This window comes from Phaethon aethereus (assembly GCF_964289735.1).
Source record: "Phaethon aethereus genome assembly, chromosome: 2".
Classification (NCBI taxonomy): Eukaryota; Metazoa; Chordata; class Aves; order Phaethontiformes; family Phaethontidae; genus Phaethon; species Phaethon aethereus.
Genome location: NC_138582.1, coordinates 49,743,759 through 49,815,847, shown reverse-complemented (window position 1 = coordinate 49,815,847; position 72,089 = coordinate 49,743,759). Strand labels below are relative to the sequence as shown.

At 39.6% G+C, this 72,089-nt stretch overlaps 1 protein-coding gene across 1 annotated transcript; it reads right to left on the bottom strand.

Annotated features, from left to right (window-relative positions):
* Positions 1-36,134: 36,134 nt before the first annotated feature.
* On the bottom strand, positions 36,135-60,070 carry LOC309417676 (opsin-5-like; the record flags this gene model as incomplete). Its single annotated transcript, XM_082015204.1, has 5 exons — positions 59,156-60,070; positions 55,456-55,618; positions 53,740-53,867; positions 52,873-53,207; positions 36,135-36,743 (listed from the first exon to the last, which is right to left on the bottom strand). Exons 1-5 carry the CDS (start codon positions 59,241-59,243, stop codon positions 36,135-36,137), a joined length of 1,323 nt encoding a protein of 440 aa, XP_081871330.1. The 5' UTR covers positions 59,244-60,070.
* Between the last annotated feature and the right edge of the window lie 12,019 nt (positions 60,071-72,089).

Sequence of the window (72,089 nt, the reverse complement as noted above, 5' to 3'; positions counted from 1 at the left end):
GTTAGAGGTTGCTAATAGTGATTGAAAATGGAATATGAGGTCTCCTCTCATCTTCACTTCCATGGATTTCCTCTGGTGCACAAGGGGTAGCTGTTACATTTCCTAAAACAGCATGACAGTAATTTGTGATTCTGCTGCATACCTGGAAGGTGTATTCCAAATTTTGCCTTCTTGACGTGGGGATCAACCTTTCTGGAAGGAGGCATCTCCATACCAACTAGACCAGTCTTTTGTGCAGGGCAGAGGAGGGGAGGGGATGATCTTAAAAGTCTCATTATGATTTTCATTGCGTATGCCAGAAAACAGACTGGCCAGGAATAGCCCATGTCCAGTTGTGTATGAAATTGTCTTCGCTGAACCACTGAAATATTTCAGGGTTGCAAGAGTTACAGCAATGAGGTACCATTACATAAAAATATTTCTCATGCTGTTTGCAAAGGGGGCAAAGGAATAGAAAGTCTGAATGCCAGAACTACAAAGAAGAAAAATAAGTCCTTCAGATACAATGAAATATTTTTGTCTCCCAACCTTTCAATGGGGTAATACAGACCCATTGTCCTGACCTGAATAACCCGCACTAATGCAGTTTGAAACCAGCAAAGTTAGCTGTCTCAAATTATTCTTTCTAAGTCATAGCTTCTCTTTGATACAACATTCATAATCTTATTGAAAAATTCCTGGGATTAAATTATCCTCCTAACAGCAGTAATGAGAAGCTAAACAAGAATCAAAGAGATTAATTACATAATTTTCCAGTGAAATAGTAGAATTGATGCATAGTTTTACATTTTTATTTGTCACCCTTTGTGAATTTAATGTTGGCAGCAAAATTATTATATCCCAGACACTTCAATCTCAGCAATTTATAGAAAGTATCTTAGAAATATCACATGTTGAATTTACAAAATCCATCAGCGTGGAGCTATTTAAAAAGACAATCATCATTTCAAGTGATAATCATGGCCAATTGGCAGACAAAAACTTCATTCTTTTGCAGAAGAGAAACTCTCTGTTTTGTAATTCAGGGCTTTATCTAACAATTGTAGAAGCCTACAATTTTTTTTTTCTTTTCACCTACACATAATTAAAGCTAACTATGGGCTTAAATGAAATTCTGACATACACATGGGACTCTTCAACATGACCAGATTTCTCTGGTTTGGGCCGTTTTAACTTCTGTTACAGAGATGCTCTGGTATAGCTGTGCCAACACAGTTGTGTTGGGGAGATACAATATTTGCAGAAAAAAAGATTTTTCACCCATTTATCTCTTCTACCTCTCCAAGGTCTACAAGCAGCTAAGCCTTGCTATAAACAGAGTGGGCAAGGGCATTATTTTGCTGATCAGCTGATATAACTCTAGGCTTTAGGCCAACAGCACCCAATCCGAGTCCTGTAGACAGAAGTGATATTTCTCTCCTCTCCTGGCAGACATAGCCATGTGTCGTGGTTTAAGCCCAGCCCGCAACCAAGCACCACGCAGCCGCTCGCTCACTCGCTGCTGGTGGGATGGGGGAGAGAATCGGAAAGGCAAAAGTGACAACACTCATGGGCTGAGATAAAGACAGTTTAATAGGTAAAGCAAAAGCCACACACACAAGCAAAGCAAAACAAGGAATTCATTCACCGCTCCCCATGGGCAGGCAGGTGTTCAGCCATCTCCAGGGAAGCAGGGCTGCATCACACGTAATGGATTATTGGGAAGACAGACGCCATCACTCTGAATGTCCCTCCACCCCTTCCTTCTTCTCCCCCCAGCTTTATATGCTGAGCATGGTGTCATATGGTATGGAATATCCCTTTGGTCAGTTGGGGTCAGCTGCCCCAGCTGTGTCCCCTTCCAGATGCTTGTGCACCCCCAGCCTACTCACTGGTGGAGTGGTGTGAGAAGCTGAACAGTCCTTGACTGCTTAGCAACAACTGAGAACATCAGTATGTTATCAACATTATTTTCATCCCAAATCCAAAACATAGCCTCATACTAGCTTCTGTGAAGAAAATTAACTCTATTCCAGCCAAAACCAGCACACCATGTCACCAGAATCACAGAATCATTAAGGTTGGAAAAGACCTTTAAGATCACCAAGTCCAACCATCAACCCAACACCACCATGCCCACTAAACCATGTCCTGAAGTGCCACGTCTACATGTTTTTTGAATACTTCCAGTGATGGTGACTCCACCGCCTCCCTGGGCAGCCTGTTCCAATGTTTGATCTCTCTCTCAGTAAAGAAATTTTTCCTAATATCTAGTCTAAAAATCCTCATACTGAGAACAGAAATTCAGGCCTTTATCATAGACAAGAATTTCCCATGTTGTCAATGCGAGCCAGATAAAGCGAAGTTTATTTGTGCATAGTGGTTTAAAGACTTAGGCCAGGGCTTGAGGAAAACTTTAGAGTATAAATCAGTTTTCATTGTTTTATTTTACATAAAGTGTGTGTGAATACATGTATGCGAAAGCTTTAGGACTTTTGATCTTGCTCCTGTGCATCTGAGACCCAGTCAGTCTCTTGGGCTGCATGTATAATTGCCAAATTATTGTTGCTTGTAATTAATGAGCACTTAAAAAGATGGCTGGTTCTAATAACTCACCTCAGAGTATCCTGTGCTGTTGTTAAATTACCTCGAGCCCTGTTGCCAATGTTCATTATATAATTGCTACAACCCAAGGGATTGGGCCTCACTTGAGTATCAGATTATTTCTTCATTTTGTTGATTTACAGTGGTAAATGTACCTTTGCTGAACATGAGGATATTGAAAAAAATGCCATCTAAGAGGAAAATGCCAAGGACAGGGAGGAAGTTTAGCTTATACTTTGGCTTTGCCATTGAGATTTTTTTCACTGAGGGTCTAGCTTCCATGAAATTATCACCTGAACAGCTGTGTACTTTTTGTTGTTTTTATAAGGAATGAAACACTGCAGCTCATTCATTGCATCCTACTGGAAGTCCCTTATCTCCCCCTTCCTCCACTCATGTGTCTTCCGTCAAATTATTCCTCATGCAAGAAGATTTGAGTGTCCCCGTCTCTCTGTGTAATTATCCTCCACCTCCTCAGCTCCACCAGATGGACATGCCCTCCTACACATCATTAGACAGTCTATATACACTCTCTCCCACCTTTCCTTCTTCTACACTTCCATACTTTGTGTGAGCTGGCTCTGGAAGGTAGTCTAGAAGTTCACCTGTTCACTTTCAAGCGATTATTTGTAGCAGCTCGGTGAAAGAACACATAAAATAGCTATGCAGTGGCTTTTCCTTACCACAGAACAGCAGGATAAAGCAATGTTGATTATTCCGAATGGAGCTAAGATTACCGTTCAAGGTTATGCAGCCATAAAGGTTGTCAGGCTGGATCTGTCAAAAGTGTGAGCAGCTTTTCCATAAATGGTAACTCTTTGGCTTAAGCCAAAGACCCAATGTGCTAGGAAGGACCTTGCCACATCACAACAGGACAGTAGTTAGATGGTGAGGTTCATTCCAGAAGTGTGCCGGTACGGGACCTCTGTCCTAGTACAGGCTATATGACAAAAGAAGGAAGAATCATAGAAAAAAGTCTAACACTTGTTAACTGGGCAAAGGAAAACTTACTTGATAGCTGGGGGAAGTACCTCTAAAACCACGTATCATAAATTTGCCTTTTGTGTATATAAAAATAATCTGTATCATAACAAAGAGAAAGGAAGAGCCTTCGTAGTGCAGCTACTTTCCTTTGCAAAGCACTTGTCTTCTGTTTTCCTAGAAACATGCACAAGAAACTCGTTTGACCGCTGGCAGAAGGGCTTTAAAGGAAGGGAGCAGTTTCCCCAGTGGCAATCTTTAGCCATCTGAAGACTTCAGCTGCTATTACTTGGCACAGAATTGCCTCTGAAAACAGAGACAAAAATCAGTCCCGTTTATTTTAAAAGCATAGCTTTCCACTGCTTCGGCTGGAGGAAAGCATTTGCTGTCCGTCACCACATCGTGCAGCTGCGCAGCCCGATCTAACCCAGCTGAAGGCGAACCTCTGCGTGCACACAGGATAACTCGCAGCATCGGCTTCCAGACAGCACCGGCCATCAACGCGGCAGACGCAACACGTTGCTTCCGCCTGGTGGTGCCCATCACAGCACCAAGTTGTTCAACTACGTAAGCTGAAAGTGCTTTAAACTCATCTCTTGGATTTTGCACCGAAATTGTCTCAGGGCACTTTCACAGTCAGTTACAGCTGGAAGGCTCCTCACTGCCTTTGGCAGAGAACGACCCTTTTCCAGCTTTTCCAACCGCTGACAACCTGGGGACAGACTCGGTGTCATCTCCGGTGCATTAAGGAGCCATCCATAAAGGAAGCCTCAACTATCTCCCCACATCTTGTGGGGTCTCATTACAGTCAGGCGGAAAGGCTGATGAAGGAGCCAAGCCTGCAGCACCTGGGTGCAAAAGCTGAGCTTTAGGCATCGAGCCATTTGTCTGCTATTTAACTGAGAGTGGGAAAAGAGTGAAAATATACATTTATTCTGCAAAAACTGATTTAAATTTTTAAAAATCCAGAAAGCTGAAAACTGACGGCTTTGGTTCATGGGTCTGTAGCTCAAAATTAATTGCTAAAGCTGCTACCACAATAAGATCAGTTAATTAGGGTTCTCTGGTTCTGTGAGCACTAGAGGACACGATCATCTGACTTTGCCGTTTGTATACCGCAATGTACTGAAAATAGAAAATAAAAGTTACACATGACAAAGTATTGATTAATTGTCACCAAAAAACAAAAAGACAAAACAGCATTAACCAATTATACAAATCTTTAAAAGACAAACTCATGGAAACAACATTTCCTTCTGTTGCAATTTCGTTTGGAACAGCAGGCTGTGCTCCTGAATTAATTTTACAGCTGAGACACAGCTAATCCACAAATAAGCCTGTTTCAGTTGGTGGGCATAACAAAAGAAGTGCTTGCCAATAGGTGCACATGACATCTGGAGCTTGAAGGCATTTTCACAAGGAAGAGTATGTTTGGTAACACATTAAAACTTTGGGAGTAGGTCCCCACAGAAACATTTAACCACCAAAAATCCGTACCTACTATAGACCCCCATGAAAAACACATGCTCACAGGGCATCTGCAAATATGAGAAAAGCTATTTTTATGATTCCCACTGAGATAACATTGTGTTTAAAAAAAGTGAAGGCTCACGCTTTTCTTATTCTTTAAGTGAACTTCTTCTGCAGAGAGAACTAAAATGATAGAATAATTTTAATTTTAATGTGCTACTATTGACATTTGTTTTCAATAGTATTCAAGCACGGAAGTCTTTCAGTTTGAGCAGGATTGTGTGTAGCACGGGTGAGATCCTGGCCCTTTTGAAGTCATTGGCCTATTCTCCTACTATTTGCAAGGAGACCAGAATGTTACCCTGCATATTCATGTCCGTGTAAAACCTAAATGTGGTAGGTGTAGGAGGATTTTACACTGGAACACTTAAAGGTATTTAATTTCCAAGAAATTTGGAAATTCCAGGATTTTCACATGTGAAAAAAGAAAAGTAGGTTCATTCACATCCTCTCCTTGTCTGATAGACAGCATGCCAAGCAGGAGAGTAAGCTCACTGCGTGAGGGTTGGCACTGTAATTACACCCAGGCGAGATCAGACTTTTTAAACACCCATAGCCCAAATCAAAGCCCTGTCCTTAGTGTGGAGATGAGGACGAAATGAGGTGCTAGCAGTAAGGAAAACTACTCTGTCGCCTAGCTCGCTCCTAATTACATTAAGACAAACACTTAAGCACGTGCTAATGACTTTAATAGAACAATTCTCATGCTTAAACATTATATGCATAATGAAGTGCCTTGAGAAGTAAATCTGTCACTCAAAGAAAGAAGTATAGGGTGATTTTAAAAAGCCAATGGTTATTAGTTTCTCAACAAAAAAGATTTCTGTGTTGGCCAAAATATACAGAATTACATGTCCGTAGAATAGATTCATTCTCAGTATGTATGACTAAATTCAAGCCATGTGGCAATGGCTAATTATAGACCCATTAAAACTATGTGTTCCACATCATTTAAGGAAAAATATAAAAGATACCAGTAACATGAAATTTAATGACAAGAAGGAAATTCCTAGTTTATATGGGAATGAATTGCTAATAAGGGTTTTAATGTGAATAAATTCATGCTTTAATGCTAATTATTTTATTACAATGTTGTAACCAAGGTGGTAGGGAATTAAAATAGCGTTAGAAAATAGGTTTGTGAATTTGTAGCAAGTTGTAACTCTAAGAACATTATGCACCAGCAATGCTGCTCGAGAACCCACCTAACCCTTCCCATCTTGATTTAATTATCAAGGAGTTAAGTGTAACTTTGTGATCATGGTATTATGTTTTGTTCTAATAACAAGTAGTCAGAAAGAAGGAACCCCTTGGTCAGTTCTACGGTCCGGTGGGTGGGTAATTATTCATTCTATAGTCCTGTCTTAAAACAAAGGACTGTGGGGTGAATGATTGCATATTGGACCGATAGCCTGTGAAGATGTATTTAGTGTTGCCAAGTTGAAATGAACTTGGAGGGAAAGGTAATTCCGGCAGGGGGAGATCGCGACCACCGACTCAGAGACCACCCACTCAAGAAACCCTCCGACTCAAAAGATTAAGGAAGTAAAATCCCAAGAAATTATAGTGAGCATGCGTGGTCATTTACATGGTAGGCGAGGAATACTTAACCAATCATTGTATGGACACTTGATGAATATGTATTAATCTTGCCTATAAATGTTTGATTTTTGAACCGATCGAGGAACACGATTTAGGAGGAGCTATCCCCCGTGTTCCCGGCGCCGTGAATAAAGAATGCCTGCCTTTTAACACTACATTGGTGTTACGAGGTTTATTCCCGATTTCGGTGACAATGTGTACTGTTAAACTTAACTGCATGTAGGGGAGCAACTATAACTTGAAATGTACTGGCCTTTGCCCAGTGGTCTGGAAAATGCACTGCATAGTCAAAATCAGGAGCCTACTGCGTAAAACATTTTGGTATTGTATCATAGGATGAACTGGCTGAGTTCTGTTAAAACCCATGCAAGTGGCAGGACTCAGTATCATTTTTGCATTGCTGTGACAATGCTATCCCTACAACCCACAATATTCGTAGTAAACTCAAATTTTAAAAATCCAGTCAAGAATACTGTCATTTCTACCTATGAGAACTTTGCATTAGATTTGCAGCTGCTCTGCCAATAGCATTTATGTAATAGAATATTTTTACTGTTGTAAAACATTTGATCTTGGCTCAAGACGTTGGCAAGTTCAGTTTCAACATATTTAGCTGCTTGTTACCTTTAAGGGTTTGACATAGAGGTAATTCGACCTCTGTTTTACCTTCTGGAACAGCACTGGAGTAATGTAACAGCCTGTTCGGTCCCTGACTTTTCCCAGAAAAGTGTTTATTAACATGTAAAAAGAGGAGTTATACAAACCAGAGCTGTGACAGTTCTGGAACTTCCTCATGCAAAACCTGCTGAGAGCTTTGCAAAAAACTCACACATTTTGTTGTTCTTGCTTCAGGCTTGGATGGGATATAATGGGTTTGGGTGTCAGTATTTTCTCAGGAGAGCATTAATTGTTCCCTAGGTTGCACTAACTTGTTTGCAATAACGATGCAGCAAGAGGGCAATAATTTGGGACAAACATATGCCATTGGGACATTTCTTCAATATCTTTAATCTTCTGAGATTTGCTTATCTTTTCCTAATGCAGGAATTGCACACAGCATAAAATAACCTGAATTAGTGATGGGACTGGAAGTTGGCAGTTGCCTGGGAATCAGCAACTGCATTCAGTGTGGCCAAGCTGCGGTGAATCCATGCTGATAACATGGTGTAAAGCAAGCACTGGGCTGTTTCAGGAGGGTTAATTTCTCAACGCTGATGGAAATCTTTCTTCCACACTTATCATGGTCATGTATTCAAACAAAAATGCGAGTGAATGTACATCAGTACAGAAGCTGATTAGGGCCCCATATGGTGTTTAAGATGATGTAAGAGAAGCTTTGCAGCAAAAGAAACCCTTTGACCAGAGAAAACCTCTCATTCTTTGTTTGCAGCTCTTCTTTTCATCCTCAAGCAGCTTCTAGGTTTAAAGTAATTTTCTCCTCTGCTCTGTCATCAATGGGAAGAATAAGATGACGATTCCCCTTGTGAACTCTCTGAGCTATCTCCTCAGCATCAAGATGAAGAAGTCGTTGCACAATAGAAGCAGGTCTTTCAACTTCTAGTTAGAGAGGACTTCTCAGCATGGAAGCAGCCAAAATCATGTTCTTGGGAGCTTTTTAAGGTAGTCTTTGTAAGTTGATTCACAGATCCAGCCTTCAGCTATGAGAAAACACAGTGCAGTGCAGTCCAGAGTGGATCTGTACCATCAGTAACTGTAAGGTACTTTTGTTGTTGTTAGACTCCCCAGCAATCCCATGACTAGTCCCCAAGCCTCTTTTAATATGCTCCAGCAGACCATGATGCCAGCAAGGATTAATATGGATTCTCCATTTTAAAAGCCAGAATAATGGGAGTTCAAATATTTATAATAGTACATGTGTACCATAAATTGGGTGAACTCAGTCTGTTACGACAGCAATAGTTCAATGCAAAGAAGCTGGAGAACAGTTTAGGATCAGTATCTGTAGTTTCCCATATTTAATTTAAAAAGCATATTAAGAACATCCCAGCTATTTGTTGAATCTGAAGGCCTCTAGCAAAAGATGGCTAATTTCTAACAGCCAAATCAAAAACCAAAAAGTTGCAACATAGTCAGAATTGTGTAAATTTTTTTTTAATTTTCTTTTACAATCAGATGTTTTCTCCTTAGTGTATCACTTTTACTAACCTTCTACTGAAAGATCTCACACCTGGCTTTCCTGAGCTGAAAAACTCAGTGCTATTTCAAAAAAAAAAAAAAGATAAAGGATAAATTGCTGTATTTGATGCATCACACCAGCAGTTTGGTTTGAGATTTTTTTTCTTTTCTGCAGAAATATTGCTTTTCAAGGAGAATGTGCCAGTGATGAACATCTCACTGATTCCCAGCTATAGTGCTTTTTTTTTAACTTCTATGATGTCATTGTTTGGAATCCAGTTCAAGATATTTGAAATCCAGGCTTGTATAATAACTTATGAAATAGCATTTTACAAATTCTAGAATTTTATGGATAATTCTAGTCAAGTCAATTGTTTTGGCAGTGAAAAACCTGGATTTGAGGAAAAAAATACCGCAGTCTCATGCGCTAAACTAGAACAATCATATCTGCTCACTGCTCACCCTTATCTTTCTGGTACATAAATCTTACATTTCTGATTAACTCCTTGAAGAGTCTCTTTAGTAGAAGTACAGATTAACAAATTCACCATCTGCAAAGAACATATCTTATAGAGCACATGTAATATCCAAGTGCCTCATCACAGATATTAAAAAAAATATTGACTCATCTAAATTCATTTAAAGACTTCGATTCTTGCTTCTTTGGTTTCTTTCATTGCATAAGGTAGAACGATTTTACTGTTCTCATCCGATAATGACGTCTTTTTGAGAGGTCAGGAGTACTGCCTTTTTTTTGCTATCTTAGCAGCCTTACATGGTGATGCTATCAATCAGGAGTATTTCCATTAATTTTTCAAAGAAACTGAAAAAAAGAAAATCAATACCTTCATTTTCAGCATCTATCTAATAAAAAGGCTCATCGATAGGGCATTAGTCAGTTAACTATTGAAAAACATTGGTATGCATCTTACATTTTCTCAGTTTTGCACAGCAGATTGAAGCAGTCTATAAAAATACTTGCTTTCTGTCACTAAAAGAAGCATTGAAACCTTCTGGTCATCTGAGGCACATAAGTGTAGCAGAAGGCCTCAAATTACCCCTCAGAAAAAGTGGCTGTGAAAGAAAATTTGGAGAATGGGTAAAACCTTGGGAGAAAAATACTGCACATTTGTAATACCTTATTAGATTACTAGACTCTCTGGTGGTTGTCAATTAATTCCGTGTAAAGAAGCTGTAAGATATAAAAAAGAATAAATCAAGATAAAGTAAGACTCATAAAATAGTAGGTGCCGCCTCTTTCTTGTGGCTGACATCTTCTCCAAGCAGCTCTCAGTTTGCATGAGCAGCTTTGGTCTCAAGGACTTCTATATCTTTTTTTACTTCTTAAGTGAACTTTTTGTAAAGAACGGACAGTATTGCTACAGGTCGTAGAGTTCCTCCCCTGAGGAAGTGAAGTGTTTCTGTCTCTCTTGCACAAATTTCTCAAAAGAAATGTCTTCTCTCCAGGCAACCTGCTTCCTTAGATGTATGAAATGATAATGTACACCAGACTCAAATCCAGAGGTCAGAAGTCTGTAAGAACTCAGAAAAACTTTCTTCTCCTCAGAGGAGGATTCAGGCTTCCAAAATAGTTCACTACAGGAAAATTTTTCAGATTTTTAGAGCACACAGCAGACGCGTTTGTCTGCTTATCCCTATTACAAGTAAAATGTATCACAGCAAACAGAGCCTCTATTTATAGTCATAAAATTCAATAGTATGCAAAGGCTGAGGGGGAAAACAAAATGAAGGTTTTGCTCATCTGTTGCAGTGAGTGGCTTTTCATGTTTTTCTTTGAAGAAATGCATAAACCAAATTTCAAATAAAGAAGGTAAGTGCATAAACTGTGCTTTTCTAAGTCAAAACTAAGTAGCGCATTCTTTTCAGTAAAGTAATTGTAGGATTATGAATGTCTCCAGAAACATAGATTTAAAGGCAGCATTGTTTGCTATTCATTATGTTAATCCTTCTGTTTTCTTTATTTAAGTTCGTATTCTGAATCTGATTCCTGTCCATATGATTTGTGTGTTCACTGTATAAACAAAAATTCAATCCATTAAAGTCATTTGCATACCAGAATAGTTGACTGAGCACAAGACTCAAATACTGAATTTTAATCTAGAGGAACGTAAAACATACCAGCAGGTACTGAGCTAAATCCAAGTTTAGCTTTGGCCACCACTGAGAGATGTTTGTAATAAACAAATGTATGATTATTTGCCTGCAAGAAATTTTACTTCCTACTAGTCAGAGTGTGGCAAGTGTTCTTGAGCAAGAGAGTTTATTTTCATTCCAGAGCCTTGTATTTTGTTTTGTTTAGGGTTATTACACAGTTTACTATTTAATTCTGTATCTTGTCACCTGTTAAAAGTAAACTGTGTAATAGGTTCAAGAAAAGATGTAGGATCAACATTTCACTTGCTGTTCAACCTCAGTATCACTGCCTGTGTAGACACCCTCAAGAGGGATCGTTTTGTGGTTTCCTTGTTTTTTAATTAACTTGTGGCTGTGCATCACGTTAGTTTAAATCGTATAAGTGCCAGTAAGTCAAACAGCTGTAACGGGTGATTATGCAATTACACACTATTACTTCACTGAGGTGGGTTATAATGCAGGCATTTTTATTAAGCTTGAAAGTCAGAAGGAAAGCAGTATGTACAAGCATTGGCCTGGTATTAGCCAGCCATAAGATGTCACGACATTGATTCTCACATCATGAATGTGCTGCAGCCGTACAAGGAGACAGAGCCAAGTAAATGAATATTAGTTTAAAAGTATATGTAGAAAGATGACCTCAAGTAGTCAAAGATGTGCTGGAATTTTTAGAGAGTCATGGTTGCCATGTCAGTCTGTTAGAGAAGGCATTCAACTGTTTAGGACAATCAATAAGTGCAATTCTTGGTTAAGAAAATTTCTAGATGTCAACAGTTCTGCTTCCAGTAAAAAAAAAAAAAAAAAAAAAATGTTAGGAAAAAGGCAGGGGGAAAAAAGAAACATGGGCAATGAAGCTGGTGAAAATCACAACACGGGGGAGAATATGTAAGAAAGAAGAAAAATGGGTGATCTAGAGGAAGCAAGGAGTGGAAAAAGAAAAATATATTAAGTTACCAAAAAAAAAAAGGTTTATTCTATCTAAAGTTAGCCTTATGTGTGACTAGGAGTTTATTACCCTCCTGACTCTTCACAGGAATCTTTCTTCTTAGCATATACAAGGATCTTTTCCCCATGCAATTTTTTCCTACTGTGACATGAAAGTTGAAAAAAAAATCTGAAATTATTTCTCTGGCATTTCCCCTGGAGGATGATCATGCTTGAGAAGAACAGAAGGAGTCCCCAGTTTGGTGCCTATTTTGGTGAAAGGATAGAAAGTGTAAAGAATTGATACACTTTCTGTCAACAGAAAGTCAATTAAGACTAACGGCTATTCAGCCATATGCTGCTGAATTCAAGCACTTCTCATGTGTATAAGTGACCTGGGACTGCCATAATTGTTCTACTCATCCCAGAAACCACTGTGGACTAACAAGAAACAGGGAGAATCTCATCATGTGTTAATAGAATGCATTAAATTACATAAAACTCTGCCATGGAACTGCTGATGCAAAAGAGCACTGGAAATGTCTGGTTTTGTCATTTTAATAATAAACTTAAGCGTTTGCCTTCCCAGATAAGTCCCATGACTCATTTAGGAAAACCAAACCCTCTCCTTGCATAGGAGAAAGTTATGAAATACTCTCTACATAGAACCTCTTTTTGCAACCAAGTTAATTTTTTGAAACATGAGTTTACCACAGAAGCTCACTTGACTGTGTAATGGATTTAAAACAAACCAAAAGAAATTATTCTTACCTGTAGGATTCCCTACTACAGGATTTTGCTTCTGCTGACCGAGTGTGAACAGGTTCACAGAGGGACTGGAGAAATTCATGGATGAAGAGTCCATCAAGAGCTGTGAAACTCTGATATAAATCCAAACTCTGGCTTAGCAAGTGCCTTAGATCACTGGAAGTAGGTGCGGAGAAGCAGAAGTATATACTTGCCCTGCTATATTTTTCTCAAGGTATCTGCTCCTGATCCCTGCCAAAAACATGGTACTTGGGTAAGAAGACCATTCACCTGAGTTGTATTAAAGAACTTATCCTTTGTCAAGGGAGCACAGTGTCTCCCTGCAGTCCAGGTGCCATTTGCCTCAAGAATTTCCTAGCTTTTTCTCTTTTTCTCTGACTAATTAAACTGGTTTCTGTTCTGAGCAGGTATCTGTCACATTCAATTTAGAAAGGATCCTGCCTTGTCTTTCCTCTCTGCACCCACCTGTGTGTGCTGCCCGACTTTACAAGGAACACATGTAAAATGGGGCAGTATCTCTACTTTGGTTGCATCTCCAGTCAAGAGACAATGCCATTCAAGTTACTGAAAAATTGTACTGTGTAGGGGGAAGCAAAACATTATCTTGGGGCTGGTTTTTTAAGGGTTTTTTTTCAAGCTGCAGGCTGGTCTTTTCAGTTAGCTAATTGCTCAGGATGCAGAAACTGGCTTTCCACAATGAGCTTGATCAATGCAAGCACCAACAGCCGACATTACACTGAGAAGTTAAGTTTATTTTTTGATGTGTAGAATTATCAAGATGATTTGCAAACCATCTAGTCAGTGCTTTCTGGAGTACAGTTGTGCTCCATTTCTCTCTTGTTTATTGAGAAAAGAAGAGCTCCTGAGAAAAGGGAAGCGCACTGAATGCAGATTTGATGGCTATGGTCGTGCAACAGTCTTGGTTGCAACACACGTCAATATTGTTTGGGCTCCACAGAGTACAATGCAAGGAAGGGAGCCCTACTGGTCCCTGACATCCCTTATTGAAAGTTTCCAGCAGACAAGATTTGGGGTGGTGGCTAAAGTGAAGTGAGAAGCACTGCTATCTTCCTGGTCTAACGATATCAATGTGCACCCTGAGTATGAAAAGGGCATTTAAGACCTCCACAAGCTTTACTTAATACAAATGGAGGAATTGCAGTCTCCTTCCTCTGCGTGGGGTTACTCCTTCTGCTTCTAAACCAAAGCAGCAGGGAAGGATGTGTATACTAATATGCTGGAAGAGGTGGGCTGCGCTCTTCAATAAATGGTTTGGGCTACAACATCAGGTTGAGGTTGAGGAACCAGAGCACTGGACATGCTCCCTTCTGTCAGCTCAGGCTACAAGTGGTAACCAAAGACAGAGCTGAGAGTGGGGAACAGTGACTTCTTCCATTCTCTTAAAGCATTCTGGGAAAACCTATTTACTACAGCTCATAACTTGCATCTCACTGTGGATATGAGAAGGCAGAAAGTTGATGATTTTTGCTTCACCTTCCACACCAAATTACAATTCAGTACAATATAATGCCTGTAAAATGCAGTGTCTCAAAGCCCTTTAAAAATATTTTTGTGAGATTATTTTGGATTAAAATTACATTCACACAGACCTAGGGTGCTTAGTTATAAGCTTGCCATATTAAAAAGTACATGTAGAAGTCATAAAAGCTCACTGAATGATGCAGATTTTAAAATTCATCTCTTGCTTAATGTAATAATGCAGTAGCATAGCACAACCACTCAGTAGAGACATAAGCCACTCAGAAACATAGAGGCAAGACACTCGCTTAGAACAGATCCAAGCCAACTCCAAGAGCGCATCCTGGGAAAACAATGAAGTCTTTCACAAAAACTGTGATAAATTCAGTATAGGTCTTTGGTACATCTCTGGGAGTTTCAGCTTACCACTACGGATTGTGATTCATGGCTTATGGAGGAACAGGAACTCATACACTCACATATCCAAACTTTATTATCATGGTTGTCTGCTGCTACCTCTCTTCATTTCCCTTTCATAACTACCTCCCTCCACCCTCTCCTTATGTAAATGAACAAGATTTCTTGCCAGACAAGCCAGCAACATTTAATGCAATTTATACAATACGTATTGTAAACTGTAACCATCTCAAAATGAAAACAATGTGCATCAGAAGATATAGGAAAAAGACATTACTTAGCTAGAAATTAATGTAACTGTGCTCCGGTTGTCTTTATTGTGGCCAGTGTCTGACATTATACTGATAATGATCAGTTAAGCTGGCAGGGAAAAGAAGGCTATTTCAGACGAGGAAGACTCATAGAGCTATTAGATAAATGTTTCTTGGCTGACTTTGTGTATAGTCCACTGAAATCAATGTAAGTATCTATACTGACCTTTGGATAAGGTCATTTGAGAACTTAATGAGGTAGTTCATTTTAATATAACAAAGTTCTGGATAAAAGGCCTCTATATCTTGTTGGTAAGTAAACAGCAGAATCAAATTAATCCTTTGCTTTGGATGGAACTGAAAGATATACTGGTTTGTGGTTTGAGCGCTGTTCTCATCATATATTTTGCTATTGACCAAAGACCAACAGAGTTAAACAATTTTCATTGGTGATCCTTTGGACAAGATGCAGCTTCTTGACAGATTTTGCTTTCCATCTGAGCATGTGTGCAGAAAATGTGCATAATGTAGCAGAAGGCAAAGATCACCAGTGGAACTATGGCTAAAGCTGGAAACACGTTTTGCTGCTCAAGTGGTACAATCACGAGCTAATTAGTCTAAATATACCTCTCTTAGGACCTGTAATTTTATCTCCATATGACATTGCACAGCGTGGTCATTCCAGCAGACTCAAGCTCTTGGAGCTAGCTGCAGAAATTTGCACTGCACAAAGCACATCAGTGTTGCCTCCAAACACAACAAAAACTTTATTCATTAAATTGAATTAAGATTAAAAGATTTACTGGAAGATTAAATATAAAGGGCAGAACTCTATTTCTTTGTCTTCCAATCAACTTCCACTGGGGTCTCCAGTTCTTTTTGATATGTGTGTTGATTTAGGCCACAGTTTCTGCACTAAAATATCAACACATTTGCACGTAACTATGGCAAGTACAAAGGGGCACAGAAAGTAAATAATATTTACTTGTCTATGTAATTAGTGTTTGGAGGAAACCAGCAGGACAGTGCAGAAAGATCTGGAAAGAAAAGAGGTTGCCTGAAGTTCATTACAAGTGATGATTAAAACTTGTTCCACTAGAACAGAAGTGCAGGATGGAGCATGTGTATATATCTGCATCTGTTTCAGTGTCTGTGTGTATGTATATTCAGCAGAAAAAGAAGCTTTAAAACTAAAAATGCCAGTCCTTTCTACAGAGATATTGACGGTTCAGGATCTCAGGAACTTTAATGACCATGGATAAAATTTCTAAATAAATTAATTACATGGGAAACTAGAAAGCATCTTTACTGTCCACCTCACCTCATTAGCTAACAAGATGATCTGCTGCTAAACATTAACAAGATGTAATTTCCTGTACGAGAATGCACAGAAAAACGTTGTGTTCTCACAAATGACCTCAACCTGGGACATTCATAGGGATCTCACTAGCTTTTGTACCATTTAAAAAAGTAGTAGCTGATGATTTGTAAACATAGAAAGTTCTGCACTTTGAAGTAACCGCCTATTGAATCCCACACTGACTGGCAAAGGAGAGTTAATTACAATGGCTAAAATAGCCATTGCGCTGCACTCGTGATGATGATTACACTTCTAAAACATGGCCCCATTGTAACATACATGCTTGGGACTCCAGAGGAACCATTTTCTGACACCCCAAACCCCATTTTTTTAATAAGTGACTGGGAACACACATGTACAGTGGGATGATAGGAAGTGTTAGTGAAAACTGAGATGCGTTTCAAGAAACACTACCAGTTACCCCCTCAAAAAGCCACAGTGGGATTTCATTGTAGAAGGGGCCATGCTGGCTGAAAGGAGACATGGAAGCAGAAATAAGTCATTGAAAAAAATAACATGGGCGAAAGGAGGATAGGGAGTAGGATGGACATTATGCATTAAATACTGGCATCTAGTAAACAAAGCTGCAGGAAAACAGCCTAAAATGAAGAAAACAGGAACTGCAAACCTGTGAGTCTTCCTGGGTCTAGAGTCAGGTAGTATAACAGTAATTTAAGACTATATAAAAAATAATTTAAGGCTAAATATATCATGACTGCTAGTTAATGGAGCTTCCAGGAAGCCAGATCTTGTCAACAATCACAGAATCTGCTTGCAAGCAGAAGGGCCCACAGGTTGGCATTTTTGCCTGGCACAATATGATACAACAATTAGTATCCTAGATAGGAACAGAAAACTTCTGCTGATAGCAGTCTTCAGAAGATGTGGACCAAAAGAGTCATAAAGGGCATTTTTCTGGAAGAAAACTTGATCTGGTTAGACAGCCACTATCCAAATATATATATATGTGTGTGTGTTTGTGTTTTTGTACATATATTTGTGCCTATTGTACACACACAAACACACACATACATATATATATAAACGCAGCCATATGAAAATACTAGCAGAACTTTGGAGAAAATCCACAGAAATACCTCAGAGCTCTCAGAACTCTGATCAGGTGAAGAAACTATATGTTGTGAGCCTCAGAGAAGGTTTATTTATACAGTAACTTCAATCACATAAATTACTATATATAATGCAAAAAAATGACAGTAAATGTCTATGTCGTAGCAATCAAAACAAAATTTGTTGCAATTTCGCACTCATGTTAGTAGTACTTGTCTTTGGTTATCAGCTGCTTATGTAGCTTAGAATGAAACAAATTTTGGTGCTTTTTCTTGAAAGCAACAGGTTATTAAATCTATTTAAAAATGTAAAACTTTAAATAAACAAATAATCTTGAATCAGCTAGCCAATTAATTGCCAATAACCTCATTAAGAGTCGACACTTGTGAGCATAGTATTAAGGAATGAGATGTTTTATTCAGATTGAAATGTAATAATAGACAGTGATATATTTAGAAGAAGAAAATATAACACTGGATTATGATCTGAAACCTTTACTGATGTGAGTTTAGGATAAGAAAATGTTGCAGGTCATTTCAGGCAAGATTAGCGTGCCAGAGAAAGGTAATTTTGGTTTAAGTTTTGACCATTCAGGTCAGATACAGGGAAAGTACCAGTCCAGTCACACATGGAAGCACACAGGCTCTATAACAAAACTTGCTAGCAAGGGCTTTCAACCATAAGGTTTTTCTATACGTGTATATAAAGTCCATCCTTCAGGTGGTGGAGTCACACACCTAGCAAGAGGGGTTGTCACAGCCAAAAATCATTCAGGAATAGTGGCCTCTGCATAGGATAAGAACTTTCCAAAGATATGGGCTTAATATAAAAGCAATTCGCCCTCCTTCTCTCCTATCACTTAATGCAAGTTTTAAAAATTCTCTGGGGCAGGTGCAACTTTTCAGAACACATATGGGCACTCTTTTCTATGGTGTTGTCAACCAGCTTGTTGGATGAAAGTCATCTGAGTCCTACTGCAGTGAAACCATTGCCATAGTAGGAAATTAACCACCTGAAGGGGGAGAGAAGTGAAATATGGAAGAAAATCCAGTGAAAGGAGAAAAAAAGGAAGTATTTTGACAGGAGATTAATGAAGGCAGAGCAAGAAAAGTCAAGCCTAAATGGAATTTAAAAAAAAAATCTACCATTTATAGGAAAATGTGGATCCGTGCGCTGAAAAGGACACCACTACCTTCAAGGATTTTTCTTCATTGCCAAGCAATGCTCTAATGCTGGAGGCAGTACCCAGAGATATCAGTGAAGGAGTTGAAAACCAGGTACTGTTGCAGTGCAGAAATAGATATTTGAGGAATGCAAGTGCTATGCTAGTTCAGTCTAATAATATGATACAGATGTGTAACTAGTATAAATCAAAAAAGACTGGAAATCAAAGTACAGTTTTAATGTCTTAGATGTGTGGAGGTAAAAGTGCCAAAAACTGACATAATTCTTTAATATGATATATGAAGCACAGAACACATGGGTCTGCATCCAAAAGTGTCTGAAGTCGACTGAAGTCTTGACATTAATTTCACTGGCTCTAGATAAGACCAATGTCTTCTAGCACCTAAATACTAATTTGGCAAGTAAAAAAGCAGCCCCCATTATACTTGTCTGTCCCTGTTCACATCTGTTCCCTTGGGGACATGCCTAACGTGCATATGTGACATACATAATTTTATTCCATGTGTACCTGCATGCATTAATCAATGTAAATTAGGACTGCATTATTTTTGACTGATAGATTTCTGTCCCTCATCACACAATCATGAAAGAACATGTTTATAAGTATATTCAATTTCATTGTATTTTTGTAAGTCAGAAAATTATTGTCCCCACTGTACTTACAGACAATCGTTTCAGTACAAAGTCCCAGATTGTCAAAGATTTTTAACCACATACCTCTCCTTGACCTTGATCAACCTAAAAAAAAACAGACTTGTTTTTCCCCCCTGAAGTCCTTCATTTTCTGACCTGTGTTGGGAAAGGTGAGGGGGTTTCCATATTAACACCACATTAATAGGTTTCTGCATCTCTTCCACAGGATGAGGAATGGGCCTCTGTCTTCATTGCAGTCAACTACTGTTGTATGTATGAAAAGTGCACAATAAAGGCTCATAGGAGAATAGAAACAGTCCATAATGCTTTCATTTCCAATGTTGAAGCCACCAAGAAAAATAAAAACGTAGCAAAAATATAAACAAAAAAAAATCCTAGGACTCTTCTTAGTACTAATGTAATACTTCTCAGAAACATTACTTTATTTACCTCCTTTGTGCAGCTTGTTTACTCTGCATTTCTGAGATTATTTGTCAGTAGTTTTGAGGTTACATGACATGCAACACAGAGTTATTTTACAAGTTAAGTTATGGATGCTTTTTGTCTAAAACCAGAATATCCTGTGAAGACTGGTTCAAACATCTTTTAAGATGAGCACCATTCTCTGGAACACCCTCGATAAAGCAAAGCAACATCTCTGCTGGTCCTCACCCTTTCATAGCTATTGCCTTTCAGGTCTACAAAAGACAATGACAAGTCTTCCAGTTCGTATTACCAGTCACTTCCCTCCTGCTTTTGTGGCCTTAAGGCAGATTAAATACCAGAGCAATATAGGATGCTCTGCAGAGTGGTGCTATGTAACACACAAGAAGAACAAAACACCGTATCATACCAGGGAAAGAGAAAAACCTCCCAGCTGTGGGGCTGAACCCCTCACCTAGACTGTAGCCAGGAAAACCAGTTACATTTTTTCAAGGGGAGCCTAATGCCAGAACAACAATTAGCACCGTGAGAAGAGGCAGATCTGCTATGAAACAGCCTATCTCCTTGGATGACCTGAATGAGAATTATCCTTGTACCAGCTTCAGCCGTCCTTCTTCTGTGCCCTATATGCAGCAGAGCAACCCTATTTATTATTTTTCTGTCCAGCTCAAAATTCTGTGGCATGACAGGAGGGTCAAGAACACTTTTTTGCTCGCAAATTTTTTTCCCTGAGGATTAGGGACCCTAGGATTAGGGCATTTTGCACTTATACTGTTACAACCCTTAAGAATTAAGTTAACATTACAAAACAATTTCTAAATTAAATCCTGCAATGCTGAAAAAATGTGTTTTTACATAAAAATCAGTGCATCAGAGGGAGATTAAGGAAGAGGGAATATGTATAACATCAGGATCTGTGGGATGTGCCCCCTTCCCGCTGAGCTGTTGAGATTAGAAGAGACCTCTGGTGTCCTCTAGTCCAACCTCCTGTTTCAGACAGAGCCATCTTCGAAGTTAGAGAAGGTTGTTAACACCTTGTCCAGTCTCGCTTTGAAAGTTTCCAAGGGTGGAGATTCAAGGACCTTTTGGTCAACCTCTTACAGTGCTGAACTCCTTCAATGATGAAGAATTTGTTTCCTTATATCTAACTGGAATTTCCTTTGTGCCTTGGTACAATGTGTGCTCATTGCCCCTTGTCCTTTCACTTTATACTTCCAGGAAGAGTCTGTCTTCACTATAACCCCTCCTTAGGTCACAGAAGACTGCACTTAAAACCACCTCTCCTTAGTCGTCTTTTCTCTAGGATGAGCAAACCCATCGTGGTAATTGCACCCAGATTGACATTATAAGCCTTGCATTGGAGTTAGCCGCTCAGACTCAATACCAGGATATCAATCACAGCCACTTACATTATAGATTAGGGCTGGCTTGTGTCCTTGTGGTGCAGTCTGCAGGCAGAGCAGGCTCATAGCAGCCTGCAGTCACTCAGGTCGGCAAAGCTGTAAGGATGCTACTGAGTTGCTAACGAATATTTAATCCGGTGGCACTCACTCGAACAGAGCACAGTAATAACTAGTTTTACCAGCTGAGCAGCATTAGCAGGGAGTTAGAGTCTGAGCTGCTGGAACTGAGCCCAGACACTCAACTCCTGTAACACCGCTTCAGTTTAAAAGCATCTAATATGAATCTTCATAACACTAGAGAAAATAAAAAATCATTATCATTGCGGATCTGTATTTCTGTAGCAGCTGGATCCCCCCCATTTTAGGCAAAGACCAAATGAGCACAGAAGAAGAAGTTGGTCCCCAGTCAAACACCTTGCACGTACTGTATGTTCTAAAAAATGTTGTTGTAAATGAGAAGAAAAAATATTATTTAATCTTCCTTGAAGAGAGTTAAACGGATGTGCCAACAGTACCTTGACAACATTACAAAACAAGTTACTGATTACCGAAGAGACTAGTGAGTTTTTGTTATTGCTTAAGCAAAAGGTTATCATTGCTGCAGGACAAAGTAGATAACATCCTTCCTGACTTGTACTTGCCTCTAATACAAGAAATTAAGCAGGATATGTAGTTTATCACCTTTCATTCAATGAAGGAGTAATTAGATTCCATCTAATTTTAAAACTTCAGTAGCAACAAATGGTGTCACTTGATTTTCCCATCACCTCCTTAATCATATCACTGTTGTAGGCTTTTCTTGAGGTTATCAGAGGGTGGTAGGTATGATTTTGGTCATATATTTTATTTCCAATTAATTTAATTCAGTGAAAACAATTCCCTACTGTGCCCTGGCATTCTTCATAGAGTTTCTGACACTCCAAGGTTTTCTGTATCAAGACTTGCTAGTTTTTAAAACTTTTGTAGTGTTCAAGGCAGAATCAAAGTCTGAGGAATGGAGAAAGGAGGAAGTACCAGACTGTTGGCTTTTGTAGCTACCATTTTCCATGAAGCTCTGGAATTGGGTATGCACTGGTGTGAAAAAACCCCACTATTTTTTCTGACCTGAATTTCATGTAGTAAAATGAAATAAGGCAGCATCTTTTCTAGACCTGCCCCGCTTTCTGAAGCAGTCACTATAACATTTGATGAATGTGCCAGGTAGGTTTGCTGCTTTAGATAGCACAGTATCTCCCAGAGAAATGTCTCCCAAGATTTTCTGTGGACCAAGTATACGCCACTAGGACCTCTGTCATTACAGTGTAATTACAAACACTGTACAGTAGCAGCATTGGGACATTCTGGCTGGACTGCCTTGGCTTGCTTGAAGTGTGCTTTTGCATAGACTAACACTTTTGGGTTAGCAGCAAAGCATTACGGATCATTCTGTCACCTTTAACTGAAACTAAGACTGCAGCGGTGTCTGTCTGTGAGCATGAAGAGGATATCTCAGCCTATCATCTCTGCCAGCGTCCGCATGAATGATTGTTGGATGGACTCTTTCTCTCAGGATGGCTGACATTGTAGGAAGTCATTACATGCATGGGTGCTTGTTCTAGGAGTTTGGTTGGACCCTTAGAGTATACTGGTGATGCTATTAACATCAACAAATCATAAAAATTGGCCTTACTAATGCGATGTGGTGACATAATCATGAAACAACTATGTCACACATAGTGGATACAGACAGATCTCAAATACCGTGGCCACTGGGGCCACTTTATCCACTCCTCAGCTTCAGAGCATCAAACTCAGCATCAGACAAGCGGTTCTTCACATCAGTATGTGAAGATGTGGGCCAAGCAACACAATCTTCCTGTGTATCTTCTCTCCCACATTTTTTTCTTTCTTCCCCTCACTGCTGTTCCGAATCAATAAATATCACCTTAAAAATACCAGAATTTAAATCTCCTGACTTGATATTTCAAATGTAAATGCACAGAGCCAATAGTGGATACAAGTCCAAGCGCCAGAAAAGCATTGCCAGCATGCTTTCAGGTATCGGAACACCCATATGCATCTTCATTCTCAGAAATAAACTCAGCTTGTTATTTGCTCACATACACAAAAGCTTGTGTCTGTCCCAGTAACAGTTCCTACATTATTTTCCTATTTACTGTGTTATTACTATTAGTAATAGTAATATTACTAATTAGTCTGTTAGTCACCTAATTATTAGTCTGTTAAGGTGACTAGTATCCTTCTAAAGAAGGAAAAGAAAGGCTGGGCTCAGGACTTCACTGTTCCAATTTCTTTGAGAAAATACCACTGCATGCAGATTTCCATCCTCAGCAGAGGAGCGCATGCATTAAGCAGCTAGAGTCCACTGCTGACCCCATTCAGGCACATGAACAAGGCCTGCAGAGATGCCATTTTCTCATGTTCCCTGTCCCAAAATGGCAATTGGAAGTGCCATTCTTAAGTGCTGTTCTTCCCTTTTTGCCAATGTTACCTACAAAAGTAGCACCACTTGAATGTAAAACTAGCAGGAAAGAAACACTTAAAAATTTAATTCAACTACAGTTGCCTAAATATTCCCCAGGATAAGTTTCCAGATTGAGTCGTCAGCCATTACTAAGAGATGCAGCCAGGGTTTTAAGGCAAAAGGACCTTAGGTATTTCTTCTACCGAGGCTTAAAGAGTGCTCACCATAATCACTGACCTCAGTAGGTTTGTCCAACACTTCCCACTGGAGCTCATTTCAGTGCACCTTCCCCACACCTTTGCCAAACGTTCCCTCCAGGTAAGAAGAAGAACATCTCAGAGCAGCACAGTGGAATCTGACAGTGCTCATTTCATCAGAGCCCTTAAGCTGCTGCTCGTACTGTAAGGAAAATACCTTATTGCCACACTTCTTGTGATGCATTAAGCATCCAAAAGACTGATTCAGATGTTGGGTTCCTGTTTTGTGAAGGGACACCCCCATCCTGTCTCAGACACCAACACCTCACTTGTCTCTGCCAGCAACGCTTCCTCTTACTGCTCATTTCCCTCAGCCTAGAGAAGCCTCCAAGGTCCTCGGGGGGGTTGTTATTATGATAGCCGATGTCCCTGCCTCCAGAGGCAACTCTCAGACTTGAATCTTTATGAATATGACTGTGCAAAATGTGTTACTGTGTTTATAGGCTACAGAGCGCTGGTGAATTCGGTCCTAATTACTCCATTTTGCAAATATAAACATGTTCTTTTATATTACTATGAAGTCATACTCCAGAGGCTCTGTGAAGTCTCATATGTGATATCTCCCAAGCGATGCCTCAGTGGGAACTGCCCTACAAATTCTTATGAACATTTTTGAATTATTTCAAGGTTTAAAGAGACAAAAAAGACCTTGTTTGTCTTCAGCATGAATGACAAGTGAGCAATTGCTGGCAGTGTTTTGCTGTAACTCTAAGAACTCACTGCCACTCGGTATGATACGTCGCATGATAAATGCTATGGCAGTAAAATCAAAGAGCATGTCCATTGCTCCCAGGCACGCGTACGCCATCACAACACCTGCCTGCGAATGTATAACTTCCTGTGGGTTTGTCCCTGTGGCCAGGTAGATTTTTAAGGTTATTCATTTAAAGATTAGGTTTTGATATATTCTCAAACTTGAGACTGTTGTCCAAGTGTTATGCTACCAGTATGCTCTAAGGAATGTTTAAATTCAAGAAATGGAGGCAATTTTTGTAGACAGTATGGTAAAATACAGAGAAATGACAGAACCATACAAATATAGCAGTGTTTGGATGCTGGCAGAAGTCATTTGCCCTGATTGACAAATACAGCTGTCACTTACTGACATGAAGGAAAGAGAACTATTATTTCAAGCCAGGAATATGTTTATTCTGGGGCAAAACTAGCAGCCCAGTCATCGAAGAATGATGGGAAAGACAGCCTTGGAAGTTGCTACCTTAAATCTAATATGAAAAGTGAAGAAGAGAGTTTGTGAGGAAGTGGTAAAGACTGCGAGGTTATTGGGTGTCCTCGGCCATGTCCACTTTAGTCATATAATGGAACAGTCACATTTTAAAACTGGAAGGTGCTATACATAAATGCAAAGTGACTGTGCAAGCTTGGCAAATCCTTTTGCATGTGTTGTTGAGATTTATTTTAAACCTGGGTGAACACCATACAGAATCTGTCGTGCAGAATAGATCTTCAGGGGTGGTTTGATGTTTTTTTAATCTCTTAAGGAATCAGATGGAAAAAGAGAAACCAAAAAACAGGAGGCAAATAAGCTTTCACACAAAATAAGCTTTCTGTTAGTTAGATCAGAGAAACTGGAGTTTGGGGAGGTGTAGCGTGCCAAGCTGTCCTTGCTCTGACCCCTCAGCCTCATAAAAACTATGAGGTGAGAGGGAGGGGGAAGATAGCTGGTTACACTTTTCTTGCCTTTTTTAGCTTGCTACGGTTGAATAAAATCCTACATAGCCAAGCTTTTCACATTTAATCATCCAGCTCACTTGCAAGTGTTCCGATTAGTTAGGAAAGATTCATACAAAGAACTGCCTGTTTTCCTGACATGCATTTCCACTAAGTCACTCAACCTCACTGTTAGGAGTGTTTCAAGGTGGCTTAGTAAAATACCTTTTCATGTAAAATGCACAGCCTTGAATCAACCTGAACATTTCCTTTCCTTTTCAGCACTCAGATGCTTTGACTGTGTTAGTCCACGGGCAGTACGTATAAAAGAAAGTCTGCCTTGCCCCATAGAATTTACTCTCTCCTATTTCCTTACACCAGCCACCACAGCACTGTGGTAGATTTTGTTATCCTTAGATTAAAACTTCTGGTATAGAGGAAGAGCTAGGCAGTACCCAACCACCCATTTTTAATAAATTCTGCAAAATTCATATGGGACAAGGGAAGGAAAAAAATGCAACTATATTTAGTTTGGTAATTCCCCTGCCTGTGAAAGGCTTACTTTTACACTTGATTTTTTTTGCTTTTATCTATGTACTGTATCTGCTTATTGTGCTTCTAGCAGAGCCTGAGTCCTAGATCTTCTCACCCCTGGGAAAGGGCAATGGGACTTTAAGATGAACTGATTCTCTGTTCACTTCAGCTTGTACATCAGAAGTCTCAGACAAAGGCATAGTGCAACAAACCCAGTAGAAATGAGAAGACTTTCTATGTTCCTTGCCAGTTACCACTCTGAAAAATTCCAATTACATATTCTACAGCTGTATATTTTTTAAATCAAAGTACCGTATGGAGGACTGTCAACTTCAATTTAACTTCAAAGTTAAAAGCCAGGCAGGTTACCAGTGAAAAAGTGTTCTCCAGACATCTTTCATACTCCACCTTCTTTCCTGCCAAGGTACTTGGCAGGGTAATGAATTGCTGAGAGACTGGCACCTTTCTGATTTTTTATTTCCAGGTAACCCAACCATTTGAACTGCCTTGGACCTGAAGCCCTCATAATTTTCCAGTCCCCAACTCCAGGAAAAATGAACAATTTTGTTTCACTGAGAATTAACTGGGAATGCATTCTGGAAAACCACCATGAAGGGATATTAACATCGTACTCTCTCCATCTTTCACATTCATCTATGAATAATTGTTCTTGAATAAGCCATCTGTAGGCCTCCTTCTTACATATTAATGTCAAGTATATAAGCTATGAGATGTTTCAAACTACCTCACAGAATGCTAAAGAGGTAGATATGCTGTTTTCAGGGTCTCAGTAATATATTTCAATGTTAAGTGGTTGGACATAAAAAAATCAGAAAACCCGTATGAAATAGCTTTTCATTAGAAGAGCAGTTCATTAAAATCATGCTATAAGGGAACATTGACCTTAAGTAAAAAGTAGGACAATTAGCCAAAAGCAATTAGGACAAAATTCAGTCCAGATTGATTGATATGCAGATGTCCTGGACTGGAGACTTTATTCATGGCCACTGACTTTTGGATAAAGTAAGTTTTAGTGGATATCAAAGAATGTGTGTTTCATTCTCGAGGAGGGGGGGAAGTAAAAGTTTGACTATAGAAATTAATCAGTAGTTTCTAGGTTTAACTGTGATGTTTTAAAACTGTAGTGGACATATTTTATAAAGATAATGAGACTACTTAGCTGGGGAAGGACATCTCCTACTGGGGACATGACACCAATTTGCACTTTTTTTCAGACTTCAGAGGAGTCACAAACTCAGTTAAAATCTCCGCAGGGCTGATAGTTTTCCCAACACCATGTCATCCATAACTAGTGTACAACCTGGATATGAAAATACTCAAAATGACAAAATATTTTGACAGGTCTTTCCATGTTTGAAATGCCTTCTCAGTTTGACATAAGTTCACCATTTCTCTTTGAGAACTATATTCTTCCATACAGGGATCACAAGTTTGGAGACTGCCTTGTTTATATATAATGCCTGCTTTTAAGAATGCCTCCTTTTAAGAACATCGTGGAAGTCACTGCCAAGAACTCTACTAAGTCGGGTCAGAGTCCGTCAGTCACATTTTTCTGATTCACCAGGCCAGACTTCTCATGAGGAAATTAGACTGGTTTATTATGTACTGTTCTCAATAAACCCATTTTATCATCTTGCAAATCGAGCTTAATAACTTGAGCACAATCTTTCCAGTGAGCAAAGTTCAACTGCCTAAAAAAAACAGGAAGCTGTGGTCCTTCTGCCTTTTAAAAATGCATAATGTTGGCCCTTTTCCAGTCTTCCAAGACTTTCCCTGTCCTCTATTAATTCTCCAGGTAAGTGCTAGTGGTTCACTACACTGGCTGCTTCCTTTAGTTCCTTTATAAGAAGCTGTTTAATATTGCTTTGACAATAAACTGTAACACATTTACATTACATAAATGTACTTGATTCTGCTCTTCAGCCTCTTGTCAACATATTTCCCTTCTGTAGCCACTTAAAGTGCTTGATTATGTTACATTTTTTGAGAAGGCTGAAGCAAAGAAATAATTTAAATCAACATTCTTTGCTTCCCCTCTTGTCTGTTAATTTCTTTTTGCTAAGGACCAGTACGTCCTTTGTTTATGTTTTACTTCTAACAAAATTTTCCATTTGTTTCTCTTTTGCTATCTGAGGTCTACTATGCACCTCTGTTTTCTTTACATACTTTAATTATTCTTTCATAAACACTGTTTTCACTTCTGTTATGATATCTTTTTGATTTTCAGGTCTGTCAGGTTCAGATTTATCCTAAAAATTCCCTCCCTGCCAGCCTCATGGATGTGTTGTTTTTTGGAAATCCATTCTTCTTATTCTATTGTTATTCCTCTGCAAATTTTTGTATAAATTAAAAAAAAAAAATTAAAAATCACTCTTTAACCTACACTTCCTTCAACTGCCATATTTTAATCAGTTCCTGCTTATTACTCGAGACCACACAGAAAATAGCTTAACCTCATACAGTAGCCTCCATAGTCTGAACAAGACTTTAAGTCCAGCTTGTTTTGAAAAGTGTGTTCTGTTACATTTTTAGTAAGTTAGCCTTATAAGTATCTTCTTATCTCCCAGAAGTTATTTAACTAGTTCAAGTCCTTTAATTCACTTAGTGCTGTAGGTTTGTGGGTTCAAACCAAATCAAACACCTTTCACCTCCTCACAAATAGGTGATTTGTAGCCAGTTTCTTACCACAACCTCATACCTGTTCATTTTCCATTTACCTCCATGCAATGCCTTTCAACAAGCCTTCTCTTTCTGAGATACAAAGCAGATATTTTCAATCTCGACATAGAGCAAGCACAACTATTCTCCCTTATTTTTCTGTTATTCCTTCCCCAAAGACCATCACTGTTTTATGAGGATAATCTAGGCATGCAGATTAATTGTACCACCTCTCTGTGATCTGGTTATGCCATACCTTTCATTCTAGTTTCTTCTTATTTCCCGTGTGTGTGTAGACACATCTGAAAGGCTAATGCACTGCCCCATTATTTTCATCCTGACCCTTTCACAGGAATCAGGGATTTATCCCATGACAGAACTATGGGAGCTGCATGCAATTCCCCACTCCAACCTGCCCCCAGCGTTTTATCCGAGATTCATATTTAGCTAACAGTGAAAAAACACTGTCCGAGGAGGTTCTTTTTCACTGCATGAGAACAACCAATGTTCAATATGTTAAACACGTGAAGGAGTTTGGACATCTGTTAGTTTCTCACTTCCACATCTAACAGGGTATTGAGAAAAGTCTGCTTCGTAAAGAGCTTAGTGCCCTGGGAATGCCCATATTGCTTTTTGAAACAAGGCATAAGGGAAACCTCGATGCATGGCGTCTCGTAAGCCATGGAAAATGATGCATGTTGGAGCATTTGCTCTCGCATTAGGGTGCACCAGTAGCGGGGTACTAGATGGTCTGGATGCTCCTAGAACTGCTCAGCCTGGCCGCCTGCAAGCTCTGCATGGGTGTTTCTGTGAGTAACCATCAAAGAAATATGGGCAGATGACAGGTGGACCTGAGAGCATCTTGTGATCCTTTACACTCTCAAGGCTTCCACCGAATAGTAGCAGAGAGGTACTCATTAAACCTTCAAGCCAGAGGCTGTATCTACGCCAAGGGCAATTTCCTTCTACAGTAATATCAGTACACAAAACATTGCTGGGGCAGACATTGTTATACCAGACAAGCTGAATTTTGTACTAGTAAAACCATCCCGTGACTTCCAAGTGATAATCTTCAGTGCAGGGCTTAGGACAAATCAAAGTCACCTAGCACAAATGGTTTATAAATTAAGGTTACAAACAAGTAAGACAGTGGAGTTACGCATTATCTGTGCCACAGAAGTGGTTCAACAGCTGCAGTTTCAGCAAACTTAGGTACTGCACCTTTTACAGTGCAAGTAGCATCTCACCACATCACTGCAGGCTCTGTACATTTCTATTCCGTTTCCCTCCGTTAAGTTTTCCCAGAAGATGCAAGTATCTGTATGTTCTGTGAACAATTTCACACAGATAGTCAGAACTTTAAACTGTATTTTGACAGGTCTTTCCATGTTTGAAATGCCTTCTCAGTTTGACTTAAGTTCACCATTTCTCTTTGAGAACTATATTCTTACAAACTTGAGAACTTCCAAGTTTTGAGAAGTTTTTCTTCCAAGCTTTGGGAACTAAATTCTTCCAAACTGTTCAGTAAGAACTTTAAACTGTATTTTGATTATTATACTAATCTAGTACCTGGTAGTAAAATGCAGCATGATTACAAAGCATTTTGAGAATTATGTTTGTTGTAGATAATTGTCATTGGTTTTATTTGTTCCAAAGATAGTTAAAACCTGTTACTTCAGGGGACACTGCAGTGACAGAGGGAGACCAACAGCAAATGTGTTTTTTTAGAGCAGCTGGGCTTCAGCTACCCTACCTAGAGTAATAGCCCACCTGGTGTAAAACCACTTCTATGCTGCAGAAAGTACTGGAGAATTTTTGTCCTGCATCATGCAAGCCACATTGCGTATGGAATTACCATAGTTCCTCTCTGGCATCGGGCTCTTGGGAACCTGCTCTCGCAGAAGAGAAAGTCTCCAGAGTCCATTTATGCAATTTCCTCTGTAAAGCTGCTTAAAATGTCAAAGGAAATATCTCCTAACTTCTAAAAAAACTTTGAAATTTTGTAAATTATGTTTTCTTCTGTTGGCAACAATATGTACGAAGTTTTATATTAAAATGTATATGTTAGAAAATACTTAAGGTTTTGATTACAGGTGACTAGAAACTGAAAACTTCCAATTTTTTAACTTTCATACTTCAATAGAAATCATGACTGAAGACTTTAATTTTTCAAAATAATGTTTTAAATAATTTGGTTGCTTTAAATGTTGGCCAGTTCAAGCTTATCTTCAAGTGGCTAGGAGTCCTGCAAGGGGCAGAGCCAGCCAACGTAATTCAGACAAGCTGCCAAGATGCTCCAGGCTCTCTCCAAACTAAGGAGAATCGGTACAGTCAGAAGGCCAAACAAGGCAGCCTTCCCTTCCTGCGCTAAGCAGATCCTAATGCCAGAGTCTTGCACCATTCCTGCGTACTGAAGTAAAGGATCGTGGTGGACCGGTGACAATGCGCACCTCTGAGCCCTCTCTTCCACCCAACTTCACAGCCAGGAGAATTACGATGGCCTAAAACCAGTACAGCATAATAGAGGAAAAGGTCCCTTCTCTTTCTTCGTTTCTAAAACATCAACATATAATTTGCAGTCTAGTGGAAACAAAAATAATTAACTTTGCTAATGACTTACAATTCAGCCTCTTTAGATTCCCTGCAGTATAACCCTCAATTAAAATTTGTGATAGGCAGAATGATGTGGAAAATGTGGTTCTGCAGAGGTCTGAACTATGTGGGTGATTTAATCTCTAACGGGCTTATGATAACCTTAGATATCTCCAGAGTAAACTAAGTCACCCCATACTTAACATCTATTCACATCCCTAAGAACTGCACACCGAACCCACGCCTATTTAACGTAGCAGCCTTAGTCACTCCACGCACACCACCCTCATATATCGTAGCCCATACAGCTTTTTAAAATTAGGTGATAATTATACTCACTATGCAAACATTCACTGGAAACATTCAGAAGATGCACAGTGTACAACAAAGAGAAATAACAGGTTTGTGACGTAAACCATGAGTCTGTCCTCTGTCAGACACTACAGTCTGTACGGTAAGAACATCTTTCCTTTATTTCAGTTCTGGTTTTCTTTTTTTAGCTAAATCTGTTGAATACTGGTGCCAGAAAGCTGGCACCAACGAATGCATTTGGGCCAACACAGCTATCTGCCAGCGCAGAGTGAGCCGCAAGAGCAAGACCACAGCCGTAGGTAGGGAGCTGGTAATTGAAAGAATCAGAACAAAATCAACTCCCATTCAGCTGGGCTGGGCAGGGACCAGACTGAAAATAAACCAGGACCTAACAGTGTACCTTCTGGGAAATCACTTTGCCTTATGGTTTGGTTTACACCTTGGTCTCATTGGCCTGGTCAAATTGGGTTTCGCCGGGAGTGCTGCTTATTTTGGTCTGCTGAGCGGGCAGCGCTCTGGTGCAGGCGCCGTGGAAGCATAAAGCTGCCGTGGGGTTCCCTCTGCCTCGCAAAGCAGCCAGCTGGCAAGGCGGGTGAAATTCACCTGGAAAATCCACATTCAGAGCAGATGTTGCAGTGTCACTGCTTCAAGAAAATATTTGTTACCACAGATATCCTGGCTCAGGACTGTGGATTTTGTAGGAAACAATGAAGGGAGAAAATCTACTTGCAATTGGGAGTGGAACTTAATCCAACACAGGTAAGAACTGAAAAGAATAAAATATTTTGGGAGAAGAAATCACCTATGCCAAGCTGTGCAGAATGCTTCCCGATACCTTGGGGCTGGACCAAGCTCTCCTTGCAAAAGTATTTAAATGGTTTTTTTTGTCATCCAGCTTTTTGGCTCTGTCTCTTTGCTGGAGGTGCAGCCAGGGCATTTGAAAGAACTCCCTCCCCAGCTAATCAGGCCATTTGGGGTTGGCCTGACATAGAAAGCCATTTAAAACCCAACTGTGATGAGCTGCAGTGGGGGAACCATGGATCGGACAATGAATGAAAAGCAAAGCATTTTAAGATGTGGCTTAGCTAGTGTTTTAAATCAGCATAATAATTTCTGTTGTACACTTCTGTACATCAGAGAGTACACTGACTGTGACCACATTCTATAGAAAAGTGGTGTTCATGCATGTAGAATTGGAAAAATTGCCTGTAGAAAAAATGTCATTTTGCCCAAACAGCAGGTAATCAGCATTCAGCAAGAGCCTTGTCTTGGCATGAAGCCTGATAGGAAGCAGAGTGTCATAGCAGAGAAATAAGATAATTGAAAAGGAAAACGTTTCAGCACTCAGGATGACTTCTGCCAGTCTTTCTGAACTAAATCTCAACAACTGACTGGCAGACAGTGTCTGCCAGTGTCTCCCTGTCAATGGAATAGGTTGGCCCTGACCCTCTTCAGAAAGTGAGACGCATCAAACAAAAGACAACAAGACTCATCCCCATTTCAGCTCACAGCTATTAATTTTATGGTGTGACTCCTCCAAATAACAGATGCATAGCCAGAGCTGTTCCTGGATTCCAAGTGATGGGAGACCAATTTCCAGCACCTTGACTCCTCTAATTACACTGACAAGTCTCCTGAAATCTCTGCTGTGGTCCTTCATCTGAAACAAAAATGCAGACAATCCTCAATAGCGTCTGTTGAGCTGAGAGGAATGAGAGGATTAATTAGTTGCAGTTCATAAAACAATAAGATTAAAATCCATGAGTAACTGCAAAGTGTAATTGGCAATAACGATGCAATCACCACAGTGCAAGAAGGACAGGATTGGTCCCAGATATTTTACATATGGAACAAAATATATTGATTGCACTAAGACCATGGACTAGGGAGAAGCCCAGATCACCAGCAGGCTCTTCAGCTCTGCTGGCCTAGGCAGCTGCCTGCTTCTCCTCGAGGCTGGCGCGCCGGCAGAGGAGCGGTTCTGGGCCAGAGGAGCATCACCTCTAAATGTGTAGGAGTCCAATGGTCTCTGTGGCTCTTACTGAAGGGCTGCACCGGGGAATCCTTCAGTTCACTGGGGAGGGTTACGGCTAGCTGTGGTCTCTGGGCCTGTGAGGTGTCCTGCGAAGGAAGGGCCATGCAGCAGATAGTGCAGTTTTAAGCCTTCCCCTGCCAGCCCCCTCAGGTGTGCTGAGGGCTGTGGGCTGCTGAATGGCAGGGCCACTGTGCAGCTGCCCCCACGGCTCTCCCAGGTGCCCTCGGTGACCGGGCATCACCCAAGGACAAAGGGTTGGTCTGGTTTGACACCTTCTGAATGGTACCAAAACACCCTTATGATTTCAGACCAAGAAAATTGAAGCTTTTCGCTTCGAAATTGCTATTTTGAACAATTTTGACATTTCCAGCGATGTTTTTCCCCTCCACCCAGAACCATTCAATGCTCTCACCTATCTCACAGCTTCATTTTGCAATTCACTGAAGAACCCACACATTTATGGTCTTTTTTTTGGTGGGTGAAGTGCCCTTTTGCAGTCCCGTTCAGGGATGTAATTTTGTGTCTCATTGGTGCACTGCTTGCACTGCCTGAGCATGCAGAACTGGTCCAAAATACAGATCCTGATTGCTTATGTGGTTGATTGTATCCAAAAAGTCTATTTCTAGCCTTCTGAGGGGCAATAAACTTGTAGGATACCAATCATAGCTTTCCTATTCAAAGAGCCTCCTCTCTTCTTGGCTTTTATTGTCAGGTGTCCTTTGCCCATAACGTGACAGGAGGAACATCACTGAGTTCTTTGTTAAAAGCCCGTCTCTAGGAAAAGGCATATTGCTCCTACAGAGGGACCAGAGCATGAGAAGCATGTACTCCAGCAATGCCTTTACTGCTTCTCTCTACAGATAGCATTTTTGTCTACAGGGGAAAAAATAATGGGGATATCCCAGTCTCCCTTCCAAACCCATTGCAAGAACATGTTATCTTGGCAGCTGTGCTAGAGAAAAGCTGTCTTGGTACCTTACTAAAATAAAGCGAGAGAGCCAACAACAAAAAAAATGTTGTCTGCAGGCAGGCAGGTTCATTCGTCAGGTGAGAATAACTTTTATTGTTTTATTTTTAAAAACAAATAGTTTGTTTAAATATTGTTTTAATTCCAATAATCCTTTGATTCTTTCATCAGACCTTAATGCATAATAATAAAGAGCCCCTGCAATCGATGGCGTTTGATTTACGCATACACTTACTAACAGTAACTTATGACTAACCCTGATGGACAACAGATGGGAAAATCCAAAAATTTTTAAAGATTGTGGTTGCTACAGAAAAAGCTACCCGCACAAGAGGGAAAACTTTCCCCACCACATAGTGGGAACATAGCCTGAGTGCACTGTCATTCTTAATGTCTAATATATAGGGAATTCTCTGCAAAGGCACAATGTTCCTCCCATTGACTTATAAAAGGAGCTGGCATGGACTCTACAGTCATTTTTAAAACATTACATTTTCTACTCAAAGTTGAATGTCACCTTCTGTGTAAATGTTTTACTCTGTACTCAGAACTGACAGCCAGGTTCAGACAGTCCAATGCCAATTTGAAGGAACCTAAAAAGATACAGTGTGTTTTTTCTTCACATTAACAAAAAGACATTGTGTAAATATACGTTCACACATTTTCCACTAAAAAAAAAAGTAGCATCTAGTGCAAGTCAGCCTTGGCTTCCACTATAGAGAATGCTAAATTGAAAGTGACTATAAATTCAGGCACGGAGACTTCAAACTTTCTTACATTCCTAACATCCCTATGTAGATCTCTTAGAAAAATGATATTTGTGGGTTAGACTCATAGCTCATAATATTATCTCACAATGTATCTAACAAGCAGCACATCTCAAAGAGCAGTGACAGCAAAAAAACGCCCAGCATTTTTCTGAATATTTTAAAAAGCTGCATATTATGGCTGAGATTTTAAACATCTGTATGGAAGCTGGGCATGCAGCCCCTCCGCACAATGCAAATTACAATTTTTTCTTTCGATAGCGTGACAATTTTCAGGCTTTGCAATAACATGCCAGTTAAAACCCCCAAACATATGCCTTTTTCAGCGAGTCCTCCAGAGATTTAGTCACATATTCAGCTTTGTCTATTGACGTCAATGGGACTTTGAGCGGGAAGGACCAGATGACCTCTGAACATAGCTCCCACTCCTATTTTTCACCGATTCACCAGCTGAAAAGGTCAACATTGCCTAAAGGTCCTCAAAGCCTGATCCCTGATTTCTGAAATCAGAAAGAGCAGTCACAATAATTGCAGCCCCACAGAACTATGTTCCTGTTTTTTGTGCTGACCCATGTATCTTGGGAAGTCTTGGAGAAAACACGCACTGAAAGGACTTTCTGAGCATTCCAAGTCCAGCTGCCTTTTCTGATTGCTTTTTTGGAGTTCCTGAAGAAACACAGTATTTTTTACCTTGGGGAGGGCTTCTTTTCTGTAACATCCTGTAAATGTTTTGTACTGTTCATTAGGTCATGTACTTTAAACATATATGCATCATGGAAATCCAATAAAAAGTAACTTAGTGACTGTCCATCAAAGAGTATGAGAAAAAACAGGAAAATGGTCTAGAAAATGGGATAGTAGCAGGACTCCTTAGAAAAAGTTACATTCATAAATCCAGTATAGCGACAGTACTGTCAGAGGGCTTCATGCAAGCAGCTCTAGAGGTCTGTAAATGTACTCTGCACAGGTACTGCTTCCAAGGTGATTTCCAAGGTGTCGATTCCAGTGCTTTTTTCTCCCCGCACAACCACTTTTACTGACTTCTTACTGGCCTGTCTTACTTTTGCTTGGAGGTTGCTCTGCAAGGACACAGTTTCTTGAGGGTGTTCCATAGTGCTTAGCCTCTCCTGGAAGCATTTTGGATAGCTTTGAAAGCATTCGAAAGTATCACTGCACTTTTCACAGGGGAAATAAGAACATTCTTCCACAATTGGCAGAGAATTACAGCTGGATTCAGTTTTGCCCTTAAATGTTCTCAGGCTGGTGTTCAAAGTTGATCTGAGGTTCTGCAGTACCTTGACACAAAACCAACTCCTTATGCATAACTGTTGAAGAACTGTGAAATCTTTGGCAATGGTGTTTCGGAAATTTGGCTTCAGGAGGAGATAGATAACTGGGTTGTAGAGTGTGGAGGACTTTGCAAAGACAGCTGGCACAGCAAAGGCAAATGGAGGAATCTTATCTATTGATCCAAAAGCGGCCCACATGGCAATGATGGCATAAGGGCTCCAGGCAGCAAAAAATCCAATGCACACAGCAACACTCAGCTTGCACAGAAGAAGAGAAAACAGTGAGTTAAAATTTTGCATGCATGAGAAAAATAGCCACCAAGATAGTATATGCATAAAAATACCACCTGATTGAACCCCCCTGTTAAAAGTCTCCCCAAGTCTTCCGTCATACCTCAACTCCTCTCCAAACGCGTATTTTTCTAGCAACTTAATTGTCTGAAACTTATTTACCTGAAACTTTCAGAGTTAAAAGGTATCAGCTCCTACATTTTTCTTCCTCTTCACTAAAGTGCCATGAAAACTCTTTTTAGACCAAAAAAGGAGGCCAAGCTAAAGAAGAAGATACAATTCTGGGGAAACACTTGTCTAGATTGCAAAGCTATTCCTACATACTAATTCATGAGTAATACTAGTTCTCCTGGCTACAGAATGTCTTCCATAATTTTACTGTTGGTGCTCAACTGGAGCCACACACAGACGTATGACAGTAGGAAACTGGATTAATCCTGGAGGTGAATCAAATTAATGAATTTAACTCCTACTGCACAATTGTTTGTCCTAATAAACTCTATGAAGAAAGCTTTGACAGGCCTTCAAAAAAAGAAAAACCAACCCCCACAAAAACCACAACAGATTTTTTGTATAAATCATATAAATTGCATAAATTGTAATTATATAAATTGTATAAATTATCACAGAGATATGTAAAATGCAAGAATAAATATCAGCTCTGAAATAAACATAAATCTCAAGAAATTTAAAGAAAACTGTAAGCATTAGCATGTATAGGAAGACTAACCTGCTGGGCATCATTTTAAGCACTGTTTATAACTGAAGTGCACATATATTTTAAAGAGAGAAGCAAGAATATTCATGATCCTGAAGAAGCTTCACAAGTCCATTCTTGCCAAAAGTACGTATTCCCAAATAAAGATGACAGTAGAGAATCCATTCAATTTAGAGTAGTATTGGATTCAAGGGACAGAAGAAAACACATGAGAAAAGTACTTTTCAGTTGCTAATTGTGCCACCTGCCTGAGCTGCCCTCTGCGAGTAGGAGTAGAGAGCTGCTAACTAGCCCAGCTGACTGCAAATCCACCACTTTTCTCAGTGAGGCTCTGGCTATAGAGTCAAGGTTGCAAAAATCATGGGGTTTTTTAATTGAGAGATGACATTGCTGTGTTCAGAGTGAGAATGAAAGAGGCCCTGAGCACTAACACCAGACTAACACACATTAGACTCTTCTAAGACATGGAAACCTCTTCCAAATGGTGTTATTTTCTCCCTAGGTTTAATAGTCTCAAAAATTTTATTTTGCAAGAATAAATGCATGGTGACTGCCAAGAAATATATACCATGAGTTTTATGAGGAATGTCTGTGGCATTTAACTGCTTTTTCTATTAGGCTAAATTCTGTTTATGAATGTGTGTATGTCTCTAGAAAGCCATCTACTATAATAATAGTGGCTCAGGAGAAATTTCCTATTTATGGGTGATAACCATTTAGAGCTCTCACCTGTTAGAGCTCACATGAAGTTCAAAGTTAAAGTCATTCGATAGAACTGAGGAACAAGGTATTTTGACAGAATTGAGAAACAAGGTATTTTGACAGAATGAGATTAGTTAAGAAATAATGAAGAGGCAAATCCACAAGATGGGGTGAGCTTAATTTTTCTCTTTGTTTCTACAGCATTCTATGCCTTTACATCAGCTGAAGGTCCAGCTCTATCTATGGATATGCTGGTGCCATATGCATAGATTTTGTAATCCTTAACTGACCGTGGCCAGCGTTCAAGACCGAAACTAAAAGCAGTCTCTACGGCAAGTAATATGCCTTGGCCCTTTAGAATCACATTATAAAATGGACATTAAAAACAATTGGTGCATTTCCCAGATGGCTTATTTATGGTAGCAATTAATCTTTGAGATTGCGATAGGCTTTACATTGCTCCTATGAAAAGACATTTGGCACGTATTTTCAAGGAGCTCTCAGCCAACTTTCCAAGCTGCAACAATACAGTTTCTAGAGCAAGGAGGGGATTAATCTTGCATAACTTGAGCTATCCAAAAACTTATATGCTAAATCTAAGCCACTCTGGGTTTTTCATAGTGCCAAAGGAGAGAGAAATCTCCTGAAAAGTAACTGATATCATTCAAAGGTCTATGTCTAAAATAGGTGTGACGGGCTTCTCTCAGGTCTTTGTCACTGACAGTTTTGAGGATTAAACAACAAATTTAAAACAACTAACTTTCAGTTGAGCACAATTAGGCAAAAAGGAACCCCCTTTGAGATATTTAAGCATATCAACTGTACATACACATACATGAATGCAGAAAAAAACTTTGCTATTATTATTAGTTATATTGTCATGCCACATATTGAGAAGTCTGGAGTTTAATACAACAGAGCTTGAAAGGACTTAACACTCTCTGCCTATGGGAAGAAGTTTCAAGCCAGGTGCTTGATAAATTACCTCCACCTCCTTAAGATCAACAAAATGACCAACATGTTTCCAAGAAGACGTATGAGGAGTGGACTAACCACTGATGCCAACACAAGATGGCAAAGAACAGCAAGATATTCACATGCATAACAAAAGAGGAGAATTTTAGTAAGGCAGATATGGGGCAACTTTGTGAATATTCACAAGAAATTCACCAAAGGACCAAACTAAAGGTCACCTTTGCATTTTTGTGGGTAAACAAGATCAACAACGGAACTGCATAAGGACAACAAGTGGGGGAACATGGCATAGGCACACGATGCTTTTGGAGGCATGTCCTTTAGTACACATTCTTGGAGGAATGGTGTATTTGTATAACCATTTCTTAGCTACCTCTGAAATACTACAGTGGTCAGTTTTCCTAAAACAGTCAGAAAAAGATTAATAAATTTACACTGTTCCAGTGAAAAGAGAGAGGCAACGAAGCATAATGAGTCAGGGATAATAAGGGATTTCAACTACCTGCATATAGACTGTTCAAAGATAATCGAAAAGTTTTGAAAGAAAAATAATCTTTTCCACAAGCTCTTTCACTATAAGGGGCAGAGTACTTATGAGTGAGCATTCCTTTTTTCCTGCTGGTTCATATTTCAATTTTGCCAATGGTTTCCAAAAAACTTTCTTAATTCAGTGCACAATACAGTGGCCAAAGGTTATCTAAAAATGTAAGTAACAAGATAGAAAAAAAGTGACATCAGTTCTGTAATTCAAGCCTCCATAACCAAGCAGAAGTCTGTATGTCAGAAAAAAAAACTTTACTTCTGCCTCAGCTAGGTTATTTCCAATGACGAGTTCATTTTACCGCAGAAATCTTTGTTCAGAATAACCGATCCGTACATTCATTCTTTTATTTCATTTCATTAACTCACAAAGGCCACACATCAACTATGTACACCAAAGAGAACTGTTCGTAAGTGACTATGGCTTTCACACTGTGAGACAGGTCAACTACCCATTTCATTACATCACTGTGTGATTGATTCAATTATCTTTATGCTATACTTGATGGACAGATGTCAGTTCTGGCCCTGGATTTCCTCGTGTGAAGGCAATACCACCTGAGGCAGCAGTCACCTGTGCATCACTACCCAATGAGACCCAGGGAGGACAACAGGCATGCTGGACTACAGCCGAGCCTTTTCATAATTTCACTCTGGACTTGAGCCCAGCATCTCTCATTAAAGCAAAGAAGAGACATATTGCCTAATTCTAGCCTTAGCCTATGATACACAGCTGCTAAAATTGCAGTAACAGCAAACTGAGCCTGTATAGAACATAAGGAAGTCTAGCATAAAGTCGTGTGGCTGATTAAGGAACAATGTGATGGTGTGACTTAGAAAAATATGTGCAGGTCTCATATAAAGGCATTAAAAAAATTTAGTTATTATGGAAACAATTCCAAAAGTCCCTAAGTAAGTGACTCATTAGTGTTTGTAGCAAGTATAATCAAAGGTTTACAATCAAAAATCCTGTAATGTTAATAGGAAGATTATTTTAATGAACTATAATGGACTCTCTGTAATGTCTTTATTTTATCATGGAAATAGAGAGAAAAAACAGCTTCAGCTCTATGAATTATCTTTTCATAACTGCACATATCCATAGAAATTTCTAACACTTTTTCTTATCAAAGTGACCATCAAGTGTCCTGTTGTTGCTCTGCAGTAGTATAAATAAAAGGCAATGCCTTCTTCCCGCAACTTGCAAGCCAGATTTTTATTTTAATTATTTGTATTTCCACTCAAGGATCCCAATGACCAGAAAAATCACTACAGTCCTGTCCATCATGCAGGGATGTAAGAAAAATACTATCATAGGATACATAGTGTCCTCTATATAGCCAGCACCCATTCTGACTGGGAAATTTGACATAACTTAGGTAGTTTGCCAAGTAAAGGTCATTTCATAAAATGTAAAAAATCTTATGAATTTGGGGATATAGCAATATAATAATTTCCCAAGGTAAGGCAAGAACTGATTTACCCTTGCTCTGCCTCTTAGCCTCGGCAGGACTCTATCGTAGCTTGTGAACGGTATGATTTGGCACAGAGGAATTTCCAAAAATCTTTTCAAACTTTGCCCTTGTGTGTAGGCAAATCCTATATACAAAAACCTTCTCTCCTGGAGAAGCAAATAAACACAATTACAGATTAAAAAAGAACCTTTGTGTCTGTAAATCAAGCACAAAGATATTGTTCACCTAACAAATATAACAGTAGGTGACACTGCTCAGAAATTTACAGGCAAAGATCTCTCATGGGGAATTACGATTGAGCTGGAACGTGTGGAAAACATTATGGTTAACAGGAAGAGATTCACAACAAAGAGCACAAGTTGCAGAGGATATTTTTACATTACAAGTTAATAGAAAAAGAAAAGAGGTGTTGTACACTTTCAGCATTAAGTCATCTTTGAAGTTAGATCTTCATCTGGTGTATGTCAGTTCACTCATGGAGACTGGAGCAAGCCCTGGCTGTGGCACAAGATAAGGATCTGATTCCACTATTTCAAACTAGATGTTTATTGGAGTATGTATTGAATAAGACTGGGTGAATTCAGCTTCTTGACATGTTTAAGTAAATGATGTTTTACAGGACTGAACCACTGGTGAGAATATCACTGATGCAATGACACTCAGCCAGTCATCCAGGCACAGAGAGGCAGCAGTACCTTGGTGTCAGCCCACCAGGAGCAAAGTCGTGTCACTTTGTTCCCATGAAATAAGTGGGAATTATGCACATGTACCAGTCTTTCACAGCTTCCCTCTTAGGATTACCATAAATTTCTTTAGTAAGAACACACAATGCTTGGAAAAGATACTGGCTTAAAGTATGTGAAAAACAGATTTTATCAAACCATATATTTTGAAAACTAGTTGAAAAGCATTAACCGCTTGATCACTGTTTTTATTAGAAAAATTATTACAACAGAAATATTTTATTTGAATCCTTGTTGTCGTCTGACTCCTATTTCTAACTTCTAGATGTCTAACTTGTGAAGCTATTATGCCCCATGTTTTCAATAGAGTATGACTCATTTCTACATGCAAAAGCACATACATGCATTTGTGTACATGCATACTAAAATTATGCGTACATATCCTGGAGTTGTACATGCAAAATCCTCTGGAATACCTAAAATTGTTAAAAAACAACAACAAAACGCCTTTTTCTCATGCATCTCTAATCATGCTCACAAAGGAATGTGTACTTTTGCATGTCCAGTCCAGATTTCTCAATCTGTCCATCAAGTTTATAAAAATTAGAACTAGAAACACAATACACCAACCATGTGTGTTACATTCAACAAATCAAATTATGAAACTACTCATGTTTTTCTAACCCCATCAGGGAAGGTATTTGTCACTTCCAACCTACTTCCAAATAACAATGTCTTATGGCCTATGGCGAACTACTAACATCTAGAAACAGATTTCCAGATTTGCACTTCTACTGTGCAGGAACCAGCACAGAATGTACCAGTCATTCTCATGTTTTTGTTCTCATCTTTCCCTTAACACAGTCACCAAGCTAATTTACATTAAACTACTCATACTGTAGAGCATTTCTCATTATAATTAAGAGAAAGTACATGAAGAATGAGACCACATGCATTACAAAAAGTCTATTTGTCTATATGTTTAATAACTGGTGTGAAACATTATTTCGAAGTTATGTTCCAGGCAGGTTTCTAGCAACTCATTTTGGCTGAAAGGTTTTTAAAAGCCTTGTAGGTAGTCCTAGCATGAATTGGTCAGCCATGCTCAAAAACCCCAAACATACCATATGCTTCAATAGCATTTTCTAAAAGTGATCTAACATGTAAGCATCTGGTCCTCAGTGCTGCAAGTCTGAATCATTGCTCATCTTTCTCCGAATGGTTCCCACAGGTTGCATCCGGTTTATTCTGGCCAGTGTAAACAGATGCAAAGCACGCTTACTGCGAAAGCGGCCTCAGCGAGTGCGGTTTTGTATCCTGAGGAATTACCTTGGCAAGCTGGCTTGCATTAGATAACATGAAATCTAGAAATGTTGGGAATCATAGGAGTTTTCAACAAAATAATTTCAGCCCAAACTGCAGCCCACTACTCCAGATTTAATCAGAAACCAGAAGTCTCCCTGGGCAATTTTATGTCCTTAGTAAGGCAAACGGATTTGACATCACAGACACTGAACAGAGGAATTGACAATCACTAGAACATGTTAAGATCATGTTAAGCATAGCATAAAAGCATCAGCGTAAGAAAAGTCAATCTAATCTTTCATCCTCGTTCATTTTGGTACCAGACTGCACCAAAAGGAGCATCGCAGGCTTGGGGACAGGATGGAGCACTGTCATGGTAGGGGTGGCAACAGGCCAACAGGGAGCCTGACACTGGCAGTTCACTTGCTGGGAAAACGGAGGTGTTATCACTCATTTTCCTATTTAAACTACGCAGACATAAAGCTTTCTCTGGCACAGTGCTACTCGCAGCTAGCAAAGAAAAATTAACCCCCAAAACCTCTCCACAGCACTCCAGACGTGTTAAAAAGGGGCTCCATCTAAGAACTAACACACAGTACTGGGAGGTGTATCCTGGACATGAAGACTGGGTTTTATGGTCTCGTTGGATAAACTGCTAAATAAAATAAGATCAGAGACCACTGTCTGGATCTAGCACAGTCTATTCACCTCCATACTCCATGGTGTTGGGCCTTGGATCTCACCAGCTTTCTCTTGTGGTGTCTTGGTGGGCTTAAGACATAATTATTGGGGGTTTGGTGTACCTTTTTTCAGTTCAAAGTGTTTTTATTGCATGAAAGAGTATTTGTTTCATGCCCTAGGAAGGAACATTAAGATCGTGTTAGAGTGCGGATGCTGCTGGAGTAATACTAGCAAAGTGTGCAAGAGGGAACGGGTACAAGACAAACGTGGCACAGTCTTGCCCATATTACCTTTTGGGAACAGTCCCTGGTTTGCGCTATCCCCTGGCCTATGCCCAGGCGTGGGTAAAAACCGCACGAGGGATCATGCCAACAACTAAGCAAGAGGGCAATCAGTGGGCCGGTGCTTGTGATCCTTGGCCGCCTTTTCTTTGACAATACAGAAATCACCACTATTTCCTGCTACGACTCTTCAGATTTGTCTGCTTTTATCTGTTGCCTTTTGTTTCCTAATTTGATAGGAAGACATTTGGGTACCCAGTTTTCTGGGTCTGCACTCCTACAGCATCTAACAATACCGGCTCCTGTGCATTCTAGTGACATTTTGTTTCCACAACAAAATAATTTTCATATGCTCTAAAATTCAAGGAAACAAGTATGTACCTTACACCTGTGATCCTAGGCTGCCTTAAGGGTTCAAGACTGGTTTACGCCAACCAGTATTTCAAATAACAAGTGAGGATTTCAATATAGGTAAAAAATTATGTATGTTAAGGTATTAGGAGTCATTGCTGATCATTCTCTTACCTTGTCATAGCCCAGCATGGAGCTATAACTGCAAACTTCTATATATGCCATGTTTAGGTAACAGTATAATAATTACATAGTGGGCTTGCTTTTTAATTATGAAATATATATATACTGAATTACCTATATATCTGTCATGTAGTGTGGAATTTCAGCAAGCTTTAACGGAGATCATGTAGACTCTTCAGATCATTCAGTCCTTAGCATCTACAGCTCAGCACATACGTCACTATTTTAGCACCCACCTACAATTTCAGACTTGACAGCTGACAGTGTGTCAATTATCTGCAAATTGATCCACAAAATCAGTACAAGCTGCAGATACTCAACTTGCCTGAAGAGCTGCTGTTTAGGTCTCCAAATATAATGCAGTAGCTTCAATGTAATAGCCAACATCTATGTTTAAAAATTTCATCTACAGAAGAATAATAGTGTCCAGAAATATACACAGAGTTTGAGAATGTATTACGAGTCATGTAATTTTTTTTCACTACACTTTACCCTCACTGTAATGAACTCCCTTGTGACTCAGATGAATGTTTTCTATATTATGTTCACTATAGCAAACAAGATTTAGCAAATTCTTCTATCTATATAATAAACTGACTAAAAAATATTCGCTTTCAGCTGTTCATTATATATACCTGTATGGAGACTACAACGTCATTGCTGAAGATTGTCAGGATCATCAAGAATATCAGTAAGAAGGAGCAATGTACAGAAGGCATGGAAAAGAGAGTTTCTGTTCAAGTTCGAGAAAGATATTTTCGAGTTAGGCCATGAACTGATAAAACCATGTGCCCCTATGGATCTTATACAAAGAGCAGAATGATGAGATAAACCCGTAGGCACAGATGAGATAAACCTGCACGCTGTCAGGACCAACACGCCTGAGGCCGATGCTAGGAACAGACAGGAAAGTGGCATTTCAGTGCGTTCAGCTTCTTGCATGTCTGGACTTGAAGTATCTCTACGTACAACAGAGAACCTTGCCTGCATATGGATGTTCCTGCTATAAAATTATTAGTAAAGGATACTTCACTGTAATAATAAAGAGAGTTTAAAATAGAAAGTTAGAGTTACATTTTCTGCTTCTTAAGAAATATATTGCAAAAGAAGTTTTTGAATAGGGAGTCTTGAGCATTAATGAATTAGAAGAATCAAGCCCTTCTGAGATGATGTCATTTAAATCGAGAGGACTGCATGTTGTCCTTCCTGTGAATCATATATGGTCCATCATTTGTCTCTTCTGTAGAACCTTTTTCTTACTTTGGCAGCCAAATTCATTCTTGTCTGCAAAACAGAAAAGAATATTCACAGCAAATGCTTAACTTTTCTCAATTTATTTATGCAATATGCTTATTGCAGCACAGCCTTTAAGGATTCTCAGTTCCTAGAGGCTGCAAAGAAGGAGAAATGGGCTCTCAGAAGGTAATTAGATAAGGCTGTGACAAAGCAAATAAAATGATAATTTCTTCTTTCACTTTCAAAGGATTTGCTATGGGTGAAGCTATACTGCTGAGAATAGACAGGTTTTCCTACAAATTGTTTCTGACAGGATAAAATCAACTATTTTTAAAATCTGTGAGATTTAGTCCAAATGCATGCTTATAAGCAGCAAAATAATTCCACTTATTTTTTATGCCTCAGGGGACTATTGCAACCTCTACTTTGTTTTGCTGCAAAATAATAAGCCAGTGAGCCAATGCATTGCTAAAGTAGAGGAAGAAGTAAAAGAAATTAGAAACTCACAGCCTAAGCTTTGGAAATTTGTGTCATGAATTTTACTCCTCCCTTCATTCAACAAAGCATAGAAGAGTAAAAAAAGTAAAAACAGTAAACCACTGTTACAGTACCATGGTTCAGAAAAAAATACCTGATTCATATTGGTGTCTGCTCTAAAACAAGTCAATGGGCCTCTTTCCAATGATTAGTTTGCTCTCAAGACCTTGGTACAGACTTTTGGCAGTATTTTTTGAGGCAATCTGGCATTATTTTATTCACTTATTCTTTTTATGTACTTAGATACAGCATCTCACTGTATCTGCTCAGCTTAATGGTGCTGAGTTTTGCAAGAAAAAGGTAATTCTTCTTCAACCATGTTGCTAAGATGTGGCAAAAAATATTTTTAATGCTATCTATTTGCTACTGCCCAAATTTTTTGGTAGCTGTCTTTTTTCAAGTGAAGTCCTATGATTAGCGCACAGCTGACAAAAAGTAGGCATAAATGGGTATGCCCTCTCCTGTACTCAGGCACTACTACATATTGCCTGTAGCTCTAAGTAGAAACAATGCTCCAATGCAGCATAAACATTTTATTTAAAATGTCTACTTTAGCTATCTTTAGTGCAATCCATTCTTCTTGCATCATGGACTACTTTGGTTGTCTTGTAGATGGGATCATTATATGCATTCGGATGAATGAAATACTTTTACAAAACTAAACACAGTCTCCGCTCATCCTGCCCTATGGCCACCTAAAGCACACGGGTGAGGAAGATCTAGACTCCTTTGAAGGAGGAATTCCAGCACTAGATTTAGGGCGAGATTTCCTTGCGGCAGTTTACACTTACAGCCACATCCAAAGCTGGTTTCTGCCCTTCCTTGTGTCCTCAGCACAACTTTTTCTATGTCTCAGTATTTGCAAAAGCAAAGTTTAGTTCATATGCTGCATCCACAGGTACACATGCATCACACACAGGGCAAAATCCCTGTGACCTTCCATGAGCCATGGGAGCCAGCCTGTCGCAGGAGTGCTCTATGGTTTCAGTCTCCTTTTTGAAGGCCATTATTCATCGAAATGTAGAAACCAGTACTAAGAGGCCACGATTTTTTTTCAGTGTCCTCCTAGGACACCAAGGACCTGTGCACCCCAAAGCAAGGTTTGATGAACAGTGTGCCATAGAGGAACCCCTGCTCCTCCAAAGTTTCTGAGAAGCACAGTCACTACAGTCTGAACAGGACAGAGGACGCTACCCTTCTGAGCCAGCTAGCTCAGCTGGTGTGGAGTGGGATGGAGGAAATGGCTCTTGGTCCCTTCATTCATCCCTTCATCACCTAAGACCTGCTATCCACCACCATCTGCCAAGATGCTGCCTTTTCCCCACAGTGGCTCACAAAGGTGAAGACAGGTTCCTACAAATCACCTGTCCCTTCACCTTACTGAATTTATGTTAGAGTCAGGTAACATGGACCCCAAATTCAGCCTCTGGATCCTTGAAGACTGCAAGACTCACACACCCAATCTCATGGACCAGCCTCTGGTAAGGCTCATCTAGCTCTTTCTTTAAAAGTCTGCAAGACAGGAGCTTCTGTTAGAAAACTGCAGACTGTCTCTCTGTGCAAACTTTGCTGAGTGTTCAGGTCACCGCAATTACTGCGCCAACGCCTGGAGACAGGCATATGCAAGAGGCAGAGGCTAACGGGCTAAGCGCCAGGCAAAGCAAGAGCGGTTCCTGCATTTTAGTTTTGCAGCTAATTATGACTACACTGGTGGCCTTAGTTTGGTAGCTTAACCTTGCTCAAGTTCTCATCAGTAAGGGAAATACAGGCCATAATTTCCCATCTTGCAGAGTTTTACTGTACATAGATATCATGAAACTAGTCAGCTAAACACTCTGCAGACTGGTATTTTACTGACCTGTAAAGCCAAGGCAATTATAGCTTGCAAAATATTCCAAAACAATGATGTCAAAGTCTGAAAAGCAACAAAGAGCAACCGATGCTATTATTCCTACCCCAGGAGGAAAGGAATAAAATTAAAATTAAAATTAAAATTAAAATTAATTAAAATTAAAATTAAAATTAAAATTAAAATTACATTAGGCTGTAACAGAAGTCTGATGAACTTGGGATTGACTAGAGGATATCTCACACCCTTGATTTGCCCTTTTTTTCCTCTGTAACACTTTTCCAGATTTTAAAAAAAAGAGAAATTGTAATTTTGCCTAAGATATGTGGGACCTTCATAGGGCCTGCACATCTGGAAAGCCTAGGATGCAGCAGTGATCACTATAAACTAACTAGTCATATGAGACCACACAAAAATGAACACAACTTTACTGAAAGGTCTAAAGCATCATGGAAGAGTTTTTGTGATCTGAGCTATGCTGACATAGGAATATAAAATCACTTCTTCTGCTTTTCACTGTTATAAATGTTTACGCTGCACAAAAGTAAAAGCCAACTATAAATATGATCATCTGTATTAAAGTAACAAAATCTCAGTTTCATATTTTCCCCAAATGAAATGTCTGGATTCTCATAGCAAGCCTTCACAGTAAGCCTTCACCACTTTATTGGTCAACCAGATTTTCCCACACTTGCCAAAAAGCCAATTGCCTCCACCTCAAATCAATAAATATTATATAGTCAATAGCGTAAGTAATGGAACTGTAAGTTTGGTATTGACTGTTTGTGTTTTCATGCAGATTCTCTCCCTTCACACGCATTTAGAAACAGCACACAGACCACTAATCTTCAAATGGTTTTGAAATGCCTGCAGCAAATCGCAATGTTGCTGTCCGTGCCTTACAACTAAAGCATCTGTTTAAGGTGGACAAAATCAAGAAAGGCATTGAACAGCTGTAATTCTTCTTTCACTCCAGGAACAGGTTTACTCATTACAATGAATTATTCAGATTAGCATCTTTTATTCTAAACTGTAGGTCTTCTTTGAAGAGTAACCTTTATGCAATTTGATTTCCATTATATTTCCTATTATGCTCATAGATTTTCCCACCTGTAATTAGCCACAGCTTTCAAGACTGCTTGTACCAGTGGATATATAATAATTCCAGTTTCAGAGCAGTGTGACATCCTTCATTAATGTTGGTGGTAAGATTTCTATTAATTTAACAAAAAATCATTTAATGAAGATTTAAAAAACCCAAGCGCTATGTCCATGAATTGTAGAAACACAATTTAAGACCAGTTAAGCTCTATGGTGAGTGGATTTGTGATGTTTCTCTGGAAATCATTGAATATCATACTAAGAAGAAAATAAGTTTCTTCAATAAACAATATTAGAAGAGAGATGTGAATTATTCAACCTTCTCCTTTTCAGCCAAATGATACTTCCATGTTTTAAATCAGGTACTCCAGATGTATCACAAATTACAGCCACAAAGAAATACAAAGTGAGTACCAGGAGTCTTGTCCAAGGTCATACACGAAGTATGAATCAGAACAAAAACTGAACAGTCTCCCAGGTTAAAGGCTTATTCCTCATGATTTAAATCGAATGTACTGCAGACAATTCAGAGACAGTATTTGGACAAACATTTGATGAGACATGAAGTTACACTCATGGTGGTTTTGCTCCTGCAACTTCTAGGGGGAACGAGGATGTGTTTCTGAAATGGCTTAATCCCAAGGAACTCCTGGAGAAAAGGCAATTTTCTACATCTCTACTTGCATTCATAATATTTATCTGTCTTATCTATATGCTTAGAACGTGTTTCTCCAGAAGCTGGCAAACCCATGCACCTATGAAAAGATCACATGAGAACAATAGTGTCCTCTGTATGCATTGTAATTTATTTTTATGACCTTATATAATAATAAAAGCAACATCAATATTTAACTAACCTTGCAAATTCACAAGCAAAAAGCACTTATAGCACTATACAGCTCCCATTACATTTTCTAAAATTCTTGCTATTGTCATTGCAAAATAGCACAGAAAAAATCCACCACAGACAGATCTTTGAACATGGGAAGCAGATCAATTATAGCGAATGTTATCTGTATTTTATTGGGGTTTTTTTACAAAAATATTCAGCTACTAATAAACAAATAGACTAAAGTTGGCCTAAATTGAGCACTATGGCCTGGTTATGTTAATACAGTTTAGGAAAGAGATAGCCACTTAGTGTGCAGGGCAGATTAGATCAAAGCAAATTGCAGGAAATTGGGAACCTGTGGCACTTTCCTGAAGCCTCGAGGCACAGGCAGCTGCCAAATAAGACCTTCCATAATCATATTTCTGGACTTAGCTGGATTCTTAAGTGTCTAAGTCCCACTCTAAATGGCAAAGTCATTTTCTGGATTTAGCTTTTCAAGACTGAAGCAATGTCCAAGCACTTCAGCTGAAGCTGGATCAGATGGTAGAGGCACGGGTCAAACCTGACCAGGACTCTGAAGTTACCGTGAGCTGATGTCAGAGGCTGGATGGAAACTGCAGAGGAAGAATGTCTCTAATCTGACAGGCGCTACAAGGTAGGCTTGTATTCAACAAATAATCCTTCCAAGTACACCACAAAATTGACATATTTGGGGTGGATTGTTTTAGCAGAGTTTCTTAAGAAAAAAAAAAAACAAACTCCTCCTCTCTGCTTTTATGAGTCTGACTTAAACCACCCTCTTAGCAGATATCTCCAGGGGATTATCATGGATAACTAGTTGTTGTTTGTAGTATTATTGTTCCAGAGTGAGATTCTCTGCGGATAAGCAGTCTCAGAGTAACTCAAAGAGTTTGCAATCTAACAGTGAAGATCAGAGCAATTTTGAGGGGAAAAAATCTGGGAATAAAAAGAAGAAATACTTGTCAGTACACGATAAGCAGTTCTGCTAGTGTTCCGGCAGCCCAGCCAATATCAACATCTGTGATACGCCAGCGTGCCTTTTTGTGTTAACATCACAACAGAAATTTTGCGTGAGGTGTTGTTTTCCTTTTCCCAGTGTTTATTAGAAAGAAGTCACAGGAATGACAAGTAGCATTGGACATGCATGCACATTTCGAGTGTTGTGAGCATACAGTGTAACCCGCATCTTGGTCTCACTGAACAGGAGTATGGAAATCAATTAGGATAAGCTATGAAGAGTCTTAAAAGTTAATTCAAGAGTTAAAGGATAGTATCCTGTAGTCAAGTGAAAGACTTAAGAAAATTAATGTCTACTGAATATCCAGGAGTGGGGCAGGAATTTACTTAAAAACTTTAATTGGGAAATGTTCCATCTAAGACTTATTACAAAGAAGGAGTAGGTAAAGACATGGACATAACTCTTTAGTTCTTAAACTGCTTGGATTGAGGAAGATATTTAGGTTACAAGACCATGCAGTAGACAGGAGGATGGTGTCTCCCACAGTGGTCAATACGAAGATACTCAGAGACGGGGCAGGTTAAGATGTCTAGTGCAGCTACACTGCACTTGGTAATCTGAAGAGAGGTGTCAGAGACAGACCAAGTTTGTTAGCATGAAAAAGAGAAAGCAGATGACCTATACAGGAGCAGATCTGTGAGACACCCAATTGTATTTGCAAATGAGTGTCCATATTCCTGAACAGAGTGAGAAGGACCAAAGATGACTCCAAGCAGAAAATTGTAGGGTGGTGAGGAAAATACTTCGAAGGACATGACAAACAAATAACTAGAGAAATGAGAGGAGGATTCATTAAAATCAAGAAAAATCAAGAAAAAACAAAGATTTTCTCACTGGAGATAATTAACAGAGTCAAGAGGTAGCACTCATGTCTTTCAAGAGGTACATTATCTAAGGAGTGCAGCACACCTAATGTTAGCTGCAAAGTTCCTCTTCTTATTTTTTGGTATATTAAAAAAATAGACACTGATCTTCTGGAAAGGACAGGGACATATTTTGGCAGCAGGAAACAATTTCCACAACAAATACTGCAACCACAGGTTTAATTTTACTCTATAAGCCAGTGAAACACAAACCTTCAGCGGTTTTGGTTCAAAAAGTATTTCTAGAAATACACTTTTCTGTGACTTTTGTCCTTTGTTCAGTTATAAAAAAGAACATTTAATCTCTACACTACTATTTTAAATCTTTAATGATGTACTGCTTAAGCTTGGATCTCCTCAGATGTCTGTAGCTGGGCAAGCAGAATTCACTCACTCAAAACCAGACTGGCTTTCATAAGCAATGGTTCCAGAGCACGAGACCCAAACTCACTTCTTACACAGTGCTCCAATCTTTAACCTTCCTTTTGATCAAAAGTCTGAAATCTTAATTTTAACAACTAAAGAAGCTCTGTGAGCTTCAGAAACAGCACAGCTGCTGTTTGTATCTTTAGCAACTCATTGCCATGCAGTGAATCTGCACAAGACAATACTGTTTTCCGAAACGAAATGCAGTAAGGACCAATTTTCTTTTTGTATTTATTCCCTCCTCGGAACTTTCTTGGTCCTTAAATGGTGCTGCCCAGCTGTGCCAAAAACAGCTTGCCAAAGACTAACTTTCAAATACCTTGACAGCAATGGTTTGCGTGTTGCTCATCCTGGTGGGGCCAGAGACATGCTGTTCCACTGCTTTCCTGGATTCTTTTACTGTTACCAGAATAAGAGAGTAGGAAGTGACAATTACTCCGCAAGGGAGAATAAAACAGAAAATAAAGAGGACTACGGTGTAAGACATGGCCACGGTGTTTACGTTGGTGGAACGCCAGTCAATGCAGCAGGCTGTGCCGTAGGGCTCCGCTCCGTATTCTCCCCAATGAACTAGGGGAGAACAGGCAAAAATTGCTGCATAAGTCCAAGCACAGGCTATCAAGATTTGTCCGTGTTCTTTCCTGAACCTGTTCCCTGGAAGACACAAAACAAGGTCAGCGTGGTTGCCATGTCTGCATGGAATTTCCCATATGCAGGGCAGCTGAGCAGCATAATTAAGAAGGATAAATTTAATAGGTGTTCAAAATATTATAGCATACTGAAAGTTTATAAGAATAGGGCATGGACTGCAAGAATTTGCAAAAAATTAGGTAGCTGAATTCTCTGATACATGTAGGATACTTAGCACAACATAAATTTGCATGAATGAACTCTATCAAAATGTATCAATAAACTCCAAAAAAATTATTCAGGGCAGCCTTGCTTTCAGATCGTAACTCTTATTCCATGTTTCCAAATTATCACCCTGACTTAAAAGACCCTAGAAGTAATCAATTGCATATATCTAGCCCTATAGTTAATTATCAGTGATCACAGAAATAAGAATTGTTTGATTGGATGTAAAAGATCTCTTCGACAAAAATACTTTCTAGGATATGCAAACCAGAAATGCTGGTCGATGTTCACATGCAAAATTTAATAATTTGAGACAGAAACATTAGCTTACCATAAACTGGAAAACAAATTTTGAGGCAGCACACAGTGCTCAGTAATGTCAGTGTTGAGAGACTGCAGATCCCGAACAGCACCCCGCAAAATGCATAGAACAAGCAAAGCTGTTTCCCATAGAGCCACCTGGCAAATAACCAAGAAAGGTAATTCTTAGACACTATCCTTCATTCTTAAATGTAATACTAATTGGTAGAAATATATTTATAGTTGTAGACTTAAAAATTCAATAAAACTGCATGATTAAATTATTTGTAGGTCAACTATGAAAGATATTCTTATCTGAAAAACTTACAGCCAGTAAAGGAATCATGTCCAGCTTTATTTTTATAATTCACATTTAAGCCTTTTTATTTTATAAAACAAAGCAGTATATCTTAATATCTGAAAAGAAAAATCTATATGCTTGTCACTAGTAGGTGTAGGTCATAAAATACTACAGCTTATTGTTATTTCTGCTACTTTTATGTATAATTTTAAACTAGTTTTCATCCAAATCAACATGTTCTCTTCTGAAGAGTCTCCAGAAGAACAAAAATTTGATCTGAATCACTATGCCTCTTCCCTTTCTATTCAGACACTGGCAGTATTTGCAGTAGCAAATGATCTCCATTAGTCAATATATTTAGCAATATTTTAACACAGAAAGTAACGTGGTAAAAACTGAGTAATTACTGGATTTTTTCCTCTTATTTTTTATTTTGATGCCAAAATGAGAGAAAACTAGATGGGAGAAGGACAGAGAGAGATTTTCTTCACACCAAACGAATTTTTTTTTTTTTTTTTTCATTTTGGTAAACTGAAAAGAAAAAATTACCCAGGGGTTATGTTGGGCAAGGTATTCTCCATCTCTTTCATTAAATATATTCTACTTAATTACATTATTAAACACACATTCCTAAGTTTCTCAATAAAGTGTTTTGGGAAGCCAAATCAGCACTGCATATTCATAGCTGTACAGTTGTGGGACATTCTGCAACAACTGGGATAGACCAAAATAATACAAATACCATCCTATCCCAAACCATGCAGAACAGCTCCTGGCAACCAGCTCTGGTCTTCCTTTTCTATCTAGTTCCCTTCTCTCAAACACTTTCATGCTGCCTGGGCTGCACAAATACTATCTGAGGTCTAGTAATGAGTCTCCTAAGCTTCCCAAACTTTAAAATAAGATGGCAAAAAATAGATCTTGCATAATGATGTGAGGTTTAATTCATGTGGTTAAAGAGGAGAGAAGTGAGAGAGGAAGAAAGGAAGAAGGTCTAAATTCTGACTGTTGGCCTGAAAATTACATTTTTATGCACACTTCTATGCATCATCACTACCACTACTTTTGGAGATGATAAGTAAAATCAGGATTTTCTTTCTATGGTACCAAATTTCATGTCCAACTGAAGAAAAAATTAAGCATTTCACCATCACTTGAGTAATACTACCCAAAAAGGATAAATGCAGTAGGACGTGGATGTTTGGAACAAAAATCTTCTCAGATTTTTCTGCAGAAATCAAAAAGAGAGTAACCTCAAGTAGACACAAACACTGATTCACACCAGCAGTCCATAAAGCTGCTGTTACAGAGAATACTTCTCTCAATTCCTACAATTATTTCCCACTTTTTATGACAAGCAAAGCGGCAGAGTAATTCGGTCTTCATCTGACACAGACCTCCGGAGCCCACAAAGAATGTTAAATATCACGTGCATATTGAACAAACCTGTGTGAAAGGCTGGAGGTTACAGCTAGAGGGTACAATGTCAGAGTCATGCCAAGGTCACTGATGGCAAGGTTAATAATGAAGTATTCTGCTGGTTTCAACAAATTCTTTTTCTTGCAGGAGACATATAGGAGAATAGCGTTCCCACACAAGGAGCATATTCCTGCAGAAAAACACAGAATATGAAGAAGAGTTACTTTCAGCCATCATTTTTTTCCCCCTGCACAAGAATAATATGCTGTCATCATAGCAGCACATAGTTCCACATCATAGACAGATTAACTTGTCTCTTTTTTTATATTTGCAGTTTTCTCTTCTTTATATTTCAATTTTTTTTGAAAAAATTTAATAAACTTTCCTGGTTTCTTCCTGGTTTGTCCATCAAATTATCTACAAATATCTAATGAATAATCTTGTTCATTAAATTAACTGACCTGCCAAAAAACATTTTTCCTGTAGGAAGCTGGCATTAATTAAGCCAGAGACAATATCCATCTGGCACTGCACACATTTCCCCAGTTCCAGGTCTAGAGCTCTCCATTCACTAACCCTTCTTTTCCTTTCTCTTTTGAGGCATTTTCTCAGAGGTACCTGCCGAAGTTCCTAGTAATAACAGGCAACATAGAAAGAATGTTGAATTATGCATGAAAGAGAAAAATCTAGTTAAGTAATGACTCTACTGTGTGCAGATGGAACTATTTTCTCTGGGAATGCTGCTTTTACTATGAAATGTGCCAAGAAACCTAAGGCGGCTGCAAGTACTCTAATAGAAGACAAGCAATTTGCTCTCTACCTTTAAACAGGATCAAAACCTATGATGGGTACACAAACTTGTATAAGAGTTAGGTGACCATCAGTTTAGAAGGTCAGACAACAGCCAAAAAGCAGAGTTTTAGGCAGCCTTTTATAGACACACAAGAACAACTTTCAAACATAAAAGCTTCAGAGGGCCATGAACACAAGAATGCCTAATGAATGGGAGGGTCCCTTAATTAATGCCATGTGGAATCAAGCTGTTGAAGAGATACCAAGTGCTTTTGTGGACCTCACTGCCTCTTCCTGCATACCTTTGGAAAAAGCAACACTTTACCTATAGTATATAGGTAAATATTGGTATAGAAACTGACGTTGACAAGTTGCATAGCGACCACAAACCAGCACTGACTTTGGATTATACCCATAAGAGAATATGCCTAATTTAATCATACTCTCATAGGAAAAAAATACATAGATTCCCCAAATATTCTACAAATTATGACATTTTCTCATAAGGAAATGGCAGATTAGCAAGTAATGTTAGACACTGATCCTAAATTACTTTCCATCACTGATCTCCCCAAGCTCATTTCAGATACGTGTAATTTAAACTCTTCTGGAGAGAGAAAAAATATTCTCCTTGAATTCTGCTTCCGCAAATGTGCAACAACTTTGTTCCAAATATTTTTCTTCCAAGACTCCAAAACACAGTAAAAGGAATAATTTTGTTTAAAATTATTAATTACATTTTCTCTCCACATTTTAATATTTTTCAATGTTTCAATTGCCTTTCAGTCTGAATATCACTTGGTATCTCTAAAAGGAACATTATTTAAGCAGAATCATGTTGGCTGAGGTCAAGGAGCACAGATCATTAGACTATCAGGGTATGCTTTCTCACTGTTCCTACTGTAAGATTAATTTTAACCAGAACATAAAAATTGTAGCCACATCAGAGACATCAGTCATACCAAGTATCTTCAGTGGCTATACTACAGGAAAGTCAATCATCACACTTTTCCTTAGCAAAGACTCAATTTCATTTTTTGCTTGTATTTCCCATGGTGTCTTTTCTTGTCTGGATTACCAGCTCAAGTCCATATACTGTTTTTCAGTATGCATCATCTGTCATCACAGTCATTTCAGGATCTAACTGACTGTATGGCCAAAGCTATCCAAAGCCTTTCCATTGGGAAATACCTGGAGAGACAGTTGGGAAGAGGTTTTATCTAAACCAATTTTTTTTTTTTTTCCTTTTTAAGCATATTATTTTTCTTTCAAATATTTTGTGCAACTTTTGCAAAATACCACTTGCTGGAAATTTCTTTTCCCTGTTTCCCATTCCTCCTCAGATGAGCAAACACTAGAATAAATTGCTTAGTGAGTTCATGAAAAGTTTTTCAGAGGAGGCTTGACAAAATTTGGTCAGGAATGGTATAAGGGGTCAGCAAATGCATTAAATGCTCTATCAGAATCACTCCATGCTCCATTTTACATGGCCTTGTGAACATACTGCATCTGTTTTCTAAGTAGTGCTCTTCAACAGCTTTGGCATGACTGACATAGTAGATACTGAAGATGCATCCTGAAAAGAGATTCAGTGATCTGAGCAGGTTTAATTATCACAGGATCCAGAAAGAAAAAGTTAAATAGAAAGTTAAAAAGAAAGTTATGAGGCAACACTACACTGTATGACTAGCTGAACAAAGATGGGAGAGAACACAGGACAGGGATAGATGAACTTTTCGCTGTTTTATCAGCGGCGTTGTCAGTAAAGAGGTCTGCATCTTAGTTGTTGTTGATAACACATAGAAAACACCAAAACCAAAAAGAAAGTTACACCAGAAAATTTCAAGTCCATCTGGCAGGAGAAAAACAGCCCCAGGTTTCTGATGAGAAACTACCCTATCATTAGCTGAGCCAGCTCTGCAGATTCAGGAGTCTCTAAATTGATATGCTTTGTCCAGCCAGGCTGTAAGTCTCCTCTCAAGCCCAGCAATCCACATACAGCTACACTCTAAAAGAAATAGGCTTACATTCATTTGAATTTGTCAGCCAAAATGTTGAAAAAAAGTGTTAATCTTTGAAGCCATTAGGATGCCAATATTCATTGACAGCCAATGGGGACAAAAGACACAGGTTCACTTTTTGCTGGCGCTATATTTATTTTGCAATAATCCCATATTCAGAGCTAGTACTAGTAGCCTTAAGGAAGGAAAATACCGAGGAGAGCTTTGTTTTTTCTCTTAGGACATTCATTTGGCTTCCACGTTTTTCTGTTTCACTCTTCTGAAGCACCAGACATCAGCCATGCCTACTGACTGAGCTTAGCCAGGGTTGCCGTTGCTCTCCCAGGTGTCTGGGCTGCCTTTCCTGGCCTCTGGCTCGTGGCTACACTGACCAATACCTTTAGGATTAGATTCGGATTTTTCTCCTCAGCCAGACCAGGACTATGGAGGATAAATTTGGCTCCTCTCTAACAGCATAGACCCCTCCCCAACAATCTCACCTTCTAAGCACGACTGCACACTGGATGTAAACCTGATCTTTCCAGCACCTTTCCAGGTGCGTTATAATGATGGCTTTTGGTGTTTTACTTCAGGCATTGTGAGTAGTCAGGATGTGTTGTTCTACCGTTTGCAATGATGTATGGAAGAGACGCTTTCCTGTTTAGACTTAACAATGACAGTGCGGATGCTGGGAACTGCCAGGGCCTCAAAAACCAGCGTTCCTGTCCAGCTTTATATTTCTAGTACTGAATAGAGTTTTTGTACCTGGCATAAATCACAGGTTAAAAACCTTTTAATGATTTTACTTTATGGGTTTTTTTCCCCTTTTTTAAGAATATAGAGAAGTTCACCTGTGTCGGAAACAAACTTGGCTTTTACAGTCAGGTCTCCTTACCACATCCAATGTGGCCAAAGCTCTATAAAATCATGCTTACCAAATACCATGTAACATATTCCAACGACAATATCAGCTGATTCTGTTATTTTGGACTGGAATGTTGAGTTACTGAAAGATGGACCCATCTGAAAAACAAAACAGGACACAGTATTCGAAGTTCAGTATCCAAGCAGACACCTGTGAGCAATTTGCAAGGCTATATGCTGTTTCATAAGGAAAGGACAGGGAGAATTTTATTTTATATTATTTTATTTTATTTTATTTTATTTTATTTTATTTTATTTTATTTTATTTTATTTTATGAATTAGCAGTTAATTTACCTGAAGGGAGGATGCAAAAAGGATGGAGCCAGGCTCTTTTCATTCATACCCAGTGCCAGGATTAGAGGCAATGGGCACAAACTGAAACACATGAGTTTCCCTCTGAACATCAGGAAACATTTTCACTGTGAGGGTGACCAAGCACTGGCACAGGTTGCCCAGGGAGGTTGTGGAGTCTCCATCCTTAAAGATATTAAAAACAGTCTCAGCCTGTTCCTGGGCAACTGTCTCAGGGTGGCCCTGCTTGAAGAGGGGGTTGGACCAGATGACCTCCAGAGGTCCCTACCAACCTCAACCATTCTGTGATTCTGTGTGATTTACAGATTAAGTCAGCCTAGAACTGATGCTGAAGTAAACAAATTTCTATTACTTTGAGGGACTCATCAAAATATGAGAAAGTCACAATGTTACAAATGCAATTGGTGAGCAAGGGTGCATTAAATTTTGAAAACTTGATTTGGCTCAGTAAGGTTTTTTCCAGAACATTATTCGTCACCACTTTGCAACAACCAGAGGAGCCAAGGTAGGAAATCTTAGCAAAAAGGGGTACAGAACTGCAAATATAAATCTAAAATTTTTAAAAATTGAGAGAAATGTAGGAAGAGCATCAGAATAACTAATAAGTGGAGACAAGAATGTATGAGATACATGCACTTAATTCTAAAATTTATTTATACCATTTAACTCGTAGCTTTACACAAGGGTGAGCCAAATAAATTCTCTCTTTCTTTCCACCTTGCACAAGCATTCCACTTGCATTTCCCATCCCCACCCTCCAGCTTCCTGAATCTGCCTCACTGAATGTATTTGTAAACCTGTCTATAGAAATTTGCACTTCTCCAGCTCAGAAATTGGCAAAGAGAGAGTAAAGGGCCGAGGGTAAATCAACAGTCCTTCCTTTAGTGTATAGCTCCTGCCAATTCCCTGACCCTTAAGCTACAACAGATTGAACTCTTACATTTCAGGAAGTGCGTTATTAAATTTAAGAGAGTCTGTATCTGATATCTGTATTTCAGGTATCGTATGTGTCGACTCTGAACATAACTACAGGTGTTAGTATAAAGTCTTCAGCAAGGCAATATACTGTGTGACAAGTCAAGTCAATGGGATATTGCTCAGCTTTTCCTAGCAAAATCCTTTGTGAAGAGGATTACACTAATGAAAAAGAGCTTCTGTCAGCTGTCTTCATGTTGGTCTGACATACACAACGGAGTAACTCAGAAAAATACCGGAGTTACCACCTACTGTCATCTGCCATTCCTGTATTCAAGGAGCTTGCTATGGGGCCAGCCCTGAGACTCAGTCCACACCTTGCTGCGCATGCAGATGGGTGCAGGATCAAAGTGAGGTCAGTAACTGCTGATAAAATTGCAATACACCTCCTAGAGCCAAGCCAGATACGGAGACACTCTCACATACAGGGTTTAACACATTTGAGGGCAAAGACCTCAGGTGGAGCTGGTTTTTAGTGCAGAGAGAGAGAGAGAAGGAGAGAGAATGAGAGAGAGAAGGAGAGAGAAAGAGAGAGAGAAGGAGAGAAAGCGAGGAAGGGAGGGAGGGAGGGAGGGAGGGAGGAAGGAAGGAAGGAAGGAAGGAAGGAAGGAAGGAAGGAAGGAAGGAAGGAAGGAAGGAAGGAAGGAAGGAAGGAAGGAAGGAAGGAAGGAAGGAAGGAAGGAAGGAAGGAAGGAAGGAAGGAAGGAAGGAAGGAAGTCTAGCAAAGGCTTATCTGTTTGTTTTTCCTCCTCTTGCAGATGCTGTTGCTGGATTGTATTAACCACTATTAGAGAAATTAGCTGGAGCAGTTCTTGGCAAACTGAAGTTACCACAAAAATATGATGACAAAAGCTCAGCAAAATTCTACACATATTCACAGGCCTTTGCCTTGGGTCATGGTAAACACATTCCCACTGCCGGTCATTTCTCACTTTCTCTTTGTTTCCACTGGGTTTCTTACTGCAAAGGGAAAGCTCATGTCTCCTGCTTGATCACCGTGAACAGCTACAGGCTCTCGCCCCATCCCCACCACAACAGCAGCTCACAATGAAGCAGCAGCACAGCTTTACACGTTTGGCTTGAGGGCAACATGGGAAAGGTCAAAGAAAAAGCACCTGGAGCAATGGAGTCATCTTAGGAAACAGCTAAGGATCCTAGTTCACATAGCACTTAAACCCACTGCCTTTTATCTGACTGGTGTGCATCCACATTAAATAACCGCCTTGCAGCTGCATTTCTTTCTTTCAGTGTAATAAGGCAGAGTATCTATATTCAGCTTGTCCATCTTCCCTACATCTTCCTATAAGCTGCTTGTTCTCCCAGTGGTCCATCACTCATTTCTACACAAAACCCTCTTTCCTCAGTTGCTATAATCCAGAACACCTCGACTGAAAGCAAAGGGGCTCATGTTTGTTCACCAGGTGTTCACTCAGGAGGAATTTTAAGCTTTGTGCATAACACTAATAATATTTATATTTTAATCCTTTTACCAATATTTGTTCCATTCATTAAGCAGAAGCAGTAACAGCAAGATTTCACATCAAAAGCCTCAGCTCTAACATTTTCCTGGTGGCCAGTGCTTCCACATGTGACTGCCCTCAAGAGACAGTAACAAAAATAGTGACAGGACATTCATCTGCTTTTTCCCTGAAGCAATCTATTCACAAGGAAAGGCTGAGCTCATTTCAGATGTTAGCACTCTATTTCCAATGCACCCTCCTATCAAAAGCAAATCTCATATTTGCTAAAAGGAAAGACATTCTACCCTAGAAAATGCAGTTCTTCAGCTGGCCATGAGTTCTGGAAATCTACTTGAGCTCCTGGTTTTCCAAAGCTGGCTGCTCACTTGTCAGAGGTAGACTCTTGAGTTTCACCCTTAGGGTCTTTGGAATGAATTTTGGAGAATGAAATCCCATGGTGAGAAAAGAGGAGTTTTATTCCAAGTGCCCAGTGCTGGCTGGACTCAGGCAGAGGACCATTTAAGACACAACTTCCGTATTTCAAAAAAGTTGTTCAGACCGGACAAAACCAAGCTGATATTCCCACGATACGCAGCGTCCCTCATCCAGAAAGCATCCAACCCTACTCCTAATTTGGCTTTGATAAGAGTGGCCTCACTTTTCTGAGTAGATAAAAAAGCTCTCACTGAGAAATGCCAAGAAGATTTTTTTTGCGTGGCTGACAATGTGGCTCTTACTTGTCTCATTTACTTTACCCCTGTGCCAGTAATACACCTGCCACTGTAAATGGAAATCACTTCAAGGTTGTCGTACCCTATTTCACTCTTTCTGTTACAGAAACTGTAGTTAGTCCCTAGAGCCCACTCTACTCAACTCTTCTCTGACATACCTCCAGCGCCAGAGCCTGTGTAAATCCAGCGTACCAGCCCTGTGCTCTAACAAGAATTGTAAGAATAAGTGCTTAAGCCTCCTCTGTGTTATCAAAATAAGAAAATAAAAAAAGATAAGGGAAGTGGTGATCAAGTAAAAATAACCCCATCCTCATTAATAAAGAAAAAAATTGCCTCCATCAAACAACATTTCAATGATCACCTGAATAGTCAGTTCCAATAGTTCTTATTTGTAGTGTTTGGAAATCTACATTTTCCTAAGCACTGTAAATACTTCTTGCTATTCTTTTAAAGTAATTTTTAACTAAAATTGTGCCTTCTCAGGACCAGTGAAGCTATTTTCATTATGAATTCCCAAGCTGCTAAGTCTCCAGAAACCAGCCACCTAAGCAGTTTCCAAAACATCTACCTTTTTGCAGACATTTGTAGCAATTTTAGAGTAAAGTACAGTGATTAATTTTGCACATCAGTAATCAACAGCTTTGAGTGGGTTACATAAAGAAGGACTTTAAAAACAAACAATGTTTAATCAATTTATAATTTAAGAGCAAAATCACAGAATCACAGAATCACTAAGGTTGGAAAGGACCTTCAAGATCATCAAGTTCAACAATTAATCCAGCGCCACCATGTCCTCTAAACCATGTCCTGAAGCGCCACATCCACACGTTTTTTAAACACTTCCAGAGATGGCGACTCCACCACCTCGGTGAAGAAATTTTTCCTAATATCCAATCTAAACCGCCCCTCGTGCAACTTGAGGCCATCTCCTCTTGTCCTATTGCTGGTTACTTGGGAGAAGACACCAACACCCACATCGCCTCCTTTCAGGTAGCTGTAGAGAGCGATAAGGTCTCCCCTCAGCCTCCTCTTCTCCAGACTGAACAACCCCAGTTCCCTCAGCCGCTCCTCATAAGACTTGTGCTCCAGACCCCTCACCAGCTTTGTCGCCCTTCTCTGGACACGCTCCAGCACCTCAACATCCTTCTTGTAGTGAGGGGCCCAAAACTGAACACAGGATTCGAGGTGCGGCCTCACCAGTGCTGAGTACAGGGGCACGATCACTTCCCTACTCCTGCTGGCCACACTATTCCTGATACAGGCCAGGACGCTGTTGGCCTTCTTGGCCACCTGGGCACACTGCCAACTCATGTTCAGCCGGCTGTCAACCAGCACCCCCAGGTCCCTTTCCGCCAGGCTGCTCTCTAGCCACTCCTCCCCAAGCCTGTAGCGTTGCATGGGGTTGTTGTGGCCGAAGTGCAAGACCCTGCACTTGGCCTTATTAAACTTCATACAATTGGCCTGAGCCCACCAATCCAGCCTGTCCAGATCCCTCTGCAGAGCCCTCCTACCCTCCAGCAGATCAACACTCCAGCCCAACTTGGTGTCATCTGCAAACTTACTGAGGGAGCACTCGATTCCCTCATCCAGATCATCTATAAAGATATTGAACAAGACCGGCCCCAGAACCGAGCCCTGGGGAACACCACTTGTGACCGGCCGCCAGCCGGATTTAACGCCATTCACCACAACTCCCTGGGCTCGGCCATCCAGCCAGTTCCTCACCCAGCGAAGAGTAAACCTGTCCAAGCCATGAGCTGCCAGTTTCTCCAGGAGAATGCTGTGGGAGACGCTGTCAAAGGCTTTACTAAAGTCCAGGTAGACAACGTCCACAGTCTTTCCCTCATCCACTAGGTGGGTTACCTGGTCATAGAAGGAGATCAGGTTGGTCAAGCAGGACCTGCCTTTCATGAACCCATGCTGGCTGGGCCTGATCCCTTGGTTGTCCTGCAGATGCCCTGTGAGCACTCTCAAGACCAACCACTCCATAATCTTCCACGGTACAGAGGTCAGGCTGACAGGCCTGTAGTTCCCAGGATCCTCCTTCCGGCCTTTCTTGTAGACGGGCGTCACATTGGCAAGCCTCCAGTCTTCTGGGACCTCCCCTGTTAACCAGGACTGCTGATAAATGATGGAGAGTGGCTTGGCAAGCTCCTCTGCCAGCTCTCTCAGTACTCTCAGGTCCCATAGACTTGTGGGTGTCCAGGTAGTTTAGCACGTCCTTGACTGCTTCCTCCTGGATTATGAGGAGTATATTGTGCTCTCCATCCCCATCTTCCAGCTCAGGGGGCTGAATATCCTGTGGATACCTGGACTGGCTATTAAAGACTGAGGCAAAGAAGGCATTAAGTACCTCAGTCTTGTCCTCGTCCTTGGAGACAATGTTCCCCGCCATATCCAGTAGGGGATGGAGATTCTCCTTGCCTCTCTTTTTGTTGTTAATATATTTGTAAAAACATTTTTTATTATCCTTCACAACTGTGGCCAGACTGAGCTCTAGCTGGGCTTTTGCCTTTCTAATTTTGTCCCTCCTTGACCTAATGAGATCCTTGTACTCTTCGTGAGTTGCCTTCCCCTTCTTCCAGAGGTGATAAACTCTCCTTTTTCTCCTGAGTCCCAGCAAAATCTCTCTGTTCAGCCAGGCTGGTCACCTTCCCCGCCAGCTCTTCTTATGGCACATGGGGACCGCCTGCTCCTGCGCCTTTAAGATTTCCTTCCTGAAGACTGTCCAGCCTTCCCGGACCCCTTTGTCCTTCAGGACTGTCTCCCAAAGGACTTCTCAACCAGTGACCTGAACAGACCAAAGTCTGCCCTCCGGAAGTCCATGGTAGCAGTTTTGCTGACCCCTCTCCTTACTTCGCTCACAACTGAGAATTCTATCATATCGTGGTCGCTAAGCCCAAGACGGCCTCCGACCACCACATCTCTCACCAGTCCTTCTCTGTTTGTAAACAGCAGGTCCAGCAAGGCACCTCCCCTGGTGGGCTCACTCACCAGCTGTGTCAGGAAGTTATCCTCCACACACTCCAGGAACCTCCCAGATTGTTTCCTCTCTGCCGTGTTGTACTTCCAGAAGATGTCCGGTAGGTTGAAGTCCCCCACAAGAACAAGGGCCAGCGAATGCGAGACTTCTATCAGTCGCTTATAGAATGTCTCATCTGTCTCTTCATCCTGGTTGGGTGGTCTGTAACAGACTCCCAGCAGGATGTCTGCCTCATTGGCCTTCCCCCTCATCCTTACCCACAAGCACTCTACTTGGTCTTCACAATCTTTGATTTCTATGCAATCAAAACACTCCCTACCATACAGGGCCACTCCACCACCTCTCCTTCCTTGCCTATCCCTTCGGAAGAGCTTATAGCCATCCATTGCAGCACTCCAGTCATGAGAAGCATCCCACCATGTTTCTGTGATGGCAACTACATCATAGCTGTCCCGCTGCACAATGGCTTCCAGCTCCTCCTGTTCGGTGCCCCTGCTGCGTGCATTGGTGCATCACTTTTAAATAAGATCGATAAGGCCGTCTTCAAGGAGGAACTGGGATAGAAAAGAACTGCATGTTAATGTTTCAAACAAAAACTACTCAACACTCTCTAACATGCTGTGCTGGCAAATAGCTACAAGTTTCACTGGCTTTTTTTTTTTTTCTTTGTCTGGCTGAACTACATAATGATATTTTTGAAAGTGTTTTTCTCACTCCTTCCCTCAACAGCTAGAAGAACTTGCCCACACACAAGAAATGCATTTAAATTTAATTATTTTTTTAATTACAGAATTTGTTATAAAAATTAAAACTTTTGATAGTATGTTAATTACCATAAATCAGGTCACAACTACGGTCTGGACATCTACATAATTGGTTTAAAAGTCACACTCTTAGTTACACTACTGTGATTGTGAATATATGTCATAAATTTCTCATTTTCTCCCTTCAGACAGTCTTCTATTGACTTCAGTTCTTCTATCTTCCCCAAATAACATTTTCCCAAATTATTCGTTGCTTTGCTCTTTCCCTACACTGTATGTATTAGCTTAAAAAAGTAGGTAGAAAATAGCCTAGTAGGAAAAGCATGCAGCAGATGGAGCAGCAGGGTAGGAGGAGGTAAAATCAATAAATGAATACAATCTAATAATTCAACATTAAATGTAAAGTATTTGTGATAACTGGTATATACTATTTCATTTTAAAACAGATTAGTGACATCAACATATGACTAAGGAACTAGAAGTAGAATAGTTCCTAATTGTACTTTCAATAATAACTATATCTTTATACTCAGGAAGCATAGTATTTCATCCTATTCAAAGCTTTTTTGAAATGGGTTCTGCACCATTTTTAATCATCTGTATACATTAAACACGTGATATAAAGCCAAACTACTATACCTCAGTTTAAAAAAGATTTCAGAAACCTTCCCTTTTTTAAAAAAGGTTTATTCCTCAATAGCTCTGACAAAAAAATTTAAGCCAATAGATATTACACACAGAAACTTTGATTTCACAGTGCAAGAAAGATTCCTGAAAAAAGAAGCACACAGAGGCCTTTACCAATAAAGATGGAAACTTCTTTTTCTGCCATGGCCCTGCTTGTGAAGACTTTGGAAGTTGTAATACTAACTACTGTAAAAATGTATTAGACCACAATCACTTGTTTGTATGTATGAATAAACATTTCTGTACACAGTTTTCTACTCTCTCATTTTGTTCAGCAATGTTCATTGCCATTTCTGCATGCAATCATAAAGTGAGCTGGCTCTGCATGCATGGATGCACTGATGTCCTATCATAGTTCAGCCTTACAGAGAATCCTCTTGGAAATTAATTTGTTTTTCACTCTGTTTATAAAAAGCCGTATTTTTTGAGAACAGGACTGAAATCATGTTTATCTCCAACAGCATGTCACTCCACCTTCTATAAATAACAATTGCTGGAAGGACTAATTAGAAATCAAAGAGCATTGTGCCTTGTGTGCAGAAGCTTATCCATGAATGCACAAGGGCTAGTTCTGCAAGGAAAAACAAGGATACATTTCAAAAGTTTTGCTATTACAAATCAATAAATTATCTTGAATCACTCTTTTTTTCTTAAAATGTTCAATGCCAGATAATATGCTTCTATTTGTCCTGCCAACCACATTAAAAGCATTTACATGAATCAAATACATTAAGATGAGAAAAGTTGTACTATGTGCTTCTGAATTAAGTGTGATAGGAGAAATCTCTAAGCCCCAGTGCAGCAGCAGCGCTGCTTTTACACACCACAGAAATGGACAACATCATGCAAAAGGGGATAATTTTTAAGTAGTTCTGTTAAATTTAGTAAATAAGAACAGAATAAAAAAAGATTAAAAAACTGTTGTGTACATCACCATGACCAGAGTAATTATTTCTATATTTCCACCCTCAAAATCAAGCTGAAAGTCTTCACACAAACTTCTCTCTATAAAGAAGTTATCCCAGATTCAGAGCTATAAGAGACCTCATAAAGAGACCTCTCATAAGAGACCATAGGACGTCACACAACATGATCACTATCTGATACAAGCTATTGGACTTCACAAAATGAAAGCAATCATCCAGGCTTGACCTAAAACACAAGGTCCAGCACAATCCTTAGGAAGTCACTCAGAGGGTTTGTTGGGGACGGAGGAGATGATGCTTTGTTTTTGCCATTTGTCTAGCTTCAATTTCACATTACACAAACTCCCACATCAGCACAAGAAGACCAAAAACAAGTCACTCTCAACCTTTCCTTGACAATTTAAATGGAATGAACTCCAGAGGTTTAGGATGGAGGCTGCTTCTACTCCAGCAAACTGACTTCACTGACCTCAGTAGACGATCTGGCACTCCAGGATTTTGCCTTTCACCTTCTACAATAGACAAATCCAATACCTAAAACTTCTCAAGATTAGCACCATCTCTTAGGAGTTTTGTGGCTACCAGCCTTTGTTTTCAATGTCCCATAATGCTGCCTTATTATTAACTCCACCTAGATTTTTCTCGGAAGGAGAAATTTGATCAAAATCTTGCAAATTCAGAAAACTACAGAATCTTTGAGCCCTTACCTCTGCCAGGAATATTGATGGATGCAAAATACCAAAATTTAAAAAAGCAGTCTTCTGGAAATGCAGAGCTATCTGCAGACCATTTAGGAATTTATTCTATTATGTTGGATCATTTTGCTGTTGCTTTCCAAATCTAAATGCTTTCTGCCCTTAATTTTCTTCCTGTACATTACTGGGCATTCACTACCTACTCCAATCTTCATAATATCTCAGCAGCTAGTAAAGACCATGGAAGCATTTCCAGCTGATCAGAGCAGTGAGAGGAAGTGGCATACACCATATAGACAGCTCCCTAAACTCTTTGCACTAGGGGACTTGGATATCAAGGCTGCAGGTCACACTCCCCCCAGGCATGAACTGGAAAATGACATGTCCAAAGGATGTGTAAATCCCTGGTGCAGTTCTTTTTTGGCCTCATCATTTCTGCCTAGTAATGACTTTATTGCTTTTCATATGACAGCGATGGGAGGGAACAGCTAAGCTTAAATATGAGCATGAGAGCTCCCTTATCAAAATGAATATTTAGAAGCAAAACAAGGCACAAAATATGCATCATGCACTCTACTGAGTTACATAGAGATTGTGCCATGCACCTCAAAATCTTCTGTTTTCTCACTGACCAAGCTCTGAAATAATGGGAAGTAGCAAAATATCATAATCTTCCATGCACATATCCCATCTTTTACAAAACAGATTATTCTTAGTAATGCACTTCTCTAACCGAGCCCTAAAACACCACCCATTCAGTGGCACCACACTGAATTCTCTTTTCTGAATTGCAGTGTAATGTGACCATCACAACAGGAAAGTTCACCCCAAGTTTAGTACATCGGAGATACAAGCTCGAAAGCTTCTGTCACTGCAGTGACGGACAAAGGCGTCCTTCCCCCAACACCCCTTGTTGAAGCACCACTGTGTGGTGAATGACTTGGGCTCTTCATTCAAGCTGAGAAAAACCTTACCCAGAGGAGAAATTAGCAGATCTTACAGCTTGATTAGGTTAAAATGACATCAAGTCATGAGAACCGTGAAGTTCATCTCTGGTTACTCCTGCCCGGTGCTGTGGCGTCAGCCTAGCTGGACTCACTCAGTTAATGCATTAAAGCTGGAGAGCCCCCGTGCCCTCCCTTCCCACTGTGTAGCTTTCACAGCCTAATCACTCATTTCTACCTCACATGCAGTCCAACTAAAATACTGATGTTTGAGGGTAGTGATGACCAACCTTTCCGCCTGAGCAGGACACAGAATTTCTACTGGTATGATGAGCTGCCTGCCATGATATTACTGAATTCATATTAGATCTGATGCTTCCCAAGGGGTCAAATTTAAATGGATGTACGTAATATATTCCCCCACTTTCCAGAAACACAGGTCTTATGCATACAGGATGTGCAATGTGCACTCTCATTTCTTAGATGTAGCCCTTTCCAGAGGATGAGGTAATTCTCAGCAGAGAAAATCATTATTTGTAGCACATCACTATTCATGCTATAAATCTATTTCATATACTAAAAGCTCTTAGATTCAACTACTTAATTCAATCACCTTCTACTTAGAAAGCTGCAATTGTTCAAAGCAAAGCATAAACAGCATTCAGTATTCAACTGTAGGACAAGGTTAGTAAAATGGAATAAAAATTTAACAATCAGGATGAGATTAATAAGTAGAAAGAATCATGGAACTACTGTTTATATTCAGCATTTGGTTTCATCTTTGACAACAAACTAATCCCACTGAGTACCTGAGAAAATTCCTGAACATCAGAAAAAAGTAAATATTAACTTTAAGCACAGAATATTTACAAAGAACATAATTCAAACTGTACACCTGGTTGAAAAAATTGGCATGGTTTAATTCCAATATGTCTGTAATTTTGTCTCTCTCTGATAAATGGAGGATTTATTTAACCAATCAATAAAGAGAAACTTAGAAATTCATAATAATCCACTGAACTTTATACCATACCCTGCACTTGTGACCAGGTTTGTGAAAGCCGATCAGATCACAGGCTACAAATGGTGCAGATACAGAATAAAAGAGTGACAATTCAGTGACAAGTTACAGCAGTAATTTGCTAATTTTGTCTCTCAAGAGGTCATAAAGAAGACTATCTGCTATATGGCCCTGTCTTCTAAGCTGAAACACCTTTCCAAAATTTTAAAAGTAAATTATCAGTATATACAGCAGGAATGCTACTGCTTGCGAGAAAGAGAACTGACTAATAACAAAGAATTGAAGGAGTGAAACAGTATTGATTCGGGTTCACAGAACAAAAAGTCTCATTAATCCTGCTTACGTCACAGGTATCCAGAGATCCAACAGAATTTATTTCATCCTTACCTGGTGAAATGGTTGTTATAATTCACACAAATATACACTGATACTGTTATCATTTAGGTATTGACCTAGCAAACTAGATTACATTGGAAGAGAATCAAGAAGCAGAAGGTGATGAGAAAAGTGACCTCATTACAATGGGCACCAGTCCTATCCTCAAACCCATTAGCTACAACTGTGTGAAGTGTTTTTGATAAAATCTTATTAAATGTTCTAGTTGACCTCAACGCTCATTTTTTGTAAAACACACATGGTTTTCCTACTGTCCAAAAAAACCCAAACCAACACCCCCCCCCCGCCCCGCCCCGGGATAATACTTTAACAAAATACGTTTAATTTAATAGCACTTGATACATTTCTTCAAAATTTAGTTCAATTACCTTTAAGGTTTGAAAGCTGAATGCTTTATTTTATTGAAATTACTGAACAACTCAATTTTTCAGCTGTTTTTTTCCATCACTGTAAAATTGACTGAAAAAACACTTATTAACAAAGTTCTTACCTCAGTGCCTGTGATTCACGTAGGTTATCCATTATACTCCATATGGTTTTATACCCTGTGGATGACTAGATATTTGCAATTTGATTACTTGAAAAGTCTCTTCCCGCCCTGCAAGAAGGGCTTGCAGTAGCAGTGGACTGCTGTCCAGTACTGTCATTGCTCTAGAGCAGACGGAAGAGTTGCCAATGTGCTTTGTGCAAGTGGTCCGTGACTCTCGAATTCATTTCCCTATCGGTCTGCCAGCATCTCACCTGATTAGCTTCTTAACAAGATTTGGAGACTTAGAGATGCATTTTGATTGCTCTCCTTTTCCTCCAGACGTTTATAGACTAGAGAGGTTAAACAAGATGAGCTGCTGCTCATTCCATCAAAATATCTAATGTGATCAATTACTTATAGTACCAAGAAAAATTAAATTAAACTACAGACAATTCCATAATATTGCAGAGTCACAAGGATAGTAAAAAAACCCAGAATTATTGCTAGTACTTTAAAAGTAAAATATAAAATAAACTTTCATTTGCCCATTCAGTGCAGCTATTAATGCCTGTTAGGATAAT